We start from the raw sequence: 72,089 nt of genomic DNA on the forward strand, positions 1-72,089 counted from the left end.
CAGACAAACAAAAATTCAGCAGGAATCTCTGCAGACTTAAATGTCCCTGTCTGACTGACAGCTTTGAAGAGAGTAGTGGTTCTCCCAGCACGCAGCTGGAGATCTGAGAACGGACAGACTGCCTCCTAAAGTGGGTCCTTCACCCCGAGCAGCCTAACTGGGAGGCACCCCCCAGTAGGGACAGACTGACACCTCACTCGGCCGGGTACTCCTCTGAGACAAAACTTCCAGAGGAACTATCAGACAGCTGAATTTGTGGTCTCACAAAAATCTGCTGTTGTGCAGCCACCGCTGCTGACACCCAGCCAAACAGGGTCTGGAGTGGACCTCTAGTAAACTCCAACAGACCTGCAGCTGAGGGTCCTGTCTGGTAGAAGGAAAACTAACAAACAGAAAGGACATCCACACCAAAAACCCATCTGTACATCACCATCATCAAAGACCAAAAGTAGATAAAACCACAACGATGGGGAAAAAACAGAGCAGAAAAACTGGAAACTCTAAAAAGCAGAGCACCTCTCCTCCTCCAAAGGAACGCAGTTCCTCACCAGCAACGGAACAAAGCTGGACAGAGGATGACTTTGATGAGTTGAGAGAAGAAGGCTTCAGACGATCAAACTACTCCGAGCTACGGGAGGAAATTCAAAACAATAGCAAAGAAGTTAAAAACTTTGAAAAAAAATTAGACGAATGGATACCTAGAATAACCAATGGAGAGAAGGGCTTAAAGGAGATGATGGAGTTGAAAGCCAAGTATCGAGAACTACGCGAAGATTGCAGAAGCCTCAGTAGCAGATGCGATCAACTGGAAGAAAGGGTATCGCTGATGGAAGATGAAATGAATGAAATGAAGCGAGAAGGGAAGTTTAGAGAAAAAAGAATAAAAAGAAATGAACAAAGCCTCCAAGAAATTTGGGACTATGTGAAAAGACCAAACCTACGTCTGATTGGTGTACCTGAAAATGACGGGGAGAATGGAACCAAGTTGGAAAACACTCTGCAAGATATTATCCAGGAGAACTTCCCCAATCTAGCAAGGCAGGCCAACATTCAGATTCAGGAAATACAGAGAACGCCACAAAGATACTCCTCAAGAAGAGCGACTCCAAGACACATAATTGTCAGATTCACCAAAGTTGAAATGAAGGAAAAAATGTTAAGGGCAGCCAGAGAGAAAGGTCGGGTTACCCACAAAGGGAAGCCCATCAGACTAACAGCTGATCTCTCAGCAGAAACTCTACAAGCCAGAAGAGAGTGGGGGCCAATATTCAACATTCTTAAAGAAAAGAATTTTCAAACCAGAATTTCATATCCAGCCAAACTAAGCTTCATAAGTGAAGGAGAAATAAAATACATTACAGACAAGCAAATGCTGAGTGATTTTGTCACCACCAGACCTGCCCTAAAAGAGCTCCTGAAAGAAGCACTAAACATGGAAAGGAACAACCGGTACCAGACCCTGCAAAAACATGCCAAATTATAAAGACCATCGAAGCTAGGAAGAAACTGCATCAACTAATGAGCAAAATAACCAACTAACATCATAATGACAGGATCAGATTCACACATAACAATATTAACTTTAAACGTAAATGGGCTAAATGCTCCAATTAAAAGACACAGACTGGCAAACTGGATAAGGAGTCAGGACCCATCGGTGTGCTGTATTCAGGAAACCCATCTCATGTGCAGAGACACACATAGACTCAAAATAAAGGGATGGAGGAAGATCTATCAAGCAAATGGAAAACAAAAAAAGGCAGGGATTGCAATCCTAGTCTCTGATAAAATAGACTTTAAATCAACAAAGATCAAAAGAGACAAAGAAGGCCATTACATAGTGGTAAAGGGATCAATTCAACAAGAAGAGCTAACTATCCTAAATATATATGCACCCAACACAGGAGCACCCAGATTCATAAAGCAAGTCCTGAGTGACCTACAAAGGGACTTAAACTCCCACACAATAATAATGGGAGATTTTAACACACCACTGTCAACATTAGACAGATCAACGAGACAGAAAGTTAACAAGGATATCCAGGAATTGAACTCAGCTCTGCACAAAAAGGACCTAATAGACATCTACAGAACTCTCCACCCCAAATCAACAGAATATACATTTTTTTCAGCACCACACCACACCTATTCCAAAATTGACCACACAGTTGGAAGTAAAGCTCTCCTCAGCAAATGTAAAAGAACAGAAATTATAACAAACTGTCTCTCAGACCACAGTGCAATCAAACTAGAACTCAGGATTAAGAAACTCACTCAAAACCACTCAACTACATGGAAACTGAACAACCTGCTCCTGAATGACTATTGGGTACATAATGAAATGAAGGCAGAAATAAAGATGTTCTTTGAAACCAACGAGAACAAAGACACAACATACCAGAATCTCTGGGACACATTCAAAGCAGTGTGTAGAGGGAAATTTAGAGCACTAAATGCCGACAAAAAGCAGGAAAGATCCAAAATTGACACCCTAACATCACAATTAAAAGAACTAGAAAAGCAAGAGCAAACACATTCAAAAGCTAGCAGAAGGCTAGAAATAACTAAAATCAGAGCAGAACTGAAGGAAATAGAGACACAAAAAACCCTTCAAAAAATTAATGAATCCAGGAGCTGGTTTTTTGAAAAGATCAACAAAATTGATAGACTGCTAGCAACACTAATAAAGAAGAAAAGAGAGAAGAATCAAATAGATGCAATAAAAAATGAAAAAGGGGATATCACCACCGATCCCACAGAAATACAAACTACCATCAGAGAATACTACAAACGCCTCTATGCAAATAAACTAGAAAATCTAGAAAAAATGGATAAATTCCTCGACAAATACACCCTCCCAAGACTAAACCAGGAAGAAGTTGAATCTCTGAATAGACCAATAACAGGTTCTGAAATTGTGGCAATAATCAATAGCTTACCAACCAAAAAGAGTCCAGGACCTGATGGATTCACAGCCGAATTCTACCAGAGGTACAAGGAGGAACTGGTATCGTTCCTTCTGCAACTATTCCAATCGATAGAGAAAGAGGGAATCCTCCCTAACACATTTTATGAAGCCAGCATTGTCCTGATACCAAAGCCTGGCAGAGACATAACCAGAAAAGAGAATTTCAGACCAATATCCTTGATGAACATTGATGCAAAAATCCTCAATAAAATACTGGCAAACCGAATCCAGCAGCACATCAAAAAGCTTATACACCATGATCAAGTGGGCTTCATCCCTGGGATGTAAGGCTGGTTTGACATACGCAAATCAATAAATGTACTCCAGCATATAAACAGAACCAAAGACAAAAACCACATGATTATCTCAATAGATGCAGAAAAGGCCTTTGACAAAATTCAACAACCCTTCATGCTAAAAACTCTCAATAAATTGCCTATTGATGGGACGTATCTCAGAATAATAAGAGCTATTTATGACAAACCCACAGCCAATATCATACTGAATGGGCAAAAACTGGAAGCATTCCCTCTGAAAACTGGCACAAGACAGGGATGCCCTCTCTCACCGCTACTATTCAACATAGTGCTGGAAGTTCTGGCCAGAGCAATCAGGCAGGAGAAGGAAATAAAGGGTATTCAATTAGGAAAAGAGGATGTCAAATTGTCCCTGTTTGAAGATGACATGATTGTATATCTAGAAAACCCTATTGTCTCAGCCCAAAATCTCCTTAAGCTGATTAGCAACTTCAGCAAAGTCTCAGGATACAAAATCAATGTACAAAAATCACAAGCATTCTTGTACACCAATCACAGACAAACAGAGAGCCAAATCATGAGTGAACTCCCATTCACAATTGCTTCAAAGAGAATAAAATACCTAGGAATCCAACTTACAAGGGATGTGAAGGACCTCTTCAAGGAGAACTACAAACCACTGCTCAATGAAATAAAAGAGGATACAAACAAATGGAAGAACATTCCATGCTCATGGGTTGGAAGAATCAATATCGTGAAAATGGCCATACTGCCCAAGGTAATTTATAGATTCAATGCCATCCTCATCAAGCTACCAATGACTTTCTTCACAGAATTGGAAAAAACGACTTTAAAGTTCATATGGAACCAAAAAAGAGCCCGCATCGCCAAGTCAATCCTAAGCCAAAAGAACAAAGCTGGAGGCATCATGCTACCTGACTTCAAACTATAATACAAGGCTACAGTAAACAAAACAGCATGGTACTGGTACCACAACAGAGACATAGATCAATGGAACAGAACAGAGTCCTCAGAAATGATGCCGCCTATCTACAACTATCTGATCTTTGACAAACCTGACAAAAACAAGAAATGGGGAAAGGATTCCCTATTTAATAAATCGTGCTGGGAAAACTGGCTAGCCATATGTAGAAAGCTGAAACTGGATCCCTTCCTTACACCTTATACAAAAATTCGTTCAACATGGATTAAAGACTTACATGTTAGACCTAAAACCATTAAAATCCTACAAGAAAACCTAGGCAATACCATTCAGGACACAGGCGTGGGCAAGTACTTCATGTCTAAAACACCAAAAGCAATGGCAACAAAAGCCAAAATTGACAAATGGGATCTAATTAAACTGAAGAGCTTCTGCACAGCAAAAGAAACTACCATCAGAGTGAACAGGCAACCTACAGAATAGGAGAACATTTTTGCAACCTACTCATCTGACAAAGGGCTAATATCCAGAATCTACAATGAACTCAAACAAATTTACAAGAAAAAAACAAACAACCCCATCAAAAAGTGGGTGAAGGACATGAACAGACACTTCTCAAAAGAAGACATTTATGCAGCCAAAAAACACATGAAAAAATGCTCATCATCACTGGCCATCAGAGAAATGCAAATCAAAACCACAGTGAGATACCATCTCACGCCAGTTAGAATGGCCATCATTAAAAAGTCAGGAAACAACAGGTGCTGGAGAGGATGTGGAGAAATAGGAACACTTTTACACTGTTGGTGGGGCTATAAACTAGTTCAACCATTGTGGAAGTCAGTGTGGTGATTCCTCAGGGATCTAGAACTAGAAATACCATTTGACCCAGCCATCCCATTACTGGGTATATACCCAAAGGACTAGAAATCATGCTGCTATAAAGACACATGCACACGTATGTTTATTGTGGCACTATTCACAATAGCAAAGACTTGGAACCAACCCAAATGTCCAACAACGATAGACTGGATTAAGAAAATGTGGCACATATACACCATGGAATACTATGCAGCCATAAAACATGATGAGTTCATGTCCTTTGTAGGGACATGGATGAAACTGGAAAACATCATTCTCAGTAAACTATCTCAAGGACAAAAAACCAAGCACCGCATGTTCTCACTCATAGGTGGGAATTGAACAATGAGAACTCATGGACACAGGAAGGGGAACATCACACTCCAGGGACTGTTGTGGGGTGGGGGGAGGGGGGAGGGACAGCATTAGGAGATATACCTAATGCTAAATGATGAGGTAATGGGTGCAGCAAAACAACATGGCACATGGATACATATGTAACAAACCTGCACATTGTGCACATGTACCCTAAAACCTAAAGTATAATAATAAAAATAAATAAATAAATAAATAAATAAATAAATATGTTTCAATGTCAGTGTATATATATCAGCCTCATTTTTTTAATATATATATATTTTTTATTATACTTTAAGTTCTAGGGTACATGAGCACAACGTGCAGGTTTGTTACGTATGTATGCATGTGCCATGTTGGTGTGCTGCCTTATAGATTATTTCTGCAACACTCTCTTACTTCGTCATTCTCAGGTGAGGGATCAACTCTGTTTCCTTAGACATCTTTAATTTTATTTTGAATTAGCATAATAAAGCCTAACCTATGGCCTTTCTACAAAAAAAAAAATTTATATATATCCAGCCCCTACCCTAGACCAATTAAATTAGAGCTTCTGAAAGTAGATATTGACACTAGAAAATCATAGCTGATTCTGGTTTGCAATCAAAGATGATAACCATTGATGCACATCAGTGCCTCTCAAACTTCAATGCAAATGAATCACTTAAGGATCTTGTTAAAATGCAGATTCTGATTCAGTAGGTCTGGAGTGGAGTCAAGATTCTAAATTTCTAACACATTCTCAATGTGATACTGACACTTTTGGACCATAGCCCACCGTTTGTGTAGCAAAGGTATAGATAACATGTAAAGTCATGAGATTGAATGAACTCACCAAGGGGGTGAGAATAGACCAGGAAAAGGTGCAAGCGTAGCTAGTTTTTCTCTCTAAATAGTTGAGAACTTGGTGCAAGCATCGAGCAGGGAAATTATTACATTTAACCAGGGGTTTTGTGGGGTTTTTTTTTTTATAAATATATGGCAGAATTAAAGAGGGGAAAAGAGTGGAACATTTATGCAAGGGGTGATTACAATGATAAACTAGGGACTCTAGTTGTGTAACTAGGATGGGGTCAAATAGTTGGTAGAGTGAGGATGTTAAAAAACATGAGATGAAAGAATAAGAAGTGTTGGTCAGGAATGGGAGATTTGACATCAGAACTTTAGTGATTGTATGTTTATTGTTGATGTCAAGAGTGGGAGCTACAAAGGTTGGGTAGAAAGAAATATATTATTGGAGGTAAAGAAGTCAAAGAGTTTTGAGGCCAATAAATTGGAAGAGTGGTTCACATGATGTTGAAATTTCTAAAATTATGAAAGAAATAAAAATAGAGAAGAGACTGAGCCAGGTGCTAAAGTCCTTATGAATGAGGGATGACTAGGAGGTCAGTAGATGATAGCAAAAATAAAGAGAGGGTGGTATGGTGTAGTGGCATCTGCAGATTCTGACTCAGTTGAACTGGGATGGACAAAAGCATCAAAATTTTTTAAAAGCTTCCCAGGAGATTCTAATGTTCACCAGGATTAAAAATCACTACGTTAGAATAATCAATGCAAATTAAAATTAATGGGGCCACCGAATGATTAACTCCTTCTATAGTTGCTGAGAATTGTGGAGTCAATAGCCAGTGTTATCTTAGAATGTTAGTAAGCTCAGTTAACTGCCTTGCCCAAGGATACACAGCTAATAAATGTTTGAGCTGAGATTGAAACCTTGATTTGTCCGACTCCAAATCGTGGACAGACTTCACTTTACCATGTTGCCTAGGAGGGCAATGTTTTAGTGCAGAAGATACTGAGATATCTTCGAAAGAAAGTCAGAGTGTCCCAAATGAAATTCTAATAAGCCACAGTGGGAGGAGACACTGTTTCTCTGGAGTGGTTCTGATATTTACCTCTTTATTTACCTTTTTTCCCTCTTGAACTTTCTACCAGCTTTGATTCTCATATGTAATTTCTACCACCTCTTCTAATGTCTCCTTCATGTAGCAGAGACACTACATGAAAGGGAGCCAACATCAGGGTCCTGCCAATGTGGATGCTGGCTGGCCCTGATACCCCCCACCCCCGCTACCCCCGACTCCCAAGTACTGTTCTCTGGGCCTCATTTCTGGAGGGGGAGGAAGGAGAAGAATAAGGCACTGCCATCAAAACCTAGCATTTTGTCTCCCCCTACTTCTGCCTCCTAACATATCAGCAGCTCTGTATAATGAAAATCTAAATTATTTGTGTGCGCACATAGCAACTGTTTATTTGCTGTTAGCTTTGAGGACTCAGTGGGGGTTTGACGAGTTTAAAGAAGAGATCTGGGAGATCTCCCTGGGAGAGCCAAATCTCAGAAGTAGATGAAAAAATGAAGCTTAAAATGCATTTCTCTACATCTGAGAGAGAGGCCAGTAATAAGTATCTTTCAACTCCAGCCCCACTGCAGCTCAGAAAATGCTCTTTAACCAAGGACACAAGGTAGCTATGATTCTTTGGAAGAGCCCTGAGTGCTGTCTACTAAGAAAGCTTTACTGGGTATGGCTGGAGATTGATTGTGAGTTCTAGAAATAGCACACCTTTCCCCTCAAGCCACCAAGTAGGATGCCTTCCATCCTTTACAAAATATATTCAGTATTAGTTTTCTTGAAAGTTCCATTTTTCCCATCACCAGGCTTCCTAGGGACCAAATACCATCTTGAAACTACTTTAAATTAATATGAATGTTTCTACAGAGAGTGAAGGCCAGACTCAGAAGAAAGTGTCCCCATCACATATTGAAGGAGCTAGAACTTTCCTTAGTACAATTTGACAAATTTATAAAGCCTCTGCTTCCCAGAAGCTTCCTCATTCCCTCATCCTCACAGGGTTTTCCCTCATCCAGCCAAGACTTCATATTGCCATCTACTTTTGCATAAGCCAGAACTCCTTTCCCAGAGACCAGAACCTTTCCATCTTGGCTCAGGTCACACGCTCACTCCCGCAAAGCAGAACCCACTGCCTGGAAGTCACTAGCAGCTGTAAGTGAATGAAGGCAGCTACTCCTCTGAGAGCAGAGGTAATGAAGTGTGACATTAGAGAGACAGCACCACTGAAGACATACCCTAGTGACTTAACACTTGCTAGCCCAGGTGTAGAAATTTCAATCCTCTAGACACAAAAGCATGCCAATTGGGAAGTTGTTGCCCATCTGAGATTATTTTCTGAAAGGAGTATCTTGCAAAATGGGCTCTTATTAGATGGACTGTGAGTTAGCCTAGATGAATCACCTCCTACCTCTCACCCCCTCCCCAAGATCTAAGTGGTTCAGGGTCAGAAAGGGCCCATAGTTAGGCACTCAGCCTGCATGCCCAGGTAAGGAACATGGCAGCCAGCTAGGCATGGGACAAACTGCAGAGTCTCTTAGGTTCTCACCTCATTCATTCAGCCTCCACCTGACCCACGGGCTCTCCTTCCTTTCTGTACAATAGCAGCCTAAGACACAGATTTAGCTTCTAAAAGTTTGCTCCAGGCCATGGGGAAAAGAACCAAGTCTTGTCAGGCATCTATGTAAAAACAAGGCCTGGCAGGAAAGAAACCAGACATAGGCAAGGAGGAATTTTAATTCGAATTGAACATGGGGCTAGATCCTTCTTTGAATATAAGCCCCTGCAGACCTGGTTTCTTCACAGAAAAAAAAATATGTGTCTTTTAAATCCACTTTCCTTTCATTGGAAAAGAGGAGAAAACATTCCAACTTACTTCACCTGCAAGTAACTCCTCCAAGGTGATAGTTATTTAAAGTGTTCTTTCAAATTAACCCCTTCCTCTTCAGTCTCCTTTCCAGGGTCCAATTACTTCACAGTGTGTTTAAGCTTCTGGGCCATGGAGGAAAGCAAAGCATATACTTCCTGGGAAGCAGTGCACAAGGCAATGGCATTGTCTGGTGGCTAAGAGCACTCACTGAAATGTCATTTTCCACTGGCCCCTCATAACCCCAAGCTTCATTCTCCAACCTTCCCTGCCATGCTGTATGCCAAAGGAGTCTGACCTCAATGGGCTATTGCAGCAGGCTTCTTTGCCAGCTGCCATGTGGCTGGGTCTGGCTAATGATGGGCACTGGCAGGAGATCAAAGAGTGGAAAGAGAGTGAGATATGGGTGTTCATTCCCCTCTCTCCCTCCTTACTGCATTTGGGCAGAGACTACATTGTGCTACCTGAAGCAAGAGCTCCTGTGAGGCAGCCCCTCTTGTACATGGGCAGTACTTACTGGGTGCCAATAACAGTTTCTTCCCTTTGTCCTTTCAGTGTTAGGAGTAATAATAATAACAGCTCCTCACTGTTCATAGTCTTTCTATGCCTCACAATCACTGGTAAGTTCCCTTAACCCTGCACACACCATCATAAATTGTCCCTTCACTAAGCTCATCTCAGCTAAACTCCTTGAGAATACCATCTGTTTCTTGGCAGGATTCTGACTTATACGCTCACTTTGACAAAGTCTATCCTACAGATTTCCAGAAGGTTGCCTAGCCTGAAAAGAGAGATCGCCTGATCCAACTACCTTTTCTGAAGTGAGCTATCTGCCTTTTCTCAAATATTTGACATATTCTTTATATGTCAACTATATGTCAACTATAGATGGAGGAAGCATTTAAATTCACTTACCTATGTAAAGCCAATATAAGAACTCTGACCTCTCATGAGATAGCATATAACTTATGAAGCCAGTTTTTTTCTATTTCTATCCCTCTAGGTAGGGCTGTATCAAAACCATGCTGGAATTATTAAGAATAGAAACAGATGAGCTGGCCTTTTGAATCACAGGCCCTCCCCATTCCCTAAAGCTGTAGTTACAGAACAATAGCTGTAGTTATGGAACAATGGAGCTGGCCTGAATTAACTGGGGGAGAGGAGTGAGACAAAGTCTGCCCCCAGGAGACACCAAGTTCTTCTACACCATCCATCAACCTTGAGCACAGATGGGATGGAGTCCAGGCCTAAAAATACATCAGCCCTAGGTGCCATCAGTGCTGTGTTCTTTTGTGGCTAACTCGCCCCAGATGGAGGAGAGATCATTTAATGAACAGTCTTTGAAACAGGCAGATGAACTTATGTCACATTAGGAGTGACTATAGGGGGTAAAAGGCCACTGTGGATTTCCTAGTCAATAAAAATGATCTCTGATAGAAATTTCAATAAGTATCTAGCAGAAACATCCTTGTCACTGTCACCATGAATTTAAATTTATTGAGTGCCCCACAAATGCTAGTCTATTCTCAGTATATTTGATGAACACCATTTCTTTATCTCTAAAGGATGAGAGAATATTTGCTACTATATATTTTTTTTGCTCATCACCCAGCCAGAATACAAATTGAACTCCTATGAATATTCTAAAGCATAATGAGGAAGGAGCTCCAGGCTAAATGCAAGTATCCTTGATTAATGTTTTCCCCACCACTGGGAATCACCCTCCCCTGCTCCCCTGAAGCTTCCCCATAAGGGGTGGGGAAGGGGAAGCAGGAGAAAAAAAGGAAGAGCCAAGGTATACTCCTGATAACGACACAAAAATTGAGCAGTAGTACTCCAGAGATGTTTGGGGGTGACAAGAAATACTTGGGAATGAACTGATGAACTGTGTGAATGGAGTGGTAGGAACCAGCTCTGCCCATCTCGTGCTCCCTCCCTGCACAACTATTCTTACCCAGCCTTAGCTTTGGATCCTATTTTGCATAAAGGGGTACTTTGGGTCTTCGGGTTAGCACGACTTGCCAGTTGGGTAAATGTCTGAGAATGTTTCCACTAGATGAATTTTATAAACAGCCAGTGACCTACTGGATTAAAGATAAGTGAAAATGAACGACAATTAGTTTAAAAAGCATGCAAACACTAGGCTACACTAATGACAGTTAGATGACAAATGGCCTAATCCTTAGTACCTCTTTTCAGGGCTCCCTCCTCCCCTTTCCCACCCTCTCCAATCTTCTTTCAAAGCTCAAGGTTTGAGGCAATGGTCAAGCTCCATAGCATAAGAATTGGTATTCCTCATGATGCTCTCCACCAATATGACAGGCTTGGGGTTTCTTCCAGCAAAGCAAGAGAGCCAGGTGCAGATCAACATGGCTGCAGCTGCTCCACCTCCAGCACAGTAATAGGCCCAGCCAAGCCGACAGGTACCTGTGAGAACAGGGACAGAGAATGAGGATTGGGTTGTCTTTTCATATTTTCTCTTTGGTAATGAACTATAGAAATGATTCTAGAAAGTAAAGTACAGTTTTTATACATTCTCTTTGGGATGCTATGGTTAGGGTGAGAATAGGAAACAGTGAGAATGTCCCTGGGCTTCCTATTTTCTTCTTTCCTTCTGTGCTGACTGCTGATCTTTGCCTTAGCAAGAGGTTGTAAGATTTTATTTTTTTGTTAGAGTAGGAGCCTGGGGGTGGTATGGGTGGCAATGCTAATGACAATGATGACAAGAACAACTTGATAAGATGTCAAGCATTATGCTAAGCTCTTTAAACATATACCTCATTGATCATTACAGTAATTATATGAGATAGGTACTCTTATTAACCCTGTTTTACAAAGGACGAAGCAACTGAGGCACACACAGCTACAGAAGATGAGGCAACTGAAAACCACACAGCCGGCAAGTAGTAAAGATACAAATGCTGACTCATCATGACTTCAAAACTCCACACTTTTAGCCACAGTGATAGAATACTGTACATGGGCTGCCTGCATCATCAGGGGATTAGACAGGTAAAATAAAATCAACTCCCTCTTACATCATGTCTCTATCCTAACCTAGCCTTTCAACACCCAGGAAAGAAATATGCATTGGAATCAAAGCCAAGCTTTGAGGTGGGTAGTTTTCTCTTTAAAAGGTAATGGGAAAGGTCACCTGCTCAAAAACATCCACCCCACCACCTGCTATTCCATCAGAGACAAGTTCCTTTGTCTGAAAGATTTGTGACTTTTCAGCCATCCTTCAGAAAATGTTAATGCCTAGAAAAATAAGAGCTATTACTTTACAAGGTATCAAAGTAACTAACTGCTAAAATAAAGTGCTTAAGCAAACAGGACTCCAGAAATTATGGTAGGGTCCCAGTGATACAAAATTGCAGAGAGGCCCTGAGAAGAGAGATAGCCAGCCTAATTTATCCCCATATTTCCCATCTCAGAAATAAAATAGTGTACCACCAAGTCATGTCTCATGCTGTTTCTCCTGCCTTCTAGAAACATCTTCTCTCCTCTTATTCAGCAACTTATAGCTTCCTCAGAACACTATCCAGAACTTGGCACCTGCTTGAAGCCCTCCCTTGATTCACTCCATTGGGCTCATGTCACCTCAACCAAGTAGCCCTCCCGGAATGTATCCGTATACTCCATAGACAGATGTACCTGCTGGACAAAATATTGGGAGAAAGATTTACATTTCACATTTTTTTATCTGCCCTTTCCTCTCTTCCAGATTGTTGGCCCAATAGTACAGATGCATTTGTTTCTTTTCGTGATTATACTTTCATGTGCCCTATCCACAGTGGGTACCATTTCAGTACGTGTGATTTAGCCTAACAGTACTTCAAAGCTGAGTACATTGGCATTTTCAACCCTTTACACCTAAAACTATGGCTTAAATTTTGAATTAAAGTTGAAAAACCAGCGAATATAGTATTTTATTTCTTTCTGGAATGTGCCCTGATCCCTTGTACCTTAAGGCTTATGCACATTTTGTTTCCTTTGCCTAAAATATTTACTGCATGTGCACGTGTATGCATATACTTTCCACTACTTTCTTTACTTAGTCAATGTTTAATAATTCCTCAGAACTAAACATAATCATTAATTCTTCAGTGAAGTTTTCTCTGACCTTCCTAAGTCAACTTCCCTCATCAGAGGCTCTCACAGTACCGTGTATCCTTCCTTTCTACTTGAATGGGTGAATGGATCTTTTATCCCCTCTTATGACCAGTGTCAAGTGTTACAGTCCTTCAGAGGAAATAGTACTTTACCAATAGACCTGGGCAGTCTAAAGTTCCTGAACTCCTGTGGTCCCACCCAAAATCATGATGAAAGCCCAATTACAGCAGCTATGAAAATAGTACAAACCTCAGAAAGAGCAAATTTGAAAGAGAAGCCTCCTTTGAGAAAGGAGCTCAACTATCTCCAAAGTAGTTTAAACATGAACAACAATGGTGGACTCTGAAGACAGTAAACTGAAGAATACCATATAGAGACAGGCAGCCTATAGAGCTATATCCCCTCCTTGTTGCTCTTGCTCCTAGACACACACACACAAACATACACACACTCTCACGCACACACACACTCCCTGTTTCACATACACAAAGTAAGAAGGTTTGAACAATGTTTTGGAATTCACAGAGTGAAAACTCCAGAGACTGGAAAACCTTCAACTTCTGCCATCACTGGGAAGAAGACTGCAGACTTTATTGCACCTACTTCACAAACTATAATATGAGGCTCCGGTGATAGCCCTGGGAACTCTCTCAGAAGCAGACAGGTAGAGGCAGAAATCCAGACCAAGTGTCTTTACTCCCAATCCAGTGCTCTGCCCTCTGCAGTTTTTTTTCATCACACCCAAAAGCATTTTTCTCTTACAGGGCCCTTGACCTGTAAGCCCTAAGGAGGGGGAGCTCCTAAGTCAAGTTGTAGTAGACTCACCTGAGCTTCTCTTCTAACCCCCTCCAACAAAAATCTCCTGTACTCACCTGGCAGAGCAGACAGGAGCCAGCTCTGAGGTGGGCCCATTGTCAAGCAACTTCATCGTCCCCAGCTTATTCCAAATCTAGTCTAGACAAGGCATCAGAAGTCTCATTCTGTTTCTTCAGCTGTCTGTCAGGTCATCCCCTCATTCGAGTAGCAAGGATATTTCTATTAGGTACATGCCCCATGGGATCAGGGAAAGACTCATTTCTCTGAATGAAGAGAATGAATGCATAGCATGCCATTACCCCAAAGCCCTAGGCAGGAAGAAAACTGACAGAGTGGTCAGCTCCAGAGTGAACAGCTGGCTAGAAAGGCCCCAATAAACCTCACTGAAGTCAGAACCAGGTATCACTGAGCTAGGAGCCAACACTAAAGTGCTCCTATTGCTACCCCAAGTGCCTTGTGAATTCCCTCTCCGAGAGATTCCTGTTAGACCTCTGAAGGCATCTAAGTCCCAGACTGTTGTCATAAAGGAAACTAAGGAGAAAGAGGGGAAATATATGTTCCATCCACATCCCTCCCCAGAACTCTACCTGTTATCTACCGGAGGAAAAAAAGAGATTATATCATTGGCACTGTAAAAGAAAAAGAAAAAGCAGACCTTTTAAGAACTACCTTACCATTTGCAGAGCCACTGTCAGCACTCAGTTACTCCACAGAAAACTTGCATGCTGGTCTGATGGCCCACTGAGGAAATCGTCTATGGAAGGGTGCAAAAGTAGGGAGCAGGTGGCAATGAGTTGCCATATTTGGCCTCTTGTTGCCTTTTAGTGAAGTCCTATGGACCATCATCCATTCCTAAATCCCAGTATTTAAACTACTATTGATCCTTATTTTCATCTGACAAACATGTATTGAGTACCGACTATATGCTAGGCATTTTTAATACACAATCTCATTTAGTTCTCATAACAGCCGTGATTATTTCCATTTACTGCTCAGGGAACTGAGTTTCAGAAAGGTAAATGACTTGGCCCACTTATAAGTGCCAGAACTGCAATTTGACTGCCAGACCTAAATCAAAGTTCATGATTATCCATTTCAACCATGCTAGGAGAACGAAACCAAGAACACAAATTACTACAGACCAAGTCTTGCATGAATATACAATGCCTTCAGCCAATTACTTCACCTTTCTGGACCTCAGTTTCCTTTACTTTTAGTGGAAGGATTTACTGAAGAGAATTCTAAAGGCCCCTTCCAGTTCATATTTTCTATTGTAGTATGAATATGATAAGTGCTTTAAGACATATATGTGTAAAATACTGTAGGAATATCCAGGGAAGGAGGAATTATTTGCAGCTGGGAAAATTTGAGCTCAGGTAAGCCTTTGTAGATGCTACATTTCAACTTGGCTTTAGTAGTAGGAAGTGGGCATTCTAGGCAGAGGGAGTGGTTGGCGTGAGCAAAGTTATGTGAGTGAGAAAGCACATGACATGTTTCAGAGAAAGCATAACATTCAGAGCTGTTTCCAAAAAGGAGCTATAGTTGACAAAATCATAAACTGAATCTACATCAGGAGAGGGCACGAAATCTGTCATCTTTCCTACAAGCAGTGTGAAACAATGGAAAGTTTCTGAGCAGGGAACGATATGCTAGAGCAAGGTTTCTCAACCTTGGCGCTATTGACATTTTGAGTTGGACATTTATTTGGTGTGGGGGCGGGGGCAGGGGGCGGTTTTCCTGTACACTGTAACACCCTGGCTTCTACCCACTATATGTCTGTAACAACTTATTCTTCCTCCCCACCAAGTTGTGAACACCAAAAATGTCACCAGACATTGCCAAATGCCCGCTGGTGTGAGGGGAGGTTGCTTTCTATTGAGAACCACTAAGTTAGAGTTATTGTCTGGAAATATTAACCTGAAAGGTCTGTGTCAAATAGACTGGAGGCAAATGGAGGATAGAGGCAGAGAGAGTTACCAGAGGTCAGGGACACTGCTACACATCCAACAATACATAAAACAGTTCTCCACAACAAAAAAATGATCTGGCCAAAAAGTGTCGATATTGTCTAGGTTGAGCAATCCTCATGTAGACAAACACCAGATATTTGTACTTTAAATTCTATTCAAAATAAATCTTCATGACTAAAAGATTAGCCCAACAGAATGGAATTTCCTCCCTTAAGAACGGCCATGCATGGTTCCTTCTTGACCTGGGAGGCAGACTGGGACTGAGGCATGGTCAGTCTTGAGCATTCTGGTATGTTACCCCCTGGAAGGCAAGGGAAGCTCAAGGGGAGAGATCTCACAAGGTATTGAGGAGGAAGCACTGATTCCCTGGGAGTAAGGAGACAAGATAAATATTTGAATAAATGTTTTAACTCCACCAGGTCTCAGCTCTTTAACCCTTAAAATGCGGAAAAGTGATTAAGTACCTGGCTAAAGACATCACATTAGGACCAGATGCGTCCTTAAAGTCCCTTGGGAAACACCAAACTAACTGCTTCCTTGCCTTCAGATTAAATGCACTGACTCTACTTCCATGCTAGAATTGTTTAAAAGTCTGTGTCCTTAGAAGATACTGCAGGGAGATGACATCACACCTAGAAATTTTCTCTATATCCATGCATGGGTGTCTGTGAAGAGAAGGATCGGTGGCAGGATAGGGGGAGAAAAGAGGTTCTAACTGCAAATTAGCTTTATGCAAAGCTTCTGGATGAGCCCTGAGATAAGCCTATTCCTTTTTGTGCTCTTCTGTATCATTTCTAACACTCTATCTGTGAGTCACTCAATTCCCGTGTTGAATTTGCTGTGACAGAATCTCTCATACAAGTTATTAAATCATCACTCAGCAGTGGGCCTGACATTTAAATCAAGACACGTTGCTTTTATTCCAAGTTGCAAATCAAATTGGTTTGGAATTTGACTCTGTTTCCTTTGATTCAGCACGATGTTATGTTTTACAGCTCACTGTTTAGAGATAAATTGTCACCGGCGGCCACTTAAACTGACCACCCTCCCTAGAGCCGCAGCCCTATGCCTTTCGGGGTTGTGGTGTCTGGCTAGTTGTCAATGGGTCATGATGAGCTATGGGGAGTTAGCCCCAAACCAATGCTTGTGGTGGGACCTAGCATTGCTGTGGGCATCAAAATTACAGACCAGAGTGAGTCAGAATCTGATAGAGTGGCTCCCCCATTCAGGGGGCATGTGCAGAATGCCAGCTTAGAAGCCAAGAATGCTGGAGAGTGAATCCAAAAAGGGAGTTCTCTTTGGAGGAAGAAGGAAACAATGTTGAAAAGAAAGGGCATAAAAAGAGAATGAGGTAAGTCTGTCTTTTGAGCGAGTTGAGTCTTCTCTTTCAGAGAATCATCTGATGAAATTCCAGGCTCCTGAAAGGTTGGAGGAAGAGTCAGGGAAGCAGGGATATAGCAAGCCCATAATGACAACTAACACCTCCAAAACTGAATAGGGCTAGACGAAATGTAGTGGAACCTTCAGATATATGAAGATTTAATTTCACACAAGTGTTGCCAACAGTCAAGTTCTGAGAGCTGCTACTGTAGAAGGAAAAAACAAGCATGCTAGGACCCCGGATTATGGTAAGAAGTGTTGGATATTGGTGTGGCAGGGGAGAGGCTCATGAAGCTGGGGTAAGAATTGTGAAGTAGTTTGGAGTTTCAGGGTCAGGCAAGAAGGGAAAAATCCATTTGGACGATGTGAATAGTTCAAGGGTGTAGATAGAGGGTTGTATTCCATTAGAAAGATGAGATCCAAATTCTAGGAATTATTGGAATTAGAAGACTGGCGGGTGTTTCAGGTAAGGGGCAAAGAGAACAATATTAGCATTTGTTTTTTCATCTAATATACTCCAATAATCAGGAAGTTTAAGAGACACTGCCCTGGCCTTAGATAGGCAAAAGAAGGGAAGTAATGACACCAACGATAGAGAAGAACCTAAAATGGGAACCTGCATATCATCCTCAACTTCACCACCCAGTGTAGAGGAACAGGACAGATATACAGAGAAATCTGCTCGGGAGTGACCTGGGGGCCTTGATGGCTTTCACAGGCTTCCACATATCAAGCCAGGTAGCCTATAGTGGCCCTGAGGACAAAACCCTCAGCTACAGAGAAGCACCTAGGAATCCTTTGGAATTTGATAGAGTAGGGTGTGAGGGGAAGGAATAGAGAGAAATCAAAGAAGAGAAAGAGAATAAAGGAGAATCAATGGGGTGGGTGGAAGATTAGAACACTAGAGATACTAAAGGAGAGTCAATGGGGTGGGTGGAAGATTAGAACACTAGACATAGAGATCATGGCACATGGAGACTGATGGCTGGGGAGGGTTAAGCTTTTACAGACCTCTTCCTATTGAGGGTATTATTTTTTCCGAAGCAAACCCAGTTCAGGAAAGCCAGCTGTTCTTCTCAGCATTGTGGCACCATCTAAAGTCATGAAACCAGGTAACCACCCATCTCCCAAACTACTGTTTGGTACACATGGTAGGGTAAGGGAGGGGTGGTTGCTATTTGCTGACTCAACACATTTTTGCCATGAGGACCTGAATTTTATGTTAGCAAGAGAAGTAGCGGTTTGGAAGGAGCTGGTGGTCCCATCTGTTCAGAGACGTACTGCTGACTTTAGGGTCTTTATAGGTAGCAACATAAAAACATTTTTAATGCAGCCAAGCTAAATGAACAGAGAACCTTCTCTGCTAGGTTCAGCAAACACAGATGAATAATCCACAAAGATAAAACAAAGCCAACGAATTCAAGAGCAATTGCCAAACACCCTACCACCCCCACCACGGCCCCCAGTAAAAAGACAGCCAAAGCTATGAGAACATCTCTCTTCTCACTCTCCAAGCTGGGCGTGAGTGTCAACAGCAGCCCAGATTGGAGGCCCAGAACCTACTGAAGATTCCAGAAGCCTGCCAGGCTCCTTTGCCAGAGAAGAAGAATAAAAAACAGCCCACTGAAAACTTCAGTTGTTCAGGTAAATATGTTATTGTGAGTAGCCACTGACTTTTTGGTCCAGTCAGGTCTGCTGGAGGGGTAGGACATTCTGGGTTTTCAACTTCATCACGGTTCAACCCAATGTTCCAAAGGGTAAGGGAAGACCAGGGCACTTGCCAGAAAGTCCATGGGAGTACTCAAAGAAGAGCCAAGTCCTCATGATGACAGAAATGCCCTGATTTGGCTGATTTTTCTTTTCTCTCTCACACACTTCTGCTGAAGAAATTGAGTCCTTCGATTAAAATCTTCCTCACCATTATTGAGCATTAGCTTGAGCTTTCCTCATGTTTTGCCAACCTGTATTGCTTATTTATATCACTTTTCATATAGCTATCCTGAGTTTTAGCTACTCTGCTCATCTTCCATGTCTCAGGCCAAGTTAAATTGTGCTTCTAGGTCTTTCTCCAGATTTACCTTCAGCTGCCTCTGAAAAACACTTCTGGGTCACCCCGTGTTGCCTTTTATACAGCCTGTCAGCTACACCTGGAGCAGATTCTCAGAAGAGCTTTGGGCGCTCTCCTCAAGGAGATGGGTTAAAACCCATCTGACCAAATATTGGATGTATTTGATTCAGCACTAGCTCTTGACGACACTTAGCCTCTAGGAAATTGGTTCCTCTCCCCTAACATCTGCTCAGTAGCCCTCTGCTTGCTTCCACTTAAACTTTCTCAGCTAAATAAATCAGTTACTGGAATAGTAATAGCTAATATTGGTTAAATGTTTCTATATGCCAGTCACTATAGTAAGCTCTGTAAACATATTGTTTTCTCATAGGTAAGATCAATAAACTAGATGAGTGAAAGGGAGCCAGAAGCAGAAATGGGACAAGGAAATAGACTATTGGTGTGACAAATGCTCCGATATGGACTGCTACAAGGATGTAGGTGAGAGATATCAAATCCAGTTGAAAGGAGCTGGGGAGTTTTCACGGAAAAATAAGAAGTTAGCTAGGTAAGGAAGGGAAGAAGGGCATTCCCAGCAAAGGGAGTAACACATGCAAAGTTGCAAAGGGGTGGAGGAACATGGTATTTTCGAGGTGGCTGGGCAAGAGAAGAAGATAGGGTGGTGATGGAAGTGATAGCCAGAGTCCCTGTAGGCCTTGCTAAAGAATCTGGACTTTATCCTGAAGGCAATGGGGAACCATTGCTAAAGAAGGATAATGACATCAGATTCGCATTTTAGAAATGTCAGTTTGTCCACAGAATGGGAGATAGATAAAGGGGTTGATGTGCAGTACCTTTGTGGAACAGGGAGAGAGAGAGTCAGGGGCTATTTTCAGTAACCTAGATGAGAACTTACATAAAGAGAAGGAAGATAGATTCTAGAGTTGTCATTGTGTGTCTTCGCATAACAACAGTAATTTACTCCTTCTGACGACACTACACATTTGTGATTGACATCATTATGGCTGCTTTTGTTAGATTCCATCTGTGTGTGTATGTGTGTGTGTGTGTGTGTGTGTATGGATAATGTCTCCTCAAATAAACTACAGGCTTGTTGAAGACTATATCCTTAAATTCTTTGTAGTTTTTACAATGCCTTATTCAGCATCTTGAATACAGTGAATGTCCAGAATATGCTTACTGAGTGACTGTTATTAATTTTTGACATAATCCTCGAATATTCAAGAATGCTAGAAAGCCAGACCCAGTGAGCTGACTTACCTCAGGACTCAGAAGTGCATGTTCCCTCATTCTAGCCATTAAATTAGCCCCATACCAGCAATGCCAGCTTTGAACATTAGCTATTTCCATCCATGCTTTATCAGCCAACAGATATACACCATAGAGACTTTTCAAGGTCCAAGGTTCCTGGGTAATGACAAATGCCACAAATAATACCACCTAATATGAGTTTAGTACTTTATCATTTTTAAGGTATTTTGTGATCCATTATCTTATTTATTTATTTTTCATTTGTTTTATTCATTCGTCAAGTCCCAGCCAGAGGCAGGAATTATTATAGAGGAAAGAATCAAACAGCCAGATAAAGTATCTGACCAAGGTCCCCACTTAGAGAATATAGAGACTGAACCCAGGTCTGTGTGTGTTCAGGAAGTCAGTGTGGTACAGGGAGAAGAGTCTGGGATGAGAGTTACAGGGAGCTGTGCTAGAAATCATGTCCTTTCACAAAATGAACCTGTGAGGCAAGCCATTTATCCTTTCTGTGTTTCAGCTTCTCCATGAGTAAAATGGAAGTGATACCACCTATCTCACAGAGCAGCTATGAAGGCCAAAAAGATGATACATACAAAGCACTTAGCACCATGCCTAGAATAATTAATACTTCTCAGATTCTCTTTATCTCAGCTAAACACGCTCCCAACTGGTCCAACAAGTTCCCAAAAGTGTCTGAGAGAGCTGTAAAATACAGATTCTTAGGTCCCACTCCAGATCTACAAAATTAGTATGTCTGGGGAGAAGGCCCAGATGATTCTGATACACAGCTCCATGGGGAACCACTGGATAGGACCATATCATTAGCTCACATCAGTCTAACTTTTAGAGGAAAAGCAAGAGGAATCCACATTTATTGGAAACCTACACTGTGCTTGATACAGTGCTAGCGGCTTTCATTTGAAAGATACATTTGTCTCTTTCTCATAATTTCTCACAGTTCACCAGGGTGAGGCTTGGTGACAATGATGTGAAAAAGTCATATGACACAGAACACAGATATAACATATATTTTCACCCCTGTAACTAGCCTCGCCAGGGAATTGCTCCTAGGATTACAGTTGTCCCTCGTTTTCCTCCTGGTTCCTGCCTTTGAAACCCATTTCACTTTATTAAAAAATCTTCTATATTGTCCAACCTATACTAATAACAATAGTAATACTATCAGTTAATGTCAGGCCAAGCAGCTCACGTCTGTAATCCCAGCACTTTAAGAGGCCGAGGTGGGCAGCTTAGATGAGTCCAGGAATTCGAGACCAGCCTGGGCAACATGGTGAAGCCCCGTCTCAACAAAAAATATAAAAATAATATTTTTATATTTTTTGTTGAGACGGGGCTTCACCATGTTGCCCAGGCATTAACTGGAAGAAACAGAAACAAAGAATTAAGTGTGTTCACATTCTTTGATCTAAGGACCAGAGGCAGGACTGAGAAAGCAGCAGAGAATGAATTCACCTGACTTTACTGCCATCGTGTGGTCATCTGATGCATAGACAACTGGCTCACAATTCCGCATTCACTTTTCCAGTCATTGAGCCTACTAGGCCCTCTGCAAGGCAATGTGAAAATAACGCCAAGTGAAGCAAAAGACCTGCCCTTGAGGCTATTGTAACAGCCTTGCTTTCCTCTGGAGTCATCAAGCTGGAAGTCACCTTAGTCACCAACTACTCCAGGGGTGAGCACCCCATTCTCATGCAGACTATGCCAGAAAAGATAGAAATGTTTATAAGCACCGTCATTATTTTTCTATTCAAAATGAAAGTAGCTTAGTGGCCCATGGGATGTATAGAGGCTTATTACTTTAAGCACCTCACTATTTTTAATAGAAGACGATCAGTGAGAAAATCTAATGGTAAATTAGCTTTCTAATCTGTTATGCCTTGTACCTGTAGAGCATTGTTTTCATAAAGCACATTTATCTGCATTTTGTCATGTTATGGCCAAAACAATTTTTGGAGGTAGGTATATTAGTCCATTCTCATGCTGCTATGAAGCAATACCTGAGACTGGGTAATTTACAAAAAAAAAAAAAAAAAGCCAGGCACGGTGGCTCACGCCTGTAATCCCAGCAGTTTGGGAGGCCGAGGTGGGCGGATCACAAGGTCAGGAGTTCGAGACTAGCCTGACCAACATGGTGAAACCCTGTCTCTACTAAAATATAAAAATTAGCCAGGCATGGTGGTGCATGCCTGTAATCTCAGCTACTCGGGAGGCTGAGACAGAAGAATTGATTGAGCCTGGAGGTCAGAGGCTGCAGTGAGCCGAGATATCGTGCCACTGCACTTCAGCCTGGGCTACAGAGTGAGACTCCATCTCAAAAAAAAAAAAAGAAGCTTACTTGACTCATAGTTAAACATGGCTGGGGAGGCCTCAGGAAAGTTATCATCATGCCAAAAGGCACCTCTTTACAGAGCAGCAGGAGAGAGAATGAGTGCAAGCAGGGGAAAGGCCAGATGCTTATAAAACCATTGGATCTTGTGAGACTCGCTTATTATCATGAGAACAGCATGGGGGAAACTTTCCCCATGATTCAGTTATCTCCACCTAGTCCTGCCCTAGACACGTGGGGATTATTACAATTCAAGGTGAGATTTTGATGGGGACACAGAGTCAAACCATATCAGTAGGTAATATCATCCTCACTTTAGTCGTGGGGAAACAGGTTTAAAGAAGTGAAATTACTTATCTATGGTGATACAGTCAGATAGCAACAGAGCCACCCTACAATTTGTACATTCCATTCAGTGCAACACTGAGCATGCCAAGCACTACGGATGTGCGGTTGAAATCATGTCCTGTCACAAACTTAACCTCTGGGGCAAGTCATCAAACCTTTTTGAGTTTCAGCTCCCCATGAGTAAAACAGAAGCGATACCAATTACCTCACAGAGCAGCTGCTTAAGTTGCCTTTTAACTGACTGATTCCCCACTGCTTGCTCCGGCTCAGCACAGCTTCTTCAATGGCTGGATACTCCTCTCTGTGTGGGCTAGATGGGCAACTAAAAAATCTTAAGCAACACCTAAGCCATGGATTTTCAAGGACTGCCTGCCAGGGCATTCTAGCTGATGCTGCAGGAAAATTGTGAGGGGCGAATGGCCTCCTATAGATGAGTTGCTTTGGACAATCCCTTTGGCCAATCTCTGGCCCCTCCTTCCATGGGTGGGTATTACTTTCTTTTTTTTTTTTCTTTTCCTCTATAACCTAATCTTGATGGGGTGGGTATTACTAAAAAGCTCCTCTCCTCTAGAAGGGATGCCTTAAGTAGATTGCTTTAGTTTTTATTGTACATTTTTAACATATACAATATGATGTTTTTATATACCTATAGTGAAATATTACTACAGTCAAGCAAATTAGCATACATTTCTCCTGTTTGTGTGCATGTGTGTACACATTAAGAGGACCTGATATCTGTTCTTCTGTTATTTAAATACAAAATAGGTAGACATGAAATTAGATCAAAGACCTCACCATAAAAGTAGGCATATCACAACACAGGGAGGTAGGCGTGTATCTGGGGCCTCTGAGTAGTTATCGATCTAGTCCAATGCTCTCTATGTGAAAACAAGGAAACTAAGGCTCAGAGTGCCAAAGTGACGTGCCCAAGCAAGCTTAGGAAGATCAAAACCCAGGTGCCCTGATACCCTGGCCACGGTTGTTTCTACCACACTTTGATGCCCTGCTGTGGGCATGGAGATGTATTAGACTGCTTCTTTGTGCTGTGGTGAGCACAAGAAAACAAACTGTCCATAAAGAAGGAAACTGGCAGAAAGAAAAGGTAACAGGAAATGCCTGGAAACTGAACCCACAAAGGTCAAACCCCAAGTCACCATAAAAGGCTCTGAACTGGCAAGAATGAGCGGAAATGATGGGAGAGCAAAGGAAATGAACCTCCAGGAGAGGAAACGCAGGGAGCACACACAGGGCTTTTGGGTGGCCTCTACTGCAGGCCTTTGCCAAGTGTGTGTTGGAGGGAGTCCCTCCTTCCCTCCCAGAAGCCAAGTCTGGGGCATCCCCTCCAGAAAGGCTCTTGAGACCTAGGGTGCTACTAACAGCAAGTTACATATAATGCAGCCTATTGTGCTTTGTATGGGTCTATACTTCACTTAATCTTCTCATTAACCCTACAGAGAGAAATACTATTACCAATCCCCGTTAATGGAGGCTTGCACAACTTGCAAATGGTAAGGCTCATATTTGAACCCAGGTCATTCTACTATTAACCTGTGCATTTCTCCTTCATGCTGCATATACTGGCTCCTTGCTGTAATAGGTCCTTTTTCTGAAAACTAAAGTACTGGGAACATTTTTATTTTAACAACTGGTATCGGGATGATGATGATGATGATGATATCAGATATCAACTATTGACTGGTTACTATATACCAAATACTATACTGTGTGTATTACATGCATTATCTCATCTAATCCTCGCAACAATCCATGAGGTAGTAACAAACTCACAAATGCTGAATAATTTGCCCAAGGTCACAGAGCTAAGAACGTAGCTATGCAAAAGCCCAGTCTTACAACTAGGCAATCTATGCCCAACCCTCTCTTTCAATTAGAGGCTTGATGAAGAATAGCATCAATTTAGAATTTGACTTCTCAAGAATTCATCTGTGTGGCATCAAGTTCATAAAATCTTCATTTGATGGCTGGAGTTCAATTAACAACTAGCAAAGCATTTTTCTCAGCTTAAATTTTTCATGTATTTAATAAAATTAAGGTATATGAAAGGCATTGCACTTGACAGGGCTGTTGCAAGGAGCCTTTACCTGTTTTCTCCCTCTTGCTGAATGGGTGATTCATTCAAGAAACAGATACTGGGTTGCCATTAAGCAGCATCTACCGTATACGTGGGAGTAAGGAAACTAGTCCTAGGTCACTAGTTGTGGGGCCTTCAGAAAGTCACCTGCCCTTATTTGCCCCACTGACTGATCTCAAGGTCCCTCTCAGTTTAAGTTTCAGTGCAGGTTCCCGGTTAATGTTTGTTCATTTTCTGTTTTAAATATTTGGCCGTTAGTTTCTTCTTTAAGTGAAGAAAAGAAGTAAAGGAGTCAATTTCCTAAACTGTTCAACTGAAGACTCTGGTGGGACAGGGTCAGGTACATAATTTTCCAGGGGGGTAGAGTGGACACCAAGGGAGTCCCAGGACAGCAAGGGACCTGGAAGATGGACTGGAAGACACAAGAGAAGAACCTGGAAACAAAAGAGGCAGTGGAAGGAAGGAGGTCGAACTTTCCTGGTTTGCGGGGGGGCAGGGGGGTGTTGGTAGATTCTTTCTGCAATTGTACGTTTTTGTTTTCAAGGCTGTATCTTCCCCAAACCCCCTCCAATCATTCATCGTCCCTATCCCCCAAACACATGCCCCAGAAGACCAGAGAGAGGCCCTAGATAAACTGTATATAATCTTAGAACATGTGGAACACAAAAATTTTTGTAGATATTTCTTATTTGTAGATATTTTTATAGATATTTTGTAGATATTTCTTATTTGATTTTTTATAGATATTTCTTATTTGTAGATATTTCTTTTTGTAGATATTTCTTATTTGATTGAGTTTAGCAGGACCATTTACGTTCCTTTATTAGTGCAAGTCAAATCTAGAGGCACTTAAGAATTTCCCACATATATCCATTCCAATGGGGATCTCTTTCAGAATCCCATCAGGTCCAGCCACTTCCTGATTTATGTTTAATCTGATTATACTAAAAGATTGATGGGGGACTGGGGGTGGGGATATGGGTTGAGGTGGGGAGACAGGATGCATCACTAGTTACTTTCCATGATGTTTCAGACATTTATTTCTGAAAACAATAAAGCTGAAGTGTATCCTAAAGAAAAAAAATTCTCAAATGACTCAAGATATACTCTCACCAATGGAGAGGAAAAAAGTCATTGTAGCACACAGGCAGTGAGTTAGAAGATAGGCTCCATTCATTATTCTGCCTTTAATTTGCTGTGTGACCTTACACAAGTCACTTTAGCTCTCCATCTCAGGTTTTCCTCATTATAAAAATGGCATATTACCATCAGTCATGCTTGAGATTTTTTGGGTCTTATTATATTATATTCATGAGAACATGTTGTGAATGTGATCCATTGATGGACAATACAGACATTACCCTAGAATTAAGTGCTATTTATAACACAACAGTTCTGTAAGCTTACTTAAAAGCAGCTATGTCTCATTAGAGACCTAGAACCATAAAAACCCTAGAAGAAAACCTAGGCAATACCATTCAGGACATAGGCGTGGGCAAGGACTTCATGTCTAAAACACCAAAAGCAATGGCAACAAAAGCCAAAATTGACAAATGGGATCTAATTAAACTAAAGAGCTTCTGCACAGCAAAAGAAACTATCATCAGAGTGAACAGGCAACCTACACAATGGGAGAAAATGGTTGCAATCTATCCATCTGACAAAGGGCTAATATCCAGAGTCTACCAGGAACTTAAGCAAATTTACAAGAAAAAAACAACTCCATCAAGAAGTGGGCAAAGGATATGAACAGACACTTCTCAAAAGAGGACATTTATGCAGCCAACAAACATATGAAAAAAAGCTCATCATCACTGGTCATTAGAGAAATGCAAATCAAAACCACAATGAGATACCATCTCACGCCAGTTAGGATGGTGATCATTAAAAAGTCAGGAAAAAACAGATGCTGGAGAGGATGTGGAGAAATAGGAATGCTTTTACGCTGTTGGTGGGAGTGTAAATTAGTTCAACCATTGTGGAAGACAGTTTGGCGATTCCTCAAGAATCTAGAAACAGAAATGCCATTTGACACAGCAATCCCATTACTGGGTATATACCCAAAGGATTATAAATCGTTCTACTATAAAGACACATGCACACATACGTTTATTGCGGCACTATTCACAATAGCAAAGACTTGGAACCAACCCAAATGCCCACCAGTGATAGAGTGGATAAAGAAAATGTGGCACATATACACCATGGAATACTATGCATCCATAAAAAAAGGATGAGTTTATGCCCTTTGCGGGGACATGGATGAAGCTGGAAACCATCATTTTCAGCCAATTAACAGAGGAACAGAAAACCAAACACCACATGATCTCACTCATAAGTGCTAGTTGAACAATGAGAACACATGGACACAGTGAGGGGAACATCATACACCTGGGCCTATTGGGGGGTGGGGGGCTAGGGGAGGGATAGCATTAGGAGAAATACCTAATGTAGATGAATGGTTGATGGGTGTGGCAAACCACCATGGCACGTGTATACCTATGTAACAAAGCTGCACGTTCTGCACATGTATCCCAAACTTAAAGTATAATTTTTAAAAAAGAATATCCTTAATAATGTGCTTTAGGGACAGATGGCCATACAAAAATAACCAAGTTTACCAAAATGATGGTTAAAATGCCACATTTCTCTGAACATTGTCACTGAGCAACAGGAGTGAAATTCAAGATTTTTGTGTCCTCTTCCTCAGAACTAAAGAGTAAAGGAAAATAACAGTGTAAGAATCAGCTTAAAAAAAATCTGTTTCCTGATCATTTCATTTCATTTTGATTAAACTAAAGCTTTAACATAGGAATATTTTGACTTCTACCTTAATAGACTAGAACTTAAACTATAAAAAAAGACAAACTCACAAAGCTGTGTTCCCTTTTCCCCTATGCTAGACAAAATAGGACTTCTTAAATTATTTTATCTTCCACCTTTTTCATCTGTAAAATAAAAATTTCAACATTAAAAAAAGAAATGTATGTATGTATTTATTCTCCAAATATTAATGAGGACATTTATTATGGACTCTGTGTTAGGTACAGAAGGTATAAGTTGAAACATATTATTTTCATCTTGCAATCACAACCTAGTCTCCCATACCTTGACAATAGATTGACTCTATTACCAATAAATAGTGCTTTCAATAATAGGAAGTAGTAAATATTGTTCAACAAGGGACCAAGTTCTCTACTAAGATACTTCTCACTTGTTACATGTGCAGTGTTATTTTCTTAAGCTAATTTAATATAAATGAACCCATATTTAAAATTAAAGTGTATTCTTACTTTAGCTCCCAATTGTTTTAAAGCATACTTCTTTTTCATTTGCTTTATATTTGGACCATGACTTTCTTATATATTTTATTGCATGTTTGTTTACCTGGGCATTTCTAATCTTTTTATCTGTCATCTGACATTTTCCTATTCACAAATTACCCTAACCTTTCAGTTAGAATTTCTCCTTCTTCAAGACTCCCTTTTCCTTAGCAACCTTTTCACCGAAGGCCATAAGCCTCCTTCAATTGTGAACAATTGCCTTCTAATGTGTTACAGAGGCTTCGTTCATGCTATTCTTCAAAGATTTGCAGACTTGTAGTTATGGTTTCCTGCATTACTTGCCTCCCTCTTTTGGGATTTATTCTCTCCTTTGACTGTAATATATCTTCCACTATCCCCCTATGAAAAATGCATGAGCGATAAATGTTATGTGGCCTTCCATGTTGAAAATCTTCATTATTTTATTTTACTTGAATGACAGTTTTTCTGGGTATACAATTTTAAAAGCATTGTACCTTTTTCATCTAGCATCCATTGGCTTTGATAAAATATATTATGCCAGAATGATTCTGTTCTTTATATGTATTTTGTCTTTTATAAAACTTTTTTCTTCTCTACAAGTTTTTAAGATATTCTGTTTATCTTTAATGTTCTGAAATTTTGTCATAACATGTATATTCAGGAATCCTTTTATTCTCATTGTGCAGAGTAATCAGGGAGACCTTTTATGTTGCTGAACATGACTTCTCACATCCCTTTTTTCATGTGTGGAACAAATAAACATCTAGTTTTTTGTGAAAAAAAAAGAAGTATATAGCTTCTCTAAGTTTTCAGTGGGACCTATTTAGGTGTCCCCTGTCCATATGCCATTGGGTATGAAAGAATTTTCTAGTAGTGTGTGGATTTAAGAGAATTTTGAAAATCTCATCAAAGTTGCAATAAGTATATTAAGAAATCACTTGAAATCTCTGTTCAGGGCTCTTACTTAGATTTCTTTATAATACAAAAAAAATTAGAAAAAAAATCCTCCTCATTGCACCCTCAGTTTCTCAGAGACTTTGCTTTTTTGCATCATTCTCTCTCCACTACAGGATCATTCCCGTCAGCATCCAAGCATTTGGTCATCTTAGAAAAGGCCTTTCTTCATCCTGCATTCTCCTCCAGCTACTGCTTACTTTCTCTGCTCTCCTTCTTAGCAAAATTGCTTGAAAGAACTATCTACACACATTGCCTTCATTTTCCTTATCTCACAATACTGCCAGTATCTGTAACTCCACAACTTCTCTTCTAGGTCACCTTTGTCTGACTGACTCCAATGATCACTTCTCTGTCTTCATCGAGTTTAATGCAGCAATGTTAAACATGGTTGATTACACCTTCTTTTCTGACATACTCTTTTTCTCTTGGCTGCTGTGATCCCCACATTCTTGATTTTCTTTTTTACATTTCTCTGGCTACTCCTCTGAGTCTCCTTAGTAAGTTTCTGTACAGAGAAGCAACTAAGAGCACAGACTCTCTCAAGTTGCACTGTCCAATATGGTAGCCACTAGTCACATTGTGCCTATTGCACTTAATAAAATTACATTAGATTAATTAATAAAGTTATTTATTTAATAAAATTAAAAGTGACAATTCAGTCCCTCAGTCCCATTAGCCATATTTTAATTGTTCAACAACATGTGACTAGTAACACATGAGACAGCAACACAGAGAACATTTCCATCATTGCAAAAACTTCTATTAGATGGTGTTGCTTAGATCAGACTTCTATCTGCCACTCCATTGCTGAATGACCTTAGGCAAGTTACTTAATCTCTCTTAACCTCAATTTCCCTTTCTGTAAATGAGGCTAATAATATCTTCTTTATAGATTGTGGCAAAGATGCAATGAGCTCTTGTACGTATAGTGAGTGCCATATAGGAGTTCGCTATGATTGCCCAATCTTTATACATGAAGAATTTCCCATTACTTAGACTGGGCTCTCTTCTCTTCTCACTCAACTCTTTCTCCCTAGCTAAATTCATCTTGGATAAGTCCCTTTACCTTTCTGTAAACTTCTCATCCTCGTGATAAGATGAAGATAATGACAGCACCTATTTCACTTGGTTGCTGTGAAGATTAAATGAGATGATGCATATAAAACACTTGGAACATTGCCTGGCACATAGGTCATATTCAGTAGGTGATAACCACTGTTAGTATTACAATCCTCTTTCCCATTACTTCAAACATCATCTATGTATTAAGAACTCTCAATTTCTAAACTCAAGGCCAGATACCTCACTGAGCTCCAGACTGCTTGCTTGACATCTCCACTTGGATTTCTCACACAGGTATCTCCAAAACCTATCTAAAACTGAGTTTCCTTCTCTTTTCTCAATCCCAGCCACAGCTGCTTCTCCTCTAGTCTTCCCCGTTTTCGGACATCTCTTCCATACCCATATCAAATCTATCACCTGTACAATCGATTACACCTTTAAAATATATTTTGAAACAGCCTACTTTCCCCAGCTCCACTGTCACCTTTGCTACCCTCATGTCTGTCACCATCCCCATAGCCATTCTCTATAACACTGCCAGAGGAAACTTCCTAGAATAGAAATCACATCTTATCTCTTTTCTTCCTCAAACCCTGCAATGGTTTCTCATTGCAGTTAGGATAAAATACAAAGTCCTTTAAATTCTGACTAATGCCTATGTCTCTGAGATCATCTATTACTCTTCCCATTACTCACTCTTCTGATTCAGCAAAACTGGCCTTAGAGTAGTACCCGAATACGACATGCGCTTTCGCACATTAGAGCTGTTACAGAATTCTACCTCTTTGTGTGGAACTCTCTTCTTCATGTAGTTCACTTGGTTAAGCCTACCCACCCTTCAGGTTTCTTCTTAAATCTTACCTTCTTAGAGAGGCCTTCCCTAATTTTCCTCTAATTTAAGTCAGATGCCCCTCTAGAATTCTCTCACCAAACCCTGTCTCTTCCTTCATATCATTTATCAACACTAATTAGACACCATGAGAACATCTACCATTTTTAGAACCACCGAAGTTCCTTCCCTCGTAGCACAGTGCCTGCCTGCGAGTCAGAAAACCTACGGTGCGTGATCTTGGCAAGTCCTTTTCCAGGCCTCAGGTTTCCGGTCTTTACCTTAAGGAGGTTGGATTAGATTTATTTGCTCAATAAGCCTCTGTTGAATGTGAAAAAGGACACACAAGGTCTAAGCCAACATGAAGCTTACATTCTAATAAGGAACACAGGTAATCAGATAAGCAAATCTAATAATTATATATTGTGATTAGTGCTACAAAAGACACCAAAAAGGTGCTGTGATAGAAAAGTATGATGATGGGGGACTTTGAGGGGGTTACATTGAAGATAAACGATAATAAAGAACCAGCCAAACCCAAATGATAACTAAGATCTATTTTGTTTGCACATTCTATGATTCTGTATAAAATATGCCACACATAGCTAAATATGCCAAGCATCATAAAGGAGGGAGCTGCCTCATTAAAACTGGCACCAAGGGCTTTGTGCTATCAGTTGAGGGATATGAGAGTCTTATTCTTCCTCTCAGGATAATGTCAGTAGATGAAATCAACCTGACAGAATTGTTTTAAGAAACCAATATGGTAATGAATTTAATGTTCATAGCACAATCACCATAATGAGTGTATACAACATTTTTAAGACATCCAAATTCAAGATTGTAGTTACTTCTGTTGGAGAGGCACAGAGATGTAATTGGGGCAGGATATACAGAGATTCAAACATATTGGTAAGGTTTTATTTTCTAAGCTGGAATTCAAATCCCAGCTCTGCCACTCTACTAGCTGAGTGAGTGAACTTAGGCAAGCTACATAACTTTAAGTAGCTACTTAATCAGTAATAGGTACATGGATGTTCATGGTATTACTTCATATCTTTAAAAATATTTGAAGTATTGCATAATAATTCTAAAATGTAATTAATATGAAGCCTGTGCAAGCATTCAATAAATGATAGCAATTATTATTACATAATGATCACAGCACCTAAGTAATGGTTGAAAGCTAGGGCAATGGAGACTCCCAGGCCTGGGTTTAAATCCTGGTTCTGCCAATTACAAGCTCTGCGCCCTGGGGTAACTTAATAACCACCTTCTCAAGAATTTTGCTCCTTCAGTTATTCCCTCTCTGTCATCAAGGTTTAAGTAAAATAATGTATGGGATATAGTAAATGCTCAAAAACATATTAATTATCGTTAACATCATTTTTATTCTCCTCAATCCCATGCACAGAAAAAAGAAAGAGTTAGGAACAAGTGAATGGAAAGGATAAAGTGGGTCTCCTATTCTCTGCTCCCTCCCTTTCTATTCCTTTTCCTTGCTGAAGGAAGATGGCATATGCTGAAAACTGTTCTCTCCAAAAGAAGCAGCATGAGGTCCTTCGATGGCAAGCCTGCCTGGGAGTTGGAGATGAGCTGCTAGAAAGGGCTTTGACTCCAAGCTAAAATAGACCAAGGCAAATCTCAGGAACATTCTAATCAGGGTCTGAAACCAAAGTAGACTTAAAATAAATGGATAAAAGTTAAGAATTTTTAAAGAATTGTAATTGTAAATTAGACACCGTTACCTTTTGAAGTTGCTGGAGTTGAATATATTATTTGAAATGAGCAATAAAAACAAAATGTTATTTAATCCTTTTCATAATTATTGAAATGCAGATTAAAAGAAGATACCAGAGTGGAAGGAACTGAAATGTTGACAATCCACAAAACTGAGGAGGCTATGGGACATCAGGCAAACTCACATTGTGGGTTGGAGAATAACTTAGTACAGTCTCTTTGGAGAGCATTTAATTCATCGATGACTTCTAAAAATTTAAAATAACCATTAACCCAATCACTCCACTCCTAGGAATTTGTCCCACAGATAAACTAGTATGCTAAGACATATACATAAAGTTGTTCCCTGAAATATGTTTTGGAAAAGCCAAAAACTGGAAGCAACCTAAATGTGCATAAAGAAGTGGTTAATGATCATATGATTCAATCATTCAACAAATATTCAGTACTATTTGGTACTCTTTAAGCAGGCACTGGGGAGATAGCAATAAACAACACAGACAAAAATCTATGCCCTCACAAAGCATGTTATTATGTTATCCCTACAATGGAAAAATATGGCATACCTAAAATATAGAAGGAAGATCTATAAACATTGATAGCTTTTCAAGAGATATGAATAAGTGAAAAACGCAAGGTGCAGAACAGTGTAGCCAGATAGATAGATAGAGAGCTAGATAATATGATCCCAGTTGGAAAAAATATTTATATTTATTAAAAATTCTGGAGAATATAAAAGGAACTTAGTGGTCATTTTGGGGAATGGGATTGAGATCAGAAAAAAAGACTGATTTTAAGTTTTAAACCTTTATATATGTATTGTTTTATTTTGTCACATAACATGAATTATTTTTATTTAAAATAACGATCTGAAATATACTTATGGTTTGGCATTTTTCTGGTTATCCATTGTTGTATGACAGACTACCTCAGAGCATAGCAGCTTAAACCAACCATTTTATTATATCTCATGCTTCTGCAGATCACAATTTGTTCAGAGCTCAGGTGGGCAATTCTTCCACTTTAAATGGCATTAACTGATGTCATTCAGTGATATTCAGTTAACCGGTATGGAGGGTTCAGAACAACTTCACTCACATGTCTAGTGCCTTGGCAGGAATAACTGTACTAGCTGAACTTTTCTGTCTTTAAGTAACTCTTGGAAATCCCATGTGGTCTCTCCAAGGTAGTCAAACTTTTTATATGATGACTCAGAGCTCCAAGAAACCAAGATGGAAACTGCAAGTTCTTTAGACCATAGGCCTAGAATAAGCTTGATGTCACTTCTGTCATACTCTATTTATCTTCTATAATGAAGCTAATTAGAGTACTAAGTCTAATGCTCTAATTAGATTTAATTAGATTAACTTAAAGCAGCTATACGACAGTGAAGATTTGGGGAATAGGAATTGGAGACAGACCCAGCTTCTCTATGGGAAGAGTATCAAGAAATTTTTGGCTATCTTTAATCCAATGCAGACATCAAGATCAGTGCCTTAATATAAGTTGTATCTTTGATCATTCAAATTAGGACTAAAAAATAGTGTGGATGGTTTAGGATAACTTGAATGAAAACCTAAGAAAAGATAGATTGAAGACATGAATGTGATCTCTTCATATAGGAGGCTGCAGAAAGCCTATCAGACAGAGTAGCAGAGTAGTCAATCCTTTTTACTTACTCTGACGGATTGCTAATGCCCACCTCTATTCTCCTCCCTACTTTCTTCATCTCTCTGAACCATGTCAGGGTAAAAAAGCTTATTCCTCTGGTAGGGACCATGTCTTTTCTTTTTTGGCTCTGTGTATCTCCCTTCCCAAGTAGCTGGGACTATAGGTGAACATCACCACGCCCAGCTAATTATTTTTATTTTTTGTAAAGAGAGGGTTTCACCATGTTTCCCAGGCTGGTCTTGAACTCCTGGGCTCAAGTGATCCATCCACCTCAGCTTCCAAAAGTGCTGGGATTACAAGCATGAGCCACTGCACTCAGCCCAGAACTACTCATTTATGAACTAGGTCCTTAGGTGGTGATTAGGGCAAAAAACAAAGTTGGTAATCTCCATGCAAATCGCATATCCAACTTTTTACTTCGGCATTTTACCTTAATCAAAGTAGAATCATAGCAACTCATTCTGTAAAGCCAATATTACCTTAATACCAAAAGTCAATAAACACATCACAAGAAAAGAAATATACAGGTCAATATCCCTAATAAATATAGATGCAAAAGCCCTTAACAAAATCATAGAAAACTAAATCCAGCAAGGTATAGAATGAATTATACACCATGACCAACTTTGATTTATCCAAGAAATGCAAGGTTGGTTTAACATATGAAAATCAATCAATGAAATGCACCATATTGAAAGGATAAAAGACAAAAATTACAGGATTATCTCAGTAAATGAAGAAAAGACATCTGATTAACTCCAACACCCTTTCATTGTGAACACAATCAGCAAACTAGGAATAGAAGGGAACTTCTTCAACCTAATAAAGGTCCTCCATCTATTAAAAAAACGTAGCTAACATCAATGTTTAATGATGAAAAACTGGATATTTTACCGCTAACACCAGTGATAAGGATCTTCATTCTCATAAGTTCTATTCAGCATTGTCCTGGAGGTTCTTTCAAGGGCAATTAGGCAAGGAAAACAAGCAAAAGACATCCAGATTGGAAAGGAAGAAGTAAAACTGTCTCTATTCTCAGATAACATGATTGTTGTATCTAGAAAATTTTAAGGAATACACTTAAAAGTTATTAGAATTAATAAAGGAGTTCAGCAAGGTTGCAGAATACAAGGCCAACATGCAAAAATCATTTGTACATATACTCCTCAATTTACAGTGGGGTTACATCCCAACAAACTCATTGTAACTTAAAAATGTTGTAAGTCAAAAATGTATTTAATATGCCTAATCCACTGAATGGAATAGCTTCACCTAGCCTACCCTAAAGGTGCTCAGAACACTTATAATGTTACAGTTCAGCAAAACCATTGGGCAACACAGTATGCTGTAGAGTATAGGTTGTTGGTGCCTGACTGAGAGCTGTGGCTCACTACTGTGGCCTAGCATCTCAAAAGTGTATCATACTAAAAATCTCTAACCTAAAAAAAGGTCAAAATTCAAAATTAGAAGTGCAGTTTCTACTATATGTGTATCATTTTCGCACCATTGCAAAGTTGAAAAATCATAAGTCAAACCACAGTATGTTGGGGAACCATCTGTATTTCTATACAATAACAATAAGGAATCTTAAAATAAAATAAAAGTGTAAAACAATTCAGTGTTAATAGGCCTGCTTTACTTATTAAAAAATAACAATAAAATACTTATGAATAAATTTATCCAAATAAGTGAAAATGTTCTACACTGAAAATGACAAAACATCATTCAAAGGAATTCAAAGTGACCTAACTAAATGGAAAGTCATCTCAGGTTCATGGATTGGAAAACTTCATATTATTAAGGTAGCAATACTCCCCAAACTAATCTACAGATTCAATACAATTCTTATCAAAATATCAGCTTGATTTTGTGTAGAAATTGACAAGTTAAATCTAAAATTCTGATGGAAATGCAAAGGAATCAGAATAGCCAAAGCAGTATTAAAAGAGAAGGAAAACTCATACTTCTGATTTCAGAACTTACTACAAAGCTATGACAATCAATACAGTGTGGTACTGGCATAGGAATACACATATATATCAATGGAATGGAATGAAGAATCCAGATATTAACCCTTACATTTATGGACAATTGATTTTTCAACAAGGATACCAAGACCATTCAATGAGGGGAAATAATAGACTTTTCAAGAAATGGTGCTACAACAACTGGATATTCACATCCAAAAGAATGAATATGGACCTATATCTCATACCACGTTCAAAATTAACTCAAAACAGAGCAAAGCCCTAACTATAAGAGCTAAAATTATAAAACTCTTAGAGGAAAACCTAGGAGTAAATCTTTATGATGTTGGATTTATCAATGTATTCTTAAATATGACACCTAAAACAGAAGCAAAAAAAAAAAAAGAAAAAGGAAAATAGATAAATTAGATCTGATCAAAATTACTTTTGTACTTCAAAGAATGTCATCAAGAAAGTGAAAAGACAACCTACAGAATGGGAGGAAATATTTAAAAATCATATATCCAAAAAGGGTCTTGTATCCAGAATACATAAAACAATCTTACAGCTCAACAACAATGACAACAACAACAAATAACCCAATTAAAAATCAGCAAAGGATGGCTGGTTGTGGTGGCTCACACCTGTAATCCCAGTCCTTTGGAGGCCGAGGCAGGCAGATTACTTGAGGTCAGGAGTTCAAGAACTGCCTGGCCAACATGGTGAAACCCCATCTCTCCTAAAAAATACAAAAATTAGCTGGGTGTGGTGGCGGGTGCCTGTAATCCCAGCTACTCGGGAGGCTGAGGCAGGAGAATTGCTTGAACCTGGGAGGCAGAGGTTGCAGTGAGCAGAGAACGCACCACTGCACTCCAGCCTGAGTGACAAAGTGTTACTCCATCTCAAAAAAAAAAAAAAAGAAAAAAGAAAAAAAAAACCAAGCAAATGATTTCAATGCACATTTCTCCAAAGGAGATGTAAAAACAGCCAATAAGTACACAAAAAGATGTTTGAAATCATCAGTCATCAGGGAAATGCAAATCAAAACCACAATAAGATAGCACTTTACTCCCACTAGGACAGCCATAACAAAAAGTGGAAAATAAGTATTGAGGAAGATGTTGAGAAAATTGAAACCATGGTACATTGTTGGTGGGAATGTAAAATAATGCAGTCATTTTGGAAAGCCTGGCAGTTCCTCAAAAGGTTTAAACATAGAGTTAATATTTGACTCAGCAATTTTGAGATACATACCCAAAAGAAATGAAAATATGTCCACACAAAAATGTGTACACAAATATTTATAGAAATATTATATAATAATAGCCAAAAAGTAGAAACAATTCAAGTATTCATCAAATGATAAATGGATAAATAAAATGTGTTACATTTATACCATGGAATATTATTCAGACATGAAAAGAAATAAAGTACTGGTACATGCTACCACATGTATACATCTTGAAAACTTCTCGCTCAGTGAAAAAGCCAGACACACAAAAAAACATATATTATATGATTCCATTTACATAAAATATCCAAAATAGGTAAATCCATATTGACGGTGGTTACCAGCAGCTGGGAGCAAAGGGAAATAGGCACTGACTGCTAATGGGTAAGAGGTTTCGTTTTGGGCTGATGAAAATGTTCTGGGGCAGGCTGCGGTGGCTCCCTGTAATCCCAGCACTTTGGGAGGCAAAGGTGGGCGGATCACCTGAGGTCAGCAGTTTGAACTATGGCGGAAACCCCTCCTCCACACCCTGTCTCTACTAAAAATACAAAAATTAGTTGGGCGTAGGGCGCTAGCCTGTAGTCCCAGACACTTGAGAGGCTGAGTCAGGAGAATCGCTTGAACCTGGGAGGCAGAGGTTATAGTGACCTGAGATCGCGCCACTGCACTCCAGCCTGGGTGACAGAGGGAGGCTCCATCTCAAAAAAAAAAAAAAAATTCTGGAATTGGATAGTGGTGATGGGTAGACAATGTTGTGATTATACTAAAACCCACTGATTACATGCACTAAATGGGTACATTTTATAATATGTGAATTATATATCAACAACACTGTCATTTTCAAAAAGTAGAATCAGTCCCACAACCAACTAGGAAAAATGTGCTGAATCTTTAGCTTTTACCCCAGCTAGCAGGGCTAGTGGCTTGCTTCCCTTTCTTCAACACCTGCCCCAAGTATTTACTCATTCTTTTGTCTATGGCAGAAATATTATATTTACCCGTCAGCCTTGTCCTGAGTGAGAAACACTGGACATTTGAGCGTCCACACTAGTTACACCTTCCTTCATGTTATGTTTGCATAGGGAATAACTTTCTCAAAAATGAGTCAAGCAAGACTCAAAAAACAATCTGAGGCAGCAGAGAGAAAGGGAAGTATTGGAGCACAAGCTCTATGTGGTTGGATGGCCTTGTTGTTCCCAAATCCTTTTGTACAATTGAGAATACCCAAGGAAACCTAGACATTCCCTCTCCTACTCTCTTTCATCATGATAGGTGGGGGAATATTTTTGAAGTCTTCCAATTAGAATCTAATCTATTACCAACTCACAATAGTGAACCTGAGACATTCTCAATGAAAATTGGCAACCAGAGAATGGTTCAGGGCTACTTCCGTCACCTACTCTAATATTTAACAGCTCTTGCCATTAGAAACAATTTTGAATATTTATCTAGGTTCCTCATGCTTCAGGTAAACTAAATAACCTCATGTTACATCTTCAGTGGAGATTGACAAGCGATACTGTTGATTTACCTTTGGAAAATGGTGCCTAGAAGGAAACAGTAGTAGGAACAAGGATTTATTCAGAAGATGGCAGATTGTTAGTCTCCAAGCATTTTAAATTCCTCTGAAGATAGGGTTGCCCTAAACTGGTCATAGATCCCCGGGCAAAAGTGCATAAATTGTATGGAGAGATAGCTAAAGAAGGGGAATTTACAGCCAACTCTTGTGAGTTAAGCCACCACTTCCCATAAGCTAACACAGTGAGAGAGATTCAGGCAAGTACCACTTGCAGAGTGCCCTCCAAGTGGTAAAGCACTTTGGAAAACACATTTCCCATGAACCATCGCTGCCATCTGCCCAGGCCACCTTACCTAACTGAAATTGATTGGAGACATTCCCACATGTTTGCATTATCTCCGGGCTATTCCATCCTAAAGGGTATAAGGCACAGCCTGAGCTTATCAGCAGCCCTAGAAAGAAACACAGACAGAAAAAATATAACATCTTCTGTCACCCCAACATTCCCTTTGGATTAGTTCAGCTCAAATTCTGCCTCCTCAACTGAGCTTACACTTCCCCCTTTACCCTAAATTTCTATGAGAGTAACAACTCAACAGGATTTTATTTTTGGCCATGCCACAGGTAGTGGAGTGTAATAGGTAGCAGAGGGGACAACTCATAAATTTAAAAAATGTTGAAAAATGAGACAGGCCAATATACTTTTTACAGCCAAAATACTTTTGTCAGTGACTTACAAGGCTAGGTTGGCTTTTCCAACCTCTTTAGCCTTGGACTGATATACAGAGAATAACAATGTAAAGGTTGCCACTCTTTCCCAAAATCCAGCTGTTTCTAAACATCAGGCAGGTCCCTACTAGCTGAAAATATGTAACGATTTCTGTAACTTGGAGTCAGCTGCTGGACCGATGAGCAGGGAGCCACACTCCTCCCCTGATAAATCATTCCAGCTTTATACCAAGCAGTCCTCCCTTCTTTGGTTTCCACATGCCTTACACCATGACCCCTTACCCTAAATAAAAGGATTAAGGCCCTTTTATTTAGGTCATTTAGTCATTACAGGGAAATTCTGTTGTACCTTAGTGATAATCTTATTCTCCCAACCAGAGATACAAATCTGGGTCTGCTTGCCAATACTGCCTTCTAAGGGCAACCACGTTGCTCACAACTTTTTCTTGCTGCATACGTTTTCACATGTTATATCCTACGACTTTTACCCTGCCTCTGGCCACAGAGGATTGTATCAAGCATTGGCATCTGACAACTGAAACAAATTCATTGGCTGGTCAGTGATGGGTGACATTGTAGCCTGGCATGAAGAGGTGACCTGGGCTAGTTTCTTGTTTCTGGAATTTTTAATTGAGAAGCATAAAGATGACTGGTCTGAAGGTAGTGAGTTGTCTCAATTGATTGTTCACCGTCAGTTATAGATTGAACTTATTGTTCTACTCTTTCCCCCTTCTCACTACTGCACTTGACTAGTCTGTTTAAAAATGGAGGTAAAAAAATCATAAAGATGCTGAGCTAGTTAATGGATAATGCAGAAGTTGAAAACACCCCCACAACACCAGAAGGTAGAATCAAGTCTGTGTCAAGCTAAAGCCAAGTTCAATTCAAAGTTATGAGTGGGTATCAATTCTGGATAAGCTGAGCAAACTGATCGGTAGAGGGAGAGAATAGAGGAGAATAGTGACATGAAACAGACATACCATGAGAAAAACTCCATACCATCAATGAAACCGCTAGGAAAAAGAGAAGCCAGGCCTTCCTGATGGCTTTCCAAATCTACTTTCCTTATGTTATAATAAATTCCTTTTTCACTGAGGCAACTCAAGTGAGTTTCTGCTACTTGTAACCAAAAGAGTCTAATTACAATCACGCCATACTTGGGTGCCACACTAATGATCATGGGAGGGACACTTGCCATGAATGTGGACGCAGAAAGCAACACATAGCACAGAACCGTCACAAAGCAGCTGCTTGATCAATGGTGAATGAATAGCATATTTATAGGTTCCAGAGCTCTGAGGCTCAACTGGACAGTGAAAAGCGGGCTGCTCTAGGGACTGCCAGCTTCATCTTCACTTCTCTTTCCTCACTGAGGAAGAGTCCATATATACTCTAAAAAACTCATATTGCCTTCAGATGAATCCTTTAGGAAGATCTCAAAGTAGCCTCCAAGCTTGGCTGCCCCATGGCAACTAGCTTTTCTCAGTACTCATTGAGGCCGCAGAAGAAGAGAAGGGCCTTAAGAAAGAGCGAGAAGGATTTAAATAAGAAAAAAGGGAGAATTTACTGACAGTGAGAATGGTTTTAGAAACTAAAACAATGACCAATTAAGGTTAGAAATTCTCTTCAGTGGAATGCTTAAAATTAGAAAGCATTCTTATCTGTCTCGTGGTATCACAGGAAGTGAAACTGGTCACTCAAAGACCTTTCTAGGCCCTGGAATTCATCCAGTGGCAATACAACAACACCCCCTGTTTTTTCCACAGATAAACTGAAATCCTAGGATATGAAGAGGTCGTCCAGAGTATGCGCATTGGGTTAAGGACAAAAGTAGAAATGAAACCTAAGCCTTTTCCTGCTGCCAGTATATACCCTTTGAGGGAAAATTTAATAAAGACTGAGTTTTCCCACACAGACTAGGAAGAAAAGAATACAAGTTTATAAAAGAACACCAGCTCTATTTTCTAACCTTCACATTCAGATCCCTGGGACTGGCACGAACTCTGCCTTCTCAAGCGGAAACTAGAGCTGGCCAAGTGCCTTTCTTGGCACTGTAGAGGGAACCTTCCATCTTCTTCAGATCTTACCATACTGAGGAGCTCAGGTCAAGGATTTCCTTCTCCGGGAAGTCTTCCCTCCCTAAATCTTCCCCAACCCCCAGGCTAAGTTGCACGCTCCTTCTTTCTGTTCCCATAGCACCCAGTGCTAACTCCTGTGACTAAAATAGTCTGTAATATATATTCTTTACAAAAGTTTATCATCTGCCTCCCTCACTACAGTGTGTATTCCTTGAAGGCAGGAGACATACTTATCTTCAATTCTGTGTCCTTGGCACATGGTAGATAATAAGTACTCGATACATGCATCTGTTTCAGAGTATGCACAGGCTATATAACAGACAGCTTCCTTTGCCCACACTGCCCAAGGGGAAAGTCCCTTCTGAAGGGACTTCCATGTCAGGGCTGGGAAATCATCCCAGACACCTGACACTGTAAAAAAAAAAAAAAAAAAAAAAAAAACTTAGAAAGGAAAAGGCTTTTGGACATAACCTACCCTAATCTCTCCTTGTTGCAGATGTGAATGTTGAAACACAGAAAGGGAAAATGTTTTACCCAAGGTCACATAGCTAATAACTGGCAATGCCCTTTTTCACTGATCAAAGAGCTCATCAACCCTTAGAGGCTCTGTCCTTCTAGAGACATGTGTCCAGGGATGATTACCTCTTGGCAACAATATCTCTAGCAGGCACTAGGCATTTTCTAGGCATTAGATTGAGAGTGACAGCACAACATGGTGGCTTAAAACAATGGGTTCTGCAGTCAGACTGCAGAACTAGACCTGAATTCAAATTCCAGCCCTGCCACTTGGAGGCTGTGTGAGTTTACCCAAGTTACTTAATTTCTCTGTGCCTCATTCATCTCATCTGTAAAATCAGAGTAATAACAATACACTTGTCCCTTGGTATTCACAGGGGATTGGTTCCAGGACCCCTGCAGGTAGCAAAACCTATGCATGCTCAAATCCCTTATATGAAATGATGTAGTGTTTGCATATAACCTAGCACATCTTCTTGTGTATTTTAAGTCATTTCTAGATTACTTAATAGTACCTAATGCAATGTAAATGGTATGTAAATAGTTGTATTCTTGTTGGATTTTAAAAAATATTTTAGAGTTATGGTTGGTTGAATCTGTGGATGCAGAACCTGCAGATATGGAAGGCTGACTGTATTTTATGTAGCTGTTCCAAGAATTAATGAGATTAATATACATAAGGTGCCTCGTACATAGAAAGTGCTCAAGAAAAATTTATTATTCTTATACAGCTGACTCTCCCTGTGGCTCCTCTCCCAGTTTCTACCTGGGTTCTCCATGCTAATTTCTTCCTCACCTCTTTAACCTCATAACAAACAGCTAAAAAGTCAAAACCCGAGCAGGGCTTGATTCAAAAGCTGCCTGGTTGGAGTTATCTTGCAATTTTGCAGAGGTACCTGCTGAAAGAACAGGAATCTCTGCAAAGCATTTGTTCAGCTCTAGTGCATGTAGCTCCATGCTCTGCCCAACCTGCCCTCCCACCCCCGCCATCTTCCCCAGCCCTCCATCCTGCCTTTTAGACAGGTGAGCACATTAGGTTGTAAACATACTTCATGGAGATATTTGACTTGTGACTGACAGCTGATTCCATTACATTTTATCATAGCTGGAGAAAGATGCCCCTGGGAACACATTAAAAATAAAAATGGATTCATAGAGTAATTCATTCTCCATTATATTTGTCTCCAGCAGTTCTCATTAATTTGGAGTTGTGAAGATGTGCTTCAAGTAGCAACAGGAAAGTCATTTATAAGTGTCAGTCCCTGCCACCTTCTGAAAGAATGGAGGTTCATTAAAAATGTGGATTCTTGGACCTCAGCCCCAGGTATTTGATTCAGTAACTGCAGCCCAGGAATATGCATTTTAAAAGCGCCCTGTAATGTGGAGGTATCTTGTCCTGGTACCAACACTTAAGAAAAACACCACTAAAAATGTTAAGAGCAGAAGCTCTGGTGGCAGAGAAAACTTGTTTGAATCCCAGCCCTGCCACATATGAGCTGCAGCCCTGGCTCTCACTTCTCTTCTGTGTCATTGCTAACTCCCAGTTTGACTTCCCCTCCAACCACATATGCCCCTTGAAGAAGTCTGTTTCTTTTCTTTTTTTTTTTTTTTGAGTCAGAGTCTCACTCTGTCACCCAGGCTGGAGTGCAATGGCACGATCTCGGCTCACTGCAACCTCCGCCTCCCAGGTTCAAGCGACTCTCCTGTCTCAGCTTCCCGAATAGCTGGGATTATAGGTGCATGCCATCATGCCTGACTAATGTTTGTATTTTTAGTAGAGACGGGGTTTCACCATGTTGCCCAGGCTGGTGTCGAACTCCTGAGCGCAGGCAATCCACCTGCCTCGGCCTCGCAAAGTGCTAGGATTACAGGCGTGAGCCACCGCGCCTGGCCTGAAGAAGTCTGTTTCAACTGCATATGCTTAGCTGGGAACTTTTCTAATCTCACGTGCCTCTAGAGAAGGAAAAGAGAGCCTTTAGAGTGTGTTACTGTCTTTACTCCCCTATTACATGTGGGAAGATGTCCAATAGGCTGCCATTTTGTTTCTCTTCCTCAGCTGCTCCCCTCCCTAAGAATCCCCTATCACAAAACATACCAAATGTTCTCCCCAACATAGTTGCCATGGTTTGAATTTACTGAGCTGTTCAAGAAAAGGGCTGGAGTTAGACATTTTATTCAGCTTCAGCCCTTGTGGAAACTGGGACACCAATACATACCCTCAGGTGCAAAATCTGAGACAGAACTTGGAACCCTCCCTCCAGCCACACCACAGCTGCCTTCAACTTTCCCCTGTTCCCAGCATTACTATTTACCCATATCCCACCTGCTATATAATCCTCTCCCAACTACACATTCTCAAATAGGTAGATGCCTAATCTTTGTCTTCTGGCAGGGATAACCTCCTCATTGGGTGTTACCAACCTCCTTTGGACACCCCTCCACTATTCACAAGTGCAACTGTTGGGTGGGCATTTGTTAAACTTCCTGCTCTCGTTCTCAATTCCCTTGTCTTTGCATAGCTGCCAATCCTACTTTCCAAACATAATTATTGGGTAGCTTGGATGTACTGCCCTGAGCAGAAGCCTAGTACGGGTTAATTTGTTATTATAACAACTTTGACTCAAACACAAACCAGTGGAAAATTTGCAAGCCTGACTTTCAACTATATCTCAGCTTTCCCTTCCTAGGGAGTTCCTTCACTTACCGCCCCGCCCCCCCCCCCCCCCCCCGCCATTCATTCTACCCCATATTCCTCCTGGAGTTACAGGATCGTTCATACCTGCTAAAGATGTCAAAAGTAGATCAGGGAAGGCTTCACAGAAGGGCTGCATTGGACCTAGCCTTTGAGAGATAGGTAGATATTTACAGGGAGGGATAGAAGAAAAGGGAATTCCAGAAAGAAGCAACACCCTAAACGAGGCTGAGCAGAGTTTCTCAAATTTTAGTGTGTCCTGGAATCATGATAGTGAATGACAAATAAAAACTCCCAGACAGTTGTTACCTTTTCAGTGGGGACAAGGGAATGTGATCAGGATATAAAGGAGGCTTCAGCTATGTTGCTAATATTCCATTTCTTACACAGAGTAGTGAGTACATCTGAAATATTTCATAATATATTTTCAAAAATATATGAGCATGAGAGGTTGTGTAATATGCACTTTAGCAGGCCCTGGTGCAGTCTGTAGCACTAAGGAATCTGTAATAACAAGCACCCCAGGTAATTCTTAATCCAAGTGGTGCATGGACCACTCTGGAAAACACTGTGATAGCATTTCTTTTCCAACAGAGAAAAGAAAAAAATTCAAGAGCATCAGTGTATGAAGCACAGGACTGAGAGTCAGGAGCCCTGGACCATATTCTCAGCTCTACTCCAATTTGCTGCATAAGTCTTTGCTAGTGAGTTAACTTCCTTGAATACCACTTCCCAAACAGAAAATCACTTTCATAATCCTTTCTCAGCATGGTAAGGATAAATAAAATGATATCTGGTGAAACTCTGAAGGACTTTTCAGGAAAAAAATGGTTTCCAGAGACGATAATGATTTTTAGAAACATGGCACTCTTCCTGAAATCAAGTTCTCAGTGATATGTCTCCAATGGCAACTTTTATTCACTTTGAAGCATGTAATATTAGGACCTCACATGGAGAAAAGCACTGGTGTGTTGAATGCTGTTCTCTTAACAACAAAAAAATAATGTCCAGGGTAGTGATCCTCCCTTGGGCTGGGGAAAGGGAACACACATACACATCAAAGTCACTGGGGAGATTTGACTAAATGTGCAGCGTTACACCTGTTGTTGTGTATATCAGAATGGGAAACGAGACCAGAGAGTTGGAAAGCTCACATTTTTAAGCACCCCAGGTGATTCTGATACATTCCTTGGTCGAGAAAGATTCTTGGGCTCCCATGAGTAACCTGATCCAAGATCTTACATTGTTTTCCTGCCAAGAAGTTCCTTATATTTACTACTCACCTATTTGTTCTTTGTTTAGCTCTCACTGAAGATAGAGGATCTCATAAGCATCTTGCATATGTATACACAGGGGAATATGAATAATGGCCATGTTCTCAGGGACTGGGGGCCAGCTGTTTAGAAATCTCAGCAACCCCAGTGTTGAAATAATCTCCTGGCCAGGTGTTTCCTTCATTGATTGGAGCAGGGCATGGAGGTCCCAGTGGAAGGCTCTCTGGACCCTAGGCTTGTCCAGATGGATCAGCTACAGGTGGAGAAAATGGGACCCATGGGCCCCATCCGGTCACTTTGCTGAGTATGAGTCAGGCCAGCAGCTCTTTATTTCTTCCTGTCTCTCCCACTTCCCACCACTCATCTCTGTGGGCAGCCGCCAAACTGGGGAACAAGAGTCAGGCAGGGGGAGGGGGTAGTTCTTAATGGATACTCCATCTCTTCAGTGGTTTGGGGTCTGGCAGAGAGAAACCAGACCTGACAAAAACTGACTCCTCCCCCAATGTATTTCGGTTAACGCACTAGCTGCCGAGAAGCAGCCAGGCCTGAAGCAACAAAATCAATTCCCCTCAGCTACACAAGTTTGAACTTAATCCCCCAAACTCTTTCTCTTGTGTCTTTTATCCATGGGGCCCAAAATGCTGCCCAGCCTTGGTTTCCTTCCACTGGCAAAGCCTGTCTCAGAGGGTCAGGCCAAAGATGTCCAAAGATCCTTAGGTCACAGTCATATGTCAAGGAGCTCCTAGTGAGTTCATCCAAGCAACCCTCGCCATTCTTTCACATCTGATATAACCTGGACAGCCACCAGTCTCTAGAAAGGAGGCAGGAATGGTTCTTAATTGGCTGGTGTTACAGATGGGGAAGCTGTGGAAGTCTAGCGATCTGTCCCAATATCAATCCCCTGCCCAGGGATAAACCTGGTAGCACACCCAGGGTCTTGAAGACTTGTAGGACTACTGCCAAATGGCATTTTCTTCTTGAGCTTTAAAGACCCTCATCTACATGTGAACACTGTGACTATGTTCCTATGAGCAAGGCTCATGTGGATATAGAATGGCAGAATCATGTGAAACTAAACTGATGCTCATGTTTTTATTTCCTCTATATGACACCTGCCACTCAAAGTTCTGTCCCGCCTAACCTGTGAATATCCAAATCTCCACTACCTTCCTACATTCCCCATCAACAATTTCCTTTGAGTTTCTATACCTAGTAGGTGAAATCAACTGAAATGCATCATATGGAGAATTATGAATGCTTTGTGAAAGTCTCAGTTGAGCCCAAAAGAGGAAGCAAGCTGGGGGTATGGTAGCCACTTTAATGTGTGGAATCTGATGGAGGCTGTTGCTAGACTTTCTGATTCCTGACAGTTAGCCCCTTCTCACTCTGCTGGAAACTCTTAGAAATACAAGTGAGGCTAAACTGTCACTGTTTTGTCAGAAGAGAAGAGAGCTCAGGGTGCTAACAGCCCTGCATGGAAGCCTGGAAAAAGAGGAAAGGATGTGAACTAGTCCAGCTCTCACATATTCAGTTTATCCCAACATATGCTAGATATTGCCTTAGCCATGCATTCATTCTTTCTACAGTTACTGAACATCTGCTTTATGCCAGCAAGGCATGGAACTGGGCTCCAGGGCTATAAACATGAATTGCAAGGATGACCCCTCTGCCCTATCAGTCAAGTGTCACTTCCTGAAATAATGTGTTCATAGCAGTGCTGAGTTAATTATAGCATGTTTAAAAATAAAAGTGAAAGGTAAGCCTAAGACCTATTTGTAATACCCATGGAGCTTCCAAAGCCAGCTAAAATAATTGGCTTAGATCAGCCTTAGCAACTGGTTTAGTATTACAGTTTTCAAAGGTAAGAAACTAACCTAATTGCACATTCCAATGTGGCTAAAAACCTATTAGTGGCTAAACGGTGGGAAAAATCAGAAATGAGGGAGGCTAGAATCGTAATTCAGATTTAAAACTTTTGCAGCTAGTCTGAGAAAAGAGGAAACCAGAAAGCATCACCTTAATTGGTATCACAAAAAGAATCTGATGCTTTTCATAATCAGGCCAGGAAACCATGGTAGCCTAGCCCAGGGTTTCTCAAACTTGGAACTATTGACATTTTGGCTGGATACCTCTTTGTTGTTGTTGGGGAGTGTTGTCCTCGTCTTGTGCATTGTAGACGTTCATCACCATCCCTCACCTTCACCCACTGGATGTCAGTAGGACCCTCCCCAAGTTGTGACAATTTAAAATGCCTCCAGACATTACCAAATGTCTTCCGGGGGGAGGGGCGTGCAAAAGTAGTCCCCATTGAGAACCACTGTCTTAGCTCATCACTGCCATCTCACTCCAAGGCCACATGAATGCAGTTATTGGACAGAAGAAAGAAAGATCAGATCTGGGCTATATCACCGGGGGACAAATTCAAAGGAAGTGAAGCATAGGAAAAGTCATGTCATTTTCCCACTATGGTCACAGAGCAACTTGGTGAAAAAAAACAGAAGTGAAATCCAAGTTTCCTGGCTCTAGTGACCCACACTGTCATGCTTATGGAGATAATAATGATAATGAATTGGGTAATAATTCTAAAACTCTGTAACAACAAACTTCAGCAGTAGATTCTACCAGCACTTTTTCCCAGTGCCCAGTCTAGGTTTTGCAAAATACTCAAATATTCACATATGTATTTTCCTGTCTTTCTAAATTTGTTTTTTCTTCTCAGACAATTCAAATTATACAGCTCTCATTGTCTTCCTGAAGTCTGCCATTTTTGCATTTTGCTCTTTTCTAGCCAATCCACACACTGCCAGTATCTCAGGTTCCCTGCACTAAAGTTAGGGGGAGCCTGAATGAGGGGAAGGACAAGTAAGGTGGGTCAAGGTCACAAGAAATCTGGGTAGACTGCTAATAGCTGCCAGACAGGGCTAGCCTAAGATGTGGTCCAAATAAGTAGTCATCTGCAGTTTTTCTGGTACCCAGCATTTCACTATTAGAGGTGTATTTCTTTGATGAGAACTGTTAGTAATTTGCACCTGTGTGTTTGTGTTTATCAGATCACTGTTCTCCGAGATAACTACCAGAGAGCAGGGCTCCTAGAAATTAAGTTTATATTGGAGCAGTAATACTAGAGTGTATGTTGCTGCCTCTGGAAGGCAGACATATTAATAGATAATGTTTTTAAATGGGCAACCTGCAGGCAGATGAAGGTGACAAAAATAGAGGGTAAACTCTGCCTACTAGCCAAATTTGCTGTGAATAAAACTCTGATATTGATTGCACTTTGGGAAGTCCTAGACTAAATATTTTAAAGGAGACTTTATTCATAGCCTTAGAGTTGGACAAAGTGAAGGGGGTGAGAATGGGTTTCCCCATAAGGCTACACTCCCCACTCCTCCCTGCCCCAAAGCTACCCAACCTACCCAATCGCAGAAGCACAGTCTTACCTCCAACGAACTGCGCTGCTCCCATGCAACGTCCCATCATTCTGGAGATGAGCTCCTCCATGCAGCAACCCAGGACAGCAGCTAGTGCCACCAGGAGCAGCAGAGCACAGCCGGCACCTGTCACCACTGTGCACATCTGCCAGGCCAGGCTTGGGATGGCATTGAAGCTGGCATAGCGCCCACATTCTTCCACCATGATTAGACTGTGTCCCTCTCCCCGCACAGGGTAGTTGCACCTCCGGAATGTGCTGAATGACACTGGCTTCCCCAGCTGGGATCCAAAGAGCCAGTAAGGTAGAAAGTAACTGGTAGAACTGGTCACAGCAGTAACAAGGGACAGGAAGGCCCAGAGGGTTCCCACCATGGTCAGGCTGCTCCTCATGGTCACAGGTTTCTCTGCAGGGATGGGGAGATGAGTTGGATCACAGCACCAAATGCAGTAAGTTACCACGTAGGCTCCACTGGCCTATTTTTCATCTGGTTGGCCAGTCCTGGGGCTCAATTATGTGCCACTTGGTCATTGCTTCTGGATAAGATTATTCTCTCGAGGATCATTTGGATCCCTGTGGGATTTTGCTTTTCAGTACTTTTCCCACCTTCCCTTCCTTCTGCCTGATTTAGAGTTTTATGGTCTTTAGGCTGCCATGGAGGAACCAGATAACTGAATTAGGGTCTGCTCTGCCAATTCAAACACAGCCGGATCAGACAGCTTTTAACTCTTGACATACATCGTGGAACAAGTGGCAGGAAAGGAGCCTAAATGAAAACAAGGCTGCTGTTCCGGCTTCCAGCTGAATGGACTTCCTGGCCTGGTAGCTTGGAAGGAGGCAATATCTGAAGAGGATCAGGAACAAAGTTGTTTTCAGTGAGTGAAGGAGAAGGAAGACAACTTAACAAGACCCGCCCCTACTATAAGGGGTAAGAGGGAAAGAGACCTCGCCATGGAGTTACAGGTTGTTCCCATTTGACTTGGGTAACATGTCCAGCAGTGTGTTAGTGTGGGCTTTTCAACTGGGATGCATCCGCCAGGTTTAAATGGATAGAATAAAATAAGGGGTGTCTAGTCTCATACCCCGTACTTGTCACTGAGAGAGCACTGATCAGTCACTTTTCCTACAATCGAAATGGGAGGCAACTTTCCAACCAGGAGAGGTTATCTCTGGACTGGCTATTAAGAAAAGCTTCCTTGTCCTTTGCTGGATATAATCCAAAAAGCTTCTCAAAGTTCTGAAATAGATCAGGATCAGGCACTCCCTACCTTGCAGCAGGAACATATAGCTGTAAGGACCTTTCAAGGTCCCTTTTGGAACAAGTAATCTTGTAATCAAGACGCTGAGAGTCTTTCCAGATCTAGTTCTTCAGCTCAGCTCACAAACGGTTTTCACAGACCCCTCTGACAAAAATCAACCACTTTCCTCCCAACTCCATTAATCTGCCATTGCTTTCTGGCCTGTTTTTCTATTGGGCCGGCTAGAGACCACACTGCAGCTTGATGACAGCACTGTGAATGTCTCCAGCAGGCAGATGGTGGAATATGTTTCGAAAACTTCTCCATGTTTCACCACCATTACTTAAAGTTATATGTGGTGGTGTAGAGGACGGGGAAGGAGGTTGGGGGACCCAAAGCAGGGGAAGTGCAGGAACTGGCTGTATGGGGTCATCGCCACATTGCCAATTTTAGACACTGACAGGAACAAGCAGCAGAGGCACTAAGTGTCTCAGGGTCTCAGTCATGAGCCCTTTCACAACCATCATCAAACAGTGCCTGACACAGAGGAGACAGTCCAATTCAAGTTTGTTTAGTGAAATCCATTTCATAGAATCATTCAATTTCCAGATGGGTAGGGAACTTAATGAATCATTTAATCCAAACTTCTTGTTTTACATATGGGAGAATTTGGCCCAGTAAAGGAGGAAGTGATTTTCTTCAAGTCACGGAGTAAGTTAGCAAGCAGCAACATCAGAACCAGAAACCTGATCTGCAGATGCCTAGGCCAGTACTTTTCTACCACACAATGTTAAACTATCCCCTCTCCATCACTTTACAGGTGGGAATATGAAGAGGAAGTGATTTACTCAAGGGTGAAGGGCTAGTGAGGTACACTGGCCAGATCAGAGCCCAGTTATTTGATTCTTAATATAATGCTCTTTTTTTACTCAACCACAATTCCTCTCTTGATACATATGTATTTTGTGCTATGTGTTTTGTGCAGGAAGGGAGCAGAGATCGTAAATTGCAGGTGCTTACTCTGGAATGTTAGGGCTTGGGAAGAAAGTGCCCTGAGCTGGGCCCCTGGGAATTAGGCTTTGTGGCTGAGAATGGGAGGAATGAGAGAAAGATGTGATGAGGGATTGAAAGGCAGCAGGGGGAGAAGTGGAACTAGTTTTGAGTAATTGCTGTTAGACAGCAGGTATGGTTGGCCACAATGAGGTAATGCCTCTGCTTGTTATATTAGAGTTTGTAAGATTACAAAAAGTGCAAGCAGCCCTCCGTTACAGACTCATTTCCTGATGAAGCAGCCCAGGCCAGAGGAGGAGAGGAAACAAGCTGACTAACAGCTATTAGCTGTGTCATCACAATCCCTTCCAAATCCGTTATTATATGTGCTCTGCCCAACGGTCTTCTTAGGTTAGTAAGAAAGATATTATCCCAAATTTACAAATGAGAAAATGGGGTTTCAGAAAGACAAGCGACCTACCCAAGGGTACACAGTGATTCAACGGCAAAGCCATAATTTCTCACTTCGCTTTTACCTGAAGCCTTCCCCTACAGTATTACCCCAAAAGTATTACAATTAAAAGCCTCCATGATTTTTCATAGAGATTTTCAAAAAATATTGAAGACAGAAGGAAACCCAATTTCTCCAGACATAGTGCAAACACCATCAGGTCAAGTACATAATTTCTTTCAATCTCAGCACTTGTAGTCAAAACTAACTCCGAATGTCCCTCATGGACGTCATCACCTGGAGATGAAAAGTCCCAGTATGAAGCAAAAAGAACAAATCTGGAAGCATCATACTACCTGATTTCAAACTATACTATAAGGCCATAGTCACCAAAACAGCGTGATACTGGTATAAAAATAGGCACATAGACCAATGGAACAGAATAGAGAACCCAGAAAAACCCAAATACAGCCAACTGATCTTCAACAAAGCAAACAAAAACATAAAGTGGGGAAAGGACATCCTTTTCAATAAATAGTGCTGGGATAACTGGCTAGCCACATGTGGGAGAATGAAACTGGATCCTTATCTCTCACCTTATACAAAAATCAATTGAAGATGGATTAAGGACTTAAACCCAAGACATGAAACTATAAAGATTCTAGAAGATAGCATTGAAAAAAAAACCCTTCTAGACATTGGCTTCGGCAATGATTTCATGACCAAGAACCCAAAAGCAAATGCAATAAAAACAAAGATAAATAGCGGGGACCTAATTAAACTAAAGAGCTTTTGCACGGCAAAAGGAACAGTCAGCAGAGTAAGCAGACAACCCACAGAGAGAGAAAATCTTCACAATCTATACATCTGACAAAAGACTAATATCTAGAATCTACAATGAACTCAAACAAATCAGTAAGAAAAAAACAATCCCATCAGAAAGTAGGCTAAAGACATGAATAGACAATTATTAAAAAAAGATATACAAATGGCCAACAGACATGAAAAAATACTCAACATCACTAATGATCAGGGAAATGCAAATCAAAACCACAATGCAATGCCACCTTACTCCTGCAAGAATGGCCATAATCAAAAAATCAAAAAACAGTAAATGTTGGCATGGATGCGGTGAACAGGGAACACTTCTACACTGATGGTGGGAATGTACACTAGCACAGCCACTATAGAAAACGGTGTGGAGATTCCCTAAAGAACTACAAGTAGAACTACCATTTGATCCAGCTACTGGGTATCTACCTAGAGGAAAAGAAGTCATTATTGCAGCGACCTGGATGAGATTGGAGACTATTATTCTAAGTGATGTAACTCAGGAATGGAAAACTAAACATCATATTTCTCACTGATATGTGGGAGCTAACCTATGAGGATGCAAAGGCATAAGAATAACACAATAGACTTTGGGGACTTGGGGGGAAGGCGAGGGATAAAAGACTACAAATATGGTGCAGTGTATACTACTCGGGTGATGGGTGCACCAAAATCTCACAAATCACCACTAAAGAACTTACTCATGTAACCAAATGCCACCTGTACCCCAATAACTTATGGAAAAATAAAATTTTTTTAAAAGTCCCAATATAACAACAAGTAGGAAGGGGAGAGAACTTAAGACAGAGGAATGGACTATATCTGTGTAGTACCAAGACTACAGTAGAAATGAGGGGAGGGGTTGTAATATATGGTTGTCCTCACCTGTGACAAATGAAGCTGTTAAATTAATTGAAGCTGTTAAACTACAATACTATCAATTACTGTCACTATGATTTTTATCATGGTTTAAAAGCGACATTTTGAAGCCAAGACATAGGAAGGCAAATTCTCAAAATTCAATTTAAATTAAATGTGTTTAGCTTTAGAAAAACTCATTGTCCTTCGGAATTTAGATGAAGTACTTTTAACTTTAGGAAAAACTCATAGTCCTTATTTCGTTTATGACTAGGGTGACCAACCATGTCAGTTTTCCTGGGACTCAGGGGTTTCCTGGGATGTGGAATTTTCAGTGATAAAACCAGGAAGGTCCCAAACAACCTTGGATGAAATGGTCACCCTATTTAGGACTAGAGATGTTGTGGGCTAGCACGATCCATGGACAGCAGGTTAAGAATCACTGCCACAGATAATTCTCTAATATTCTCTTTTCAGGACTCAAACAATATAAAGTTAAAAGTGGCTATGGAATTAAACATTGAAGATATGAAGCTTATATACTTTAAATGCAAACCTTTCTAAATCATAGACTTGAACGCAATCAAGGAAGAGATCTCAGAGATCCAATTGCTTAATAGTTTCTGAACACAATATGAGTCTCAGCCCAGCTTCTCTTGTGGCTGGATAGAGAGGCCGCAGGGCACATGGAGTCTGTTCACACACTGCTTTATGTTCACATGTGGTGGACAGTGAAGTGTATTCTAGAAAATGCTTTTAGTTATGCCACCTGCAATGGAGTAATCTCCTTCATGACAACCCTCCAAAGCAATCCAAATTCATTCCCAGAAACCGGTTAAGTCACTTTATATTTACATAACTAGAAATCACAAACAATGCTATATTTTATTCTATCTTAATTCCTGTTGTATACTTCATGTATGTAACAGCTTTGTTTCCCTGTCCTGGAATATCCAGCCAAACAGCCACACTGGATTTCAGGAACCAAGAACTCACCCTGATGCTCTTGTGGAGTGGTCGAGTTACCAGGCATTGACAGGATTACAGTTGAACCTCTCACTTTAAGTGTCACATTATCCCTCATTCCTCAGGTTTTTTAATCTGCTAGATGGGCCGCAAGCCTGTTTCCGAGATTGGTTGTATGAGATGCAGTGGATGTTGCCAGAAAGTTGTAATAAATAGGATAAAAATATGAGTTCTGTTCTGAATTTGCTATCCTTACTAAAGCCTAATGTTTGCTCATCTTTAGAGATAATGCTAGCCATTCTAGCACAGCCTCATGAGTAGAAGTCACCTCAACCTATATGATGCAGGAAATCCACCTAAACCATACATGGCAAATGGTTATCTCCATTACTTTTAAAGAACTCTAGGAAAGGGGAATCTATAGTATCTCTTAGTTGCTTAACAACTCTCACCGTCAATAAATAATTTGTTATATGCCTTATAAACTTTTTTTTTTTTTTGAGACGGAGTCTCGGTCTGTCACCCAGGCTGGAGTGCAGTGGCGCGATCTCGGCTCACTGCTAGCTCCGCCTCCCAGGTTCACGCCATTCTCCAGCCTCAGCCTCTCCGAGTAGCTGGGACTACAGGCGCCCGCCACCACGCCCGGCTAATTTTTTGTATTTTTAGTAGAGACGGGGTTTCACCGTGGTCTTGATCTCCCGACCTCGTGATCCGCCCGCCTCAGCCTCCCAAAGTGCTGGGATTACAAGCATGAGCCACCGCGCCCGGCCTATAAACTTTTCTTGTTGCAACCTAAGGCCAGATCCTTTTGTTGGGTCCTCAGAGGGAATGGAGAACAGCTAGCTAGCCACCATCTTCCAGATGAGAGCCCTTCATCAACTCAGATTGCTAGCAGGAGACCTTTAGCCTTTTTCCCCATAATAAGCATTCTCCCTCTCCCTGTGGTGTCCAATTGCCAAGCCTTTAATCATTTGTTCTCACTTTTTTCACTCTCTTGTATACCTACTAATGTATGGGCACTTACAATGAAGTATCAATGAAAGTGAAATTTGCTTTTATATTTCTCTTGGTGGAGAAAAACAAAGCTATTCTTTCCTGTATCACCTCCTCCCCATTACCCACAGAAAAAGACACAAATCCTTTTGTTCCCACTTGAGCTTGTTGCGCAACTTCTGAGTTAAGGAAAGCACTGCCTTTCCCAGGGTAAGAGGGTACAGGCAAAACAGTAAGCAAATTAAAGACTAGAACATGAAGTGGTAAGAAAGGGAGTCAGTGACTTAACAGCTGCTGAGGGAAACATGCCTGCAAGACTGCTGGTTTAGGACTGGTCTGTGAAGAGCAGCTTTCTTGGCACTGGTGTTGGCAAAGGAATTTGAACAGGCCTTTCTCCTCACGCCCCCAGACAGTGTGCATTGTCTTCCTGCCAATCCTGTTACAAATACATCTTACTCAGAGTTGAGACTTCCCTAGGAAATGAACGAGATATGCAGGCATATGTTTCCAGTGGGTAAATAGAGTCCTGCTCCAGAGAAACGTGTTGGACCAATGTGACTCCTTATATCAAGTTGGGTATATAAGCAGCCTGACCATGCTAGATCTTTCTGTTTCAGACAAAGCTTCAAAAAAAAAAAAAAAAAAAAAATACTCCTACTCCCCAAACATTTCTCTCCTCATGTTCTGCTACCTGTCTCCCTCAGGGGTTTCTTCTCCTCTGGCTATCTCCATTATGAGAAGTGCTCTGAGTTCTCCTGTGCCTGAAATCATCTCAGGAGGTACTCACTCAAAAGGCTTTATTTTCCATTTCTATCTTGGTGACTCTAAGATCTCTCTGTTGACTTATGTCTTTTATTTCAAATTCCTCAGATTTCATGTTTGCTGAACCTCTTTCTGGGCCTTCTTCTTCCTTCCCTCCTCTTTTAGTTTGGGGTAGAAAGACCAGTAAAACTGTGTTGGGTGAGTTGATGTGTTTATTTGCATCTCTCCATCCAGAGGTGGGAATGCTAACAAGCAGGTAAGGCATTAAAAGACAGGAGACCAGAGACTAAGTGGAGAGAAAGGACTACCTGAGCAATTGATTACTTTGAAATGATCAACTCTAAATAAATATATTTGACCATGCAGAGACAAAGAGAGCTCATAAAAAGAACCTCCACATCAGGCCCTGGGCTATTTCCTTTCTCCAGAGTTTGAGACTGGAAAGGTAGGAACTGGAATAACCTCCCCAAATTTCATATGAGCTTCTCTCTCCTTCCCTCTCCCCAAGATGCTGCTCCTTGAGCTCCCCATCTATCCTATGATTTTAAAAGTGAGGTGCCAATGAGAGATCTTCATCTCAGTTCTTATTCTGGCTAGACAGGTGCCATCATCTTCAGTGATAAGCTGGTTGGCTATGAGTTCTGTCTCACACTCTCAGCTGGTTAGAAACTAGCCCTATCAAGATCCCTGGCAAGACATTGTTAAGCCCTAAACCCAGCCCTGTTATTGTTGCCCATTAGTCTCTCCACCCCATTGTATAAGCTGGGAATAAAATGCGATCACAGCTGACCACTTCCATTGAGTGAATCAGGCCCACATGGGAAGAAGATGGGCTGATTGCTTTTCCAATCACTTCAGAGAAGTTGAGAGGCAGCATGGTATATCAAGAATGTTTCTCAACAGAATCACTTTCAATGCTTGTTCAGAATCACTTTCAATGCTTGTTCAAAATGCAGACTATGTCACCCCCCCATAGATTCACTGAATTCGAATTTATGGGAATTCATATTGTTAAAAATCCTCAATTGATTCTAATGGGAACTAATGATTGAGGAATACTGTTTTAGGGGAGGAGTCACAATTTTGGAATCAAATCAGAGACAGAGTCCTGAGGTCTGCCCCTTACAGGCTATATGCACATAAAAAGATCACTTAAAACCTCTGAGTTTTGGTTTCATTTATAAAATGGAAATGATTAAGCATAAAATTCAAGTGAAACATCTGCACTATACCTAACACCAGAGTAGGTATCAATTCTCTCCCTTTCTACCAGAAAAGACCCTATTCTCTCGTAAGTAATGGAAAAGACTTGAAACCACCTAAGATTTAGAACATCTCTCCTTTCCCCTTTCTCTCCCCACAACGGCTCCATGGGTGATTTTTCCTCACCCCTAGGCTTCATTCTATTTTCAGTTCCCCACCACAAAATGAAACCACTTGGCCAAGTGTTCTTTGCAAGAATGGATTTATAGTTTAAGTATTTCAGGTTCTTCTGGAAATTGTCATGCCTTGGCACATAGTAGGAACTCATAAATATTTACAAAATGGATGCATTCTTTTATTTCCAGCCTGAGAGGCCTCAATATTTGCATTTCAGTTTAACTTAATTACCCCATTTCCGTCGCATAACCCCTTAGATTTAAGCAAATCCAGGAGATCAACCTACCACATTAGCAAACCGGATCCATTTTTACTTTTATAGACAGGTCATAACAAAATCACTCTCTCTACTCCCAGAAACAGGCACTTCCTCTCCTCAGGTTACCAGCTCTCCTGGGGAAACCAACTAGCACTTAACCCTTAGGTCCTCAAATCTTGTCAATATGAAATAGGAATCCAGCCCTGATTCATCTTAGCCTCTGTGCAAACAACGGACTATGAAGAAATAAAAAAGCACCAGGCTGCCCTGGGTAGAAAACGGCTTCTCTGAGCTTTGAGATGAAAGGACAGGAAACCTGAGAAAGGAAGGGGAGAAGGGGGGCTGAGCAAGGGGAGAGCAAAGCAGTTTTTTATCCAGCTGTTTGAATTGCATTTGGCCCAAGTTGCATATTTACCTTCTGACCACGAAGGCTGACTGACTTGTTCCCTCTCTTCAGGCTCAGGTCTCAGAAACAACTTCTCCTCACAGCTTGTTAGACAAGGATGGGAATACTAGCTGCCCTTTGCAGTGATGCCTGAAAACCTTGCTTCACCTTTGGGAGAAAGGGGCGGAGTCCAACCTAATGGGGATTAACTCCAAACATGCTGGAGGCTTCAAACCCAGCCTCAGACATACAGGCACTTGAAATAGAAAGTAGCTTAGTGGGCACAGAGTACCCAAACTTCCAACCTCAAAGCGGACAAGGCAGCTCTGTGTGTGTGTGTGTGTGTGTGTGTGTGTGTGTGTGTGTCCGTCCGCGCGAGCGCGCGCGCATGCGCGCAGGCATGCCCGCGCTTGAACTGCGTTATCTATCTTACTTCCTCGCTTGCTGCCCAAAAGCCTGCTGAGGAACAGAGATTCTCTCTAATTTTCCTCCAACGCCCTAGATAATCTCCACCATGGTAGGTAGCAGACCCATGTGGCTAGAAGTGACTGAGAGAACACATGCCTAAATAGAATAAGAAAGAAAGACCTCTTCTCCCCAAACTGATTTCCATTGCCTGATGGGGAAGATGCTCCAGCAGAGCAATCTTTGGCTCCAAGATGTAATGAGCTTACATTTCAGAATTTGTGGAAATCATACATTGAAAGGAATAACTAATATGTTTTTATAGTAATAATACAATCAAAAGTCAGTGTTTAATTTATCCCAGTGCACTAATAACTGCTACTCTGCTTGGGAAAAGAGCTGAGTGGTCTGGAGATGAATGGAGCTTTGCCTGATGTTCTACTCCAACCTGGTGTCATACTTCCCACCTGTGAATGTCCCTGACACTTCATATTTGAGGAAACTTATTATTTTCTTACATGTCTCTTTTCCCCTCCTAGATGTCCTGTGAACGGGGAATTTTGCTGAACAAATCCAAATGAGTTAGAAGGAAGAATGGTTACCTTAACAGAGCACACTGGACTGATCCAAAGTATCGATGCTTCTCTGATGGCCCAGTTCCCTCACCAGAATGCTACAAAGGTGATTAGGCCTATTTTCTAGCATGTTGTGGCAATAATTCAAAATATGACCATAAATTAACATATTAATTGTACTGTGATTCTTTAATGAACTTACAAAGTTTCTCCTGCCTCCTGTGTATACCACCTGTATCCTGCCTTTTATCAGTGATATAATCCTATATTCATGCATGTATTTGTCTATCTAGCAACTTTCCATCAGCAATTTTTACCGTTTTGTTCTACAACACAGTGATAAATCACATTTCCATCTGTAATCATGGCTTACTGAGGCCATCATGTTTCTGGGGGAAGCACAGATGACCCCTTAGGTGGAATGTTAGACTTTTGGCAGTGTAAGCCCCCCAACTAAGTTTTATAACCTCCCAGCTGTCATTCCCTTAAGAACCATTGCTTCAGACATAGGATTATGTAAAAAGAAATGTTAGGCCCTCCTTCATTAAAAATAGGTTAATATTAACTGACACATAGTAACTGTGTGAGATATGGCTGAAAATGTTGACATATAAAAAAGAGATGATCCCCACTCTATGCACAGCAGTAAATATTGCCCTTTGCTTAGTGACTACACCTGTCATTTGGGGAACCTATCATTATTTGAAACTCTAAGAAGAATACCATTGTACTTTCCTCTTTTATCCTCTTTTCTCTATAGACACTTAAGTGTATAATAAATAATAATCCAATTTATTGGACAAAGTTTATTTCCTGTTATTAACAGTTGAATGCTCTCTCAGAAAAAAATTGCTTGCATCTTGTGGCTCTTGATATGTTTTCAATTAAAAATGCTCTTCAGCCTTGCTTTCATAAGATTATGTGGAAAGGCTTGAGAAAGGAACACTTCTTGTAATGTATTTAGGGGACAGGATGGTGCTAAAATGGGTATTGGAAAGGAAACTAGGGAATACCTAAATCCTGCCTTCGATCAGTCTAGAATAAGAGATTCTGCAAGGGTAAGATATGGGTAACAGGTGATTCTGATATATACCCCCATCCCCATCCCTCATTTGCCAAACACTGTTGTACACAATAGCATTTCCCAAATGAGATCAACACCACCACGGCATTTTGCAGTCTAGACAAGGGGTCAGCAAGCCAGAGACTGTGCATGCCAAATCCAGTAGGCTGTCTGTTTTTGTAAAGTTTTATTGGCACACTCCCACTGTTTATTCACTTATGTATCATCTATGGCTGCTTTCATGCTACACTTGAGGAGTTGAGTAGTTGTGACAGAGATCTTATGGTCCACAAAGCCTAAAAATATTTACTAAGTGACTCTTTACATAGAAAAGATGTTGACCCCTGGTTAAACACACATCAATAGATTATAGTAGAGACATTATGTTGATTATGAGGAGAAAGAGGTTGGAAAGGAAGGGAAAATGGTGAAATAAAAATAAATGCTGCTTGCTGTCAGCTTTGTTAAGGTGCCAGTTAACCCACACTAGTTAAAATCTATTCCCTGTGAGTTAGCAACACACAGGAATTCAGCTAAGCCAAACATTTGGTAGTTTTATGAAAATGTGTTTTTCTGTTAATTATCCTTTGAACCTCTGTTGATGTTGTTTTCCAACATATTTTATTTTTTCCTCTTTTGTCAGAGCGTCGTCTTCTCTTATTAGTATGTTCTGTTCTAGTCTTCCAAGACAGAAGCATTTATTTTGTAAAAAAAGAAATCATTTCTAGAATCCCATTGCCCTTGAACTTTGGGAAATTTGTATATATGTGTTTGCAAATTTAAAAACATATGAACTCCATGACCTGTCACCAATACAGGTTGGATATGAAAGGTACTCCTTGCCTAAACTATAGTTTCAGTTATAGATTGAAAACCTAGAGATGAAACTTATATTTCTTTAGTGTATAAAAATGAGAACCAATAACTCTTCTGTTGAGTTTCCTTTTTGACCTCGAAGGATGAACTGATAGTGTTAAGCAGTGATGTGGTGTGCTGGTAAACATTTAGTAACTGGCTTCAGGAGGTGGGAGGTGGAGGGCTGCAAAAGAGCCCTGATTTGTGGCATTTGCTGATTGCCATAGTATAAATACTCCCATCATGGCCAATTTCAAGCTACCAGCTTGACATCAGTAAAAGTAGTATTGGGAAGAGATACGCACAATTGATTCTTAGAAGCTGCTACAAGCCAGCTCCAGCATACCACTGGAACTCGGATTCAAGAAGTTACTTCTATCTTGGTCTGTGTAGATTTATAAGCTACACACAATATTAACAAAAATGGGATTGCTGTTATAGTTGTTTCATATGTTACACATAGGCTTCTCTCCACTACACAATATGTTTCAAAATATATTTTAAAATGCATTTCAAAAATATTTTGCTGCACCAACTTTTAAGCTTTTGCAGTGCAATTTGTGTATTATTCAGAAGTAAACCAAAAATAAATTTGCTCATGGTTCTTGCTGCCTGCTTTAACAGCTTTTGAGGGAGGATTTTTATTATATTTATAGTAGATGAAAATAAAACAGATTGCAAATCCTTTTTTTAACTAAAATCATGTACCAAATTTTGGGTCCAAATTGAATAGGGTAAGTTAAACTAAATTGCATTATATTCACACTACTATGAGTATCTTTCTGTAAGCATATTTATGTTTAAGTAAACTTTAAAAAAACAGATTTAGGAAGATAGAGAGTAGATTGATGATTACCAGAGGCCTGGGAAACCAGCGGGGAAGGAGGATGAGTGCAGGTTGGAAAATGGGTATAAATGTACAGTTAGAATAAGACCTAGTGTGTGATAGATCATTATTGTGACTATAGTTAACATTAATCTATTGTACACTTCCAAATAGCTAGCAGAGAATAATTCAAATGTTCCTAAGATAAAGAAAAGAGAACTATTTAAGGTGATGGATGTTCCAATTATCCTGATTTAATCTTTACACATTATATGAATGTATCAAATTATCATTTGTACTCTGAAAATATGTACCTGTATTATGTACCAATAAAAACAGATTTAGTGGCCAGGTGCGGTAGCTCATGCTTGTAATCCCAGCACTTTGGGAGGCCGAGGCAAGCGGATCACTTGAGGTCAGGAGTTTGAGACTAGTCTAGCCAACATGTTGAAACCCCATCTCTACTAAAAGTACAAAAATTAGCTGGGCATGCTGGTGGGCACCTGCAATCCCAGCTACTCAGAAGGCTGAGGCAGAAGAATCGTTTGAACCCGGGAGGTGGAGGTTGCAGTGAGCCGAGATTGCATCACTGCACTCCAGCCTGGGTGACAGAGTGAGATTCCATCTCAAAATAAATAATTAAATAAATGAGAACAGATTTAGTGAAAATTTCCATCAAGACGTTAATACAAAACTCTTTTTTTTGTTATACTTTAAGTTCTAGGGTACATGTGCACAATGTGCAGGTTTGTTACATATGTATACATGTGCCATGTTGGTGTGCTGCACCTATTAACTCGTCATTAACATTAGGTATATCTCCTAATGCTATCCCTCCTCCCTCCCCCTAGCCCACGAGAGGCCCCGGTGTGTGATGTTCCCCACCCTGTGTCCAAGAGTTCTCATTGTTCAACTCCCACCTATGAGTGAGAACATGCAGTGTTTGGTTTTCTGTCCTTGCGATAGTTTGCTGAGAATGATGGTTTCCAGCTTCATCCATGTCCCTGCAAAGGACATGAACTCATCATTTTTTATGGCTGCATAGTATTCCATGGTGTATATGTGCCACATTTTCTTAATCCAGTCTATCCTTGTTGGACATTTGGCCTGGTTCCAAGTCTTTGCTATTGTGAATAGTGCTGCAATAAACATATGTGTGCCTGTGTCTTCATAGCAGCATGATTTATAATCCTTTGGGTATATACCCAGTAATGGGATGGCTGGGTCAAATGGTATTTCCAGTTCTAGATCCTTGAGGAATCACCACACTCTCTTCCACAATGGTTGAACTAGTTTACAGTCCCACCAACGTTGTGAAAGTGTTCCTATTTCTCCACATCCTCTCCAGCACCTGTTGTTTCCTGACTTTTTAATGATCACCATTCTAACTGGTGTGAGATGGTATCTCATTGTGGTTTTGATTTGCATTTCTCTGATGGCCAGTGATGATGAGCATTTTTTCATGTGTCTGTTGGCTGCATAAATGTCTTCTTTTGAGAAGTGTCTGTTCATATCCTTTGCCCACTTTTTGATGGGGTTGTTTGATTTTTGCTTGTAAATTTGTTTAAGTTCTTTGTAGATTCTGATATTAGCCCTTTGTCAGATGGGTAGATTGCAAAAATTTTCTCCCATTCTGTAGGTTGCCTGTTCACTCTGATGGTAGTTTCTTTTGCTGTGCAGAAGCTCTTTAGTTTAATTAGATCCCATTTGTCAATTTTGGCTTTTGTTGCCATTGCTTTTGATGTTTTAGTCATGAAGTCCTTGCCCATGCCTGTGGCCTGAATGGTATTGCTTAGATTTTCTTCTAGGGTTTTTATGGTTTTAGGTCTAACATTTAAGTCTTTAATCCATCTTGAATTAATTTTTGTGTAAGATGTAAGGAAGGGATCCAGTTTCAGCTTTCTACATATGGCTAACAAGTTTTCCCAGCACCATTTATTAAATAGGGAATCCTTTCCCCATTTCTTGTTTTTGTCAGGTTTGTCAAAGACCAGATGGTTGTAGATGTGTGGTATTATTTCCAGGGGCTCTATTCTGTTCCATTGGTCTATATCTCTGTTTTGGTACCAGTACCATGCTGTTTTGGTTACTGTAGCCTTGTAGTATAGTTTGAAGTCAGGTAGCGTGATGCTTCCAGCTTTGTTCTTTTTGCTTAGGATTGTCTTGGCAATGCAGGCTCTTTTTTGGTTCCATATGAACTTTAAAGTAGTTTTTTCCAATTCTGTGAGGAAAGTCATTGGTAGCTTGATGGGGACGGCATTGAATTTATAAATTACCTTGGGCAGTATGGCCATTTTCACAATATTGATTCTTCCTATCCATGAGCATGGAATGTTCTTCCATTTGTTTGTGTCATCTTTTATTTCGTTGAGCAGTGGTTTGTAGTTCTCCTTGAAGAGGTCCTTCACATCCCTTGTAAGTTGGATTGCTAGGTATTGTATTCTCTTTGAAGCAATTGTGAATGGGAGTTCACTCATGATTTGGCTCTCTGTTTGTCTGTTATTGGTGTATAGGAATGCTTGTGATTTTTGCACATTGATTTTGTATCCTGAGACTTTGCTGAAGTTGCTTATCAGCTTAAGGAGACTTTGGGCTGAGACGATGGGATTTTTTAAATATACAGTCATGTCATCTGCAAACAGGGACAATTTGACTTCCTCTTTTCCTAATTGGATACCCTTTATTTCTTTCTCCTGCCTGATTGCTCTGGCCAGAACTTTCAACACTACGCTGAATAGGAGTGATGAGAGAGGGCATCCCTGTCTTGTGCCAGTTTTCAAAGGGAATGCTTCCAGTTTTTGCCCATTTAAATACAAAACTCTTAAAAAGTCCTATATACCAGAATTCTATATACCTTGGGCCCCTGTATTAAAAGTACCTCAATGCTGAACTAATTATGGGATTGGTTTGCTTAGGAACAGAAAGTCCACTCTCTACTGGTCCCGTTAAGGAAGATTTGAGTAGAATTTTACTCCTCAGGCAGTGTCCTAAATGATGGTCCATAGAGCTGAAAGAACAAATCCTCTCCCAACTTTCTCAACAGTATTTCCTCTGTCATTCTTCCTCATCCAACCTCTCTTACCACAAAGCCATCATTGTCTTTCAAAGACTTTCTAACATAAACATCCCTCTCTTCTCAGTCAGCCAAATCATGTGGAAGAGTGGTCATTGGTGGCATGGCTGATTTTCCAGACCACCCTAATTCATTTCATGGAGAATTTTTTCTAAAACTCAGCTTTAGAAAATTCAGTGAAACAAGAGAAGCAGCATTCCAGAACCAAGAAATTATTGTTCTTGCCTCTGTCTCCTAAAGCAAGTCACGGAGCTTTGTCAATTTTGGGACCTCACTCACAAAGACTTTGGTTTCTAGGCATCTCGTTGGTTATTACAGCATTACAATAGTTTCCTGGCTTTGCTGAATAGTATAGCCATCCAGGCTGCTCTGAAAGACCTGGGCAACCACACCACAGAAGGACATCAAAACAGCTAAAAGGATGAACATGTCTTCTGCCATTTCAGTGCTGGCTTAGAGGCTGAAGGAAAAGTGAAGGCTACAAGATAGCCCCCCCACCCCCACCCCCAAAAAATGCTCAGGAAATGAGTCATAGAGCTCAGAAAATACACAGCAACCTTTTCTACAGGGGTAATCTGACAGGGCCAGTGGCTGGCCAGCGGAGGCAGTGCTACAAACTAGACTACTTGCCCACCAAATCCCATGAAGCAACAGCTGCAGGAAGCAAAGATGATACAATAAGAAAAGCCCTACTCTGTAAACCTCAGCTTTGTTCTCTGGCTAAGTATTTGGGTGCTGGCTTAAGACCACCCCAGAGCACATTTGGGCATTTGCCTAGTGACCTGCAATATAAACCATGTTTTCTTGGCAGCAATGAGTAAAGCAATTGACAGCTAAACAACTTCGTTTCATCACTTCTTGGTATGTAATTCTGATCTCTGGGGAAATCATAGGCACATTGGTGGATTCTAACATGCCTTCTATTTAGAAGATCTGCCTAGGAGGCTGTCATTAAGAATATTTGCTGGGAATGACAGGCAAACATTGCCTAATCCTTGCAAGCAGGCCTTGCCTTTTAATGAGTAATGATTCCTAAAATTTGAATGTAAAGTTGATCCTCACAATAAACTTATGAAATAAACATTACCCCCATTTTCAGAGCAGGAAACTGAAGCTTAGAAAAGTTAAATGACTTTTCCAAAGTCACAGAGCTGTTAGGTCTGTTGAGTAACAGATTCAGAAAAAAAAAAACTGCAGAAAGAAGAAAGGCTGGATGAGGACAGAAGGCAGGGTCCAAAAGGGTGTAAGGGAAAGGGAGAAATATTTTATGAATCCTAAATTTCTGCTTTGAGAAAATCTATACGTAGATATGTCCTTCATTAAAATAAGAACACAGGCACACAGCAGTATCCCCACCTCTCCACACTCTTTCTCCCTGGTAGTGGCCAGTGAGGATCAGTAAATTATTGAGTTCAGCTTGGCTATTAGGTTCAAAGCATCTCTGTACATCCCAGTGGAGTTGTACAATCAACATAGTTATATGGGTCTAGAGCTCAGGGGAAAGTTCCAGGCTGAAAGTTCATGTGTGGAAGATACAAGCCTAAGGGTAGATGATAGAACAAAGGTGTTTGTCAAATACGAGGGCCAGGGACAGGAGCAACCCTGAGAAACACTCACACTTAAGGGATAGGTAAAGAAACAAGGACTTGTGAAGGAGACAAAGATTGGTCAGACCTCCTCCAACCACCCTGTTTCCCACATACCACAGCTTCTCAAGGACAAGAGGTGGCTCAGGAAGAAGTGGCTCAGGAAGGATGTGGGGACTGGGGGCAAAGTGGTTACACATCCTTCCAGCTTTAAGTGCTGTATCGACCAACCATTGTCCGGTGGTAACTAGGGATGAGCTGTGAGAAACCAATCTTACTCAGAAATGAAACAGTATTTCCAGCTTCCTTAATCATTCTTTTTCATTTTTAATGAGTTCTAAGGGGCGACTCAGTGGCTGATACTTGCTGTGCTTGGCAAAGAGCCATCAACTCTGGGACCACCTGGTTTTCTTTCTTGAATTTAGACAAACTTTGAGGAAATACAGGGAGGCTGGAAGCAGGTCCAAGCACCTTGAATTTGGCCTTGAGTAGCTTCAAAGCATGTGTCTCTTGTGTCTTTCTCCCTTTACTCTTGTGGGATACCACAAGCTAAATTATTGCTGTGAGAATTGCTCCACAAATCAAAGATTCTCTCTTTCACCTTGGGCCGTCACTTTCACCCTTCTCAGGACTTAATTCTTCTACCTAGGGAAAAAGTTTAAAAAATTTAAAAAATTATCATTATACTACGGAAACAAATCATTAAGTAGCAAAATAATTTTGAGGTAATTGTTATTAGTATTACTACTACTTGTGGGACCACTACGTTCATTCTATAATGATTTGTTGACTATCTATTATGTGTCAGAGACTGGGGAGACAATGATAACAGGACAGACAAGATTCTTGCTCTCGCAGAGCTCACATATTAGTAGGAAAGACAGCCAATAAAACAAGTGAACATTAATGAAGTAGAGAGATAAGTTTTAAAACAAAAGTAGAATTTGGTGATAGGATAGAGTGTTGGAGTGGGAATAAGGACAGCTTTAGATGGGGTAGTTAGGACACTGATAAGGTGATATTTCACGAGACCTAAAAAGTCAGAAGCCAGCCATACGAGGAAGAGAGGTAAGAAAATTCCAAGCAAAGGAGACAGCAAATAAGGAAACCTCAAGTTATACAAACGATCAACGCATTTAAGGAACAAAAAGCAGGTTAAGGACAACTGTATATTTATATGCAAAAGAATAAAGTTGAACCTCTACCTCATCTCACACCATATACAGAAATTAATTTAAAATGTATCAAAGAACTCAATATAAGAGCGAAAACCATAAACCTCATAGAATACATAGGTATAAATCATTGTGACCTTGAATCAGGCAACGTGTTTTAGATATGACACCAAAAGCACAAGCAACAAAAGAAAAAAGATAAATTGCACTTCAAAATTAAAAGCTTCTGTGCATCAAAGGACACTATCAAGAGAGTGAAAAGATAACCCACATGGGCGGAGGGGAATGTTTTCAAATCATATATCTGATAAGGGCCTAGTATCTAGAATATATAAAGAACATGAAAGCAACCTAATTTTAAAACACCCCAAAGACTGGAGTAGATATTTCTACAAAGAATATATGCAAAAGATCAATAACCACATGAGAAGATGCTCAAAATTATTAGTCATTAGGATAATACAAATAGAAACACATGAGATGGACTAGGGAACAATACAGTCAGGATGGCTAAAAGTGACCACAAGAAATCAAATGGGCAAGATGTCTGCTTATGCCTTCTTTGCACAGACATGCAGAGAAGAACATAAGAAGAAAAACCCAGAGGTCCCTGTCAATTTTGTAGAATTTTCCAAGAAGTGCTCTGAGAAGTGGAAGACCATGTCTGGGAAAGAGAAGACCAAATTTGATGAAATGGCAAAAGTGGATAAAGTACACTATGATCAGGAAATGAAGGATAATGGACCAGCTGAGGGAGGCAAGAAGAAGGACCCTAACGCCCTCAAAAGGCCACTGTCTGGATTCTTCCTGTTTTGTTCAGAATTCCGCCCCAAGATCAAATCCACAAATCCTGGCATCTCTATTGGAGACATGGCAAAAAAGCCGGGTGAGATGTGGATTAACTAAAGTGACAGAGAAAAGCAGCCTTACATCACTAAGACAGCAAAGCTGAAGGAGAAGTATGAGAAGGATGTTGCTGACTGTAAGTCTAAAGGAAAGATTGCTAGTACAAAGGGTGCCACTAAAATTGCCTGGAAAAAGGTGAAAGAGAAAGACAAAGAAGATGAGGAGGAAGAAGAGGAGGAGGAAGAGAAGAAGGAGGAGGGGGAATAAAAAAACTATCTGTCATCTTGTGAATGCCTTAGAGTCGGGGAGTGTCATAATTGACATATCTCTTATTTGAGAAGTGTCTGTTGCCCTCATTAAGTTTAATTACAAAATTTGATTATGATCATATTGTAATCTCTCGAAGTGCTCTAGAAATTGTCAGTGGTTTACATGAAGTTGTTGGGTGCCTGGAGCATCCTGAAACTGTATCAAAGTTGTACATATTTCAAACATTTTAAAAATGAAAAGTCACTCTGGTGTTCTCCCTACTCTGTGTACATTGCAGTTGGAGTGACAAGGCATTTAAAGATGTTTCTGGCATTTTTTTGATTTTTAAGGTGGTATTAAGTCTATGGTTATTGGCTAGAAATGCTGAGTTATCAACTGCACATATCTATAATTTGTAAAAAGAAAAAACAACCCCGACAAACTCTTCATGCTCCTTGCTTGGCGTTGAGGCTGTGGGGGAAGACGCCTTTTGGAGGGGCTGTAGCTCAGGGTGTGCTGCTGTGAGGCTCCACCTGTTGACTCTGCATGGGCATCCGTTTAGCTTCAGGTGGTCTTGTTTCTGTGTATAGTGATATAGCATTCTGCTGCCATTCTTAGCTGTGGACAAAGGGGGGTCAGCTGGCATGAGAAGTGTTTGGTTTTTTGTTTTTAGTGAAGCGTGGTAGTTTTAAAACTGTTTTTAAACAAACTCTAGAATTCTTAATTGCTAGCAAAATAAAGAGCCACTGGATCAATGAAAGTTCAAGAACCTTCTGTACTTAAATATGATTTGCAATGTTCTGTTATTTTTTCCTATGTTTAGAATGCTGAAATGTTTTTTTAAGTTAAATAAACAGTATCATACTTTAAAAAAAAACATGAGATACCACTTTAGACCCACTAGGGTAGCTATAATAACAGCAATTTTAAAAACAGAAAATAAGTGTTGGGAGGGAGTAGAGAATTTGGAACCCTTGTACTTTTCTGGTAGAGGTGCAAAATCATGCAGCTGCTGTGAAAAACAGCTTGGCAATTCCTCAAAAAAGTCAACACAGTGTTACTATGTGACCCAGCAAGTCTACCTCTTGGTATACACACTCCAAAATCAAAGCCAGGTACTCAGGCAAAAACTTGAGCATAAATATTCATAGTAGCTATGAGTATTCACAGTGTTTATAGTTTCACAGTGGGGAAAAAAATAGAAACAGCTCAAATGTTCACTAACCAATGAATAGATGAAATGTGTCCGTTATATACAATGGCATATTATTCAGCCATAAAAGAAGGAAGTACTGATAGATTCTACAACATGAATGAACCTTGAAAATATTATGCTAAGCGAAATAATCTAGACACAACAGGCCACATATTGTATGATTTCTTTTATATGAAATGTCCAGAACAAGCAAATCTATAGGGATAAAAAATAGATTATTGGTTGCCAGGGCCTGGGGGAAGGGAGAATGGACAGTGAAGGGAAGGAAGACTCATTTTTTTCAACTTTCATAAATTCCAGTTAAAGCAGATCCCTGTAATAAAAGGCAGAGGCAGATTAACAAGAGAAAAGCAAAAGGAAGTTTATTACTATATATATATAATATGTATTTATATTATGCATATTATACATACATATTATATAGACACATATAATATGTATTTATATAGATATATAAATATAAATATATTTATATGACTATATAAATATATTTCCATAAATATATAAATATAAATACATATTATATTATATATGTATATATAATGTATTATATACTTATATAAATACAAATATATAATACAGTCTATATACATGTTATATATTATATAATGTAATTTTT

At 40.5% G+C, this 72,089-nt stretch overlaps 1 protein-coding gene and 1 pseudogene across 3 annotated transcripts; one reads left to right on the plus strand and one right to left on the minus strand.

Moving 5' to 3' along the window:
- Positions 1-8,952: 8,952 nt before the first annotated feature.
- On the minus strand, positions 8,953-59,963 carry LHFPL1 (LHFPL tetraspan subfamily member 1). Of its 3 annotated transcripts, XR_010119554.1 has the most exons (5): positions 59,632-59,890; positions 50,499-51,332; positions 40,123-40,221; positions 11,290-11,527; positions 8,953-11,184 (listed from the first exon to the last, which is right to left on the minus strand). XR_010119554.1 is itself a non-coding variant. In XM_063634277.1 (4 exons), the coding sequence occupies exons 2-4, from the start codon at positions 50,878-50,880 to the stop codon at positions 11,346-11,348; spliced, it is 663 nt and encodes a 220-aa protein (XP_063490347.1). In that variant the 5' UTR covers positions 50,881-51,332; positions 59,632-59,963; the 3' UTR covers positions 8,953-11,345. The 3 variants fall into 3 exon arrangements, 2 of the variants coding, with proteins under 2 accessions (XP_063490347.1, XP_063490346.1); XM_063634277.1 differs by having other exon boundaries at positions 8,953-11,527; positions 59,632-59,963; XM_063634276.1 differs by having other exon boundaries at positions 8,953-11,527; positions 50,499-50,894.
- A 9,702-nt stretch (positions 59,964-69,665) lies between these two features.
- Positions 69,666-70,272, plus strand: LOC134731289 (high mobility group protein B3-like; annotated as a pseudogene).
- The last annotated feature ends 1,817 nt before the right edge of the window (positions 70,273-72,089 follow it).

This window comes from Symphalangus syndactylus, chromosome X (genome assembly GCF_028878055.3).
Source record: "Symphalangus syndactylus isolate Jambi chromosome X, NHGRI_mSymSyn1-v2.1_pri, whole genome shotgun sequence".
NCBI classification, from domain to species: domain Eukaryota; kingdom Metazoa; phylum Chordata; class Mammalia; order Primates; family Hylobatidae; genus Symphalangus; species Symphalangus syndactylus.

Excerpts from the sequence above, each read along its gene's own strand:
- LHFPL1 (XM_063634277.1), bottom strand. The coding sequence starts at position 50,880 with ATGAGGAGCAGCCTGACCATGGTGGGAACCCTCTGGGCCTTCCTGTCC. Across the intron at positions 40,222-50,498 it reads AGCAGCGCAGTTCGTTGGAG|GGCTGCTGATAAGCTCAGGC; the intron begins GTAAGACTGTGC and ends GTTTCTTTCTAG. Across the intron at positions 11,528-40,122 it reads CTCCAATCAATTTCAGTTAG|GTACCTGTCGGCTTGGCTGG; the intron begins GTAAGGTGGCCT and ends CTGTTCTCACAG.